A 72,089-nucleotide genomic window follows, 5' to 3' on the forward strand; every position below is an offset into this window, starting at 1 on the left:
GCCATAACACACTCCAAGACAAAAGAACGACGCACCACGAAAGAACTATCTGGATGGGACGGAAATCGGTAGATGTGATGTACATCTACAAACAAAAGAATTATTAAAATTTCAAAAAAAAATGGAGGATTGATTCAAGAGAAAGAACTGCAAAAACTGAGTGAGCCAATTACGCGGTAGTCCACCTCTGGCCCTTACGCAAGTTGCTATTCGGCTTGGAATTGATTGATAGAATTGTTGGATGTCCCCTGAGAGACATCTTGCCAAATTCTGTCCAGTTCTCGTGAAAAATCTCGAGATGATTGGAATGCTCTGCCCTCAGTGTTCCAAAAGTTCTCAGTAGAGGAGAGATTCGTCGTTTTTGCTGGGCAAGCACGAACACAATCAGTAGAAATTCTCGCTGTGTGTTGGTGGGCATTATCCTGCTGAAATGTAACTTCAGGATGGCTTGCCATGAAGGGGAACAAAACGGGACGTAGAACGTACCGTTGTTGTAAGGAGACCGTGGATGACCACCAAACAGGTCCTGCTATGAAATGAAATGGTACCCCAGGCTATTACTCCTAGTTGTCGGACCATAGGTCGGGTGACAGTCAGATTGGTACCCCACCGCGGTCCTTGGCGTCTCCAGACACGTCTTCGGCCTTTAATCTCATTGGTGTAGAATTGTCTTCATTGATGAGTGCCGCTTCGAACTGAGTCCCGATGCCGAGCCAGCGAAGACGTGACCTTGGCTTACATTTCAACAAGATAATGCCCACCTGCACACGGCGAGAGTTTCTGCTCCTCGTCTTCCTGCTTGCCAAACCCTACCTTGGCCAGCAAGGTCGACGGATCTCTCCCCTATTGAGAAAGTTTGCAGCATTGTTGGTAAGACTTTCCAACTATCTCGAGATTTTGACGATCTGACGATCCAGTTGGACAGAATTTGGCATGAGGACATTCAACAACCTTACGAATCAATGCCAAGGGGAACAACTGTTTGTATGAGAGCCAGAGGTGGACCAACGCTTAACTGAGTTGCTTAGTATGTGAAGCTGTTTCTGTTCAATAAATCATCCAGTTTTTCTGAAATTGTAACCATTTGTTTGTCTGTACATGTACATCATATCTACCGATTTCCGTCCTATTCGAATAATTCCTTCGTGGTTCATCGTCTTTTCTCCTTTTCAATTAATTGATTTTTTGTTTTTTATTTTTACTGTAATTTATTTCTCTTTTTCTTTGTTTGGCGTGTACTATATTCTGCAAAAGATCTGACAACACATAATGCTATACAAATGTTTTTGCTGTACTACAATACTTACCTGCGACTACGTTTACCGTACTGTCGTACTCCTCTACGACTATAACCTAGAAATGATATGGTACCGGCTACGTGTAATGTGATCCAAATATGGTTGCTTTACTACACTGCTTGTCTATGACTATAACCTGCGAACGTTCCGGCAACGCAGTGTGATACTGGCGACTATAGGCTGCAAATAGCGTGGTCCAACGTAACGTGATTCAAATGTGTTTGCTGCACCACACAACTTACCTAAGAAATACAGATGATAGTCATAGTTAATGTAATCTAAATGCGTGTTTTCTTCTTACTACCAGATTCTACAGTGCTACAGCTAGAGGATTTCATGTAGAATAATTGCTTCTAGCAGACATATAGTTATAATTCTACAGTAACTAAGCTTCATTCAATGTTTTAGAAAAATTCTAAAATGTCTCAACGTATCCATTGATAGTAGCCATGGCCTGATAATACACTGCTGGCCACTGTAAATGCAACACCCTGAAGGAAGCATCCGAATCAAGTGAAATTTACACCATGGGTTTGCAGCGATGAGATATGCGCCATTTAAGGCTTGGCGATTTCGACGAGTGTACATTCGGCACGTGTGTTTACCTTGTGGTTGTTTCACAAGACGATAAGTTATGCCTCGTAGACAACAGCAAACATCGTTTGATCAAGTATCCGAGTTCGACAGAGGAAGGATAGTGGCTTACCGAGATTGTGGATTATCATACAGAGACATCGCTAGTCGTGTTGGACGAAACCAAACAACTGTAATGCGGATATGTGACCGTTGGATGCAGGAGGGTACGACGGACCGACGTGGTCGATCGCATTCACCTCGGTGCACCACTGCACGTGCTGATAGGAATATTGTGCGCATGGCAGTGACGGATCGCTCAGTGACATCCCGAACCATAGCACAGCACATTGCGTCTGTAACGCATCATCCAGTGTCTGCGCGTACCATTCGACGCCGTTTACAGCAGAGTGGTCTGTCCGCAAGACGTCCATTGCTTCGTCTACCATTGACGCAGAACCACAGACGTCTCCGTCGCCAATGGTGTCATGACAGACGGATGTGGACGGCAGAATGGAATGACGTTGTCTTTACTGACGAGGCACGCTTCTGTCTGCAGCACCACGATGGTCGGATTCGAGTGTGGAGACACCGTGGAGAGAGGATGCTGGACAGCAGCTGCATTATGCACCGCCACACTGGTCTTGCACCGGGTATTATGGTATGGGGCGGTATTGGATATTACTCTCGCACGCCTCTAGTACGCATTGCCGTTACTTTAAATAGCCGGCGCTACATATCCGCGGTGCTGGAGCCAGTTGTCCTTCCTTACCTTCAGGGCTCGGCCACAGCCATATTTCAACAGGATAATGCGCGACCACACGTGGTACGCATTGTCCAAAGGTTCTTCGTCAATAACCAGAATGAAGTGCTTCCCTGGCCGGCTCGCTCTCCGGATCTTTCGCCGATAGAAAACATGTGGTCCATGGTTGCTCAACGAGTGACCCAGATTTCATCCCCAGCTGCCACACCAGATGATCTTTGGCAACGTGTGGAAGCTGCTTGGGCTGCTGTACCCCAGGAACACATCCAACGTCTCTTTGACTCAATGCCGAGACGTGTGGCAGCGGTGATCTCCAACAATGGCGGCTACTCTGGCTACTGATTCTGGCACGAACCACATGTCACAGACGTCTGTAAACGTAATCATTTGATACTTGGTCAATATGTTATCTACAAAATAAATTTTGTTGTGCTACCTCTTGTCTTTCTTGGTGTTGCATTTACGGTGGCCAGCAGTGTATGTAAGTGGCTACCTACGTTTACATTTTTTATGTGTATAGGCCTCTTAATTCCAAACTGGCTATTTTTCACTGAACATATTTTTGGTTTCCTCGTGATTTTATTAAAAATGTTTTGGTCTTGGTGGCCTCCAAATACCTGGGCCATCAACATTTGGAGGCACGCTACGACTAGAGGCTATCTCCTTCAGCCTCCTTCCCCCTCCCCCACCCCGTAAGTCCGCTACTGCACACAATCCTCCTCCGTAATGGTGCAAAAGCGTGGTGCCCTACCTTCAGGCTCTGTGATGCTTCTAACAGCAAGATATCGACATGTGAAAAAAAAAAAAGAAAAGGGCCACACCTTTGAAGTTAATGTGACGATTAAGCTGGATTAATAATGTCACTTTAGCACCAAATATCACCAAAAAACTATCCGACACCACAGCGGACGTGTCAAACAATACTCATTTAACCCCTTCTCTTGACGCCTCTGCGACGGAGGTCAAAAACAGCGTGGAAATGACTCTGTTTTGTTATGGATGATCGAGGAAAACATTTCGGATACTCTACTTCACAGAATCGAGACGAAAAATCTTCAGGAACTGTCAAACGGCGTGAATGAAGCCAACCCTTCCCTCGGGGCGTTCATTTTCACCCATTTTGTGGCCAAAAACTACAATTTGCCACGATGTGGAGTTATGGTGTGGGGTGCGATTCTCTATGACAGCAGGAGCACTGTGGTGGTTTTCCCCCGTATTCTGACTGCAAATTTGTATGTCAGTCTGGCGATTCCACCTGTTGTGCTGTCATTCGTAAACAGCATTCCAGGAAGTGTTTTCCAACAGAATAACGCTTGCCCACGTACCACTGTTGTAACGCAACAGGCTTTACATGTCTCCTTGGCCTGCTCGATCAGTAGGTATGTCTCCAATCGAAGACATATGGGACATCAAGGGACGACAACTCCAACGTCATCCACAAACAGTATTAACCATCCCTGTACTGACGGACCACGATGTGCAACAGCGCAAAGTTCTTGACACCTTTCTCACTAATGGTATCCCCCTCCCCCCAGACAACTCAGCCCTTCTTTAAGGGCATGGTTTGTACATGATTCGCGGTTCTAGGCGCTCAGTCCGGAACCGCGCGACTGCTACGGTCGCAGGTTCGAATCCTGCTTCGGGCATGGATGTGTGTGATGTCATTAGGTTAGTTACGTTTAAGTAGTTCTAAGTTCTAGGGGACTGATGACCACAGATGTTAAGTCCCATAGTGCTCAGAGCCATTTGAACCATTTTGTACATGAGTCAGTCATGTGCAGTAAACACGAACATAGCTTCAAAGTTTTTATCACAATCCCATGGCGTATGTGATGAAGGCTGACATGATCCTTAGATGCTCAAGTCGTTTTTACACATTTTGTATTAATGTTGACTACTTCTGTGTTAACATCACATCTGACGTCTTGAAAATGACCTAACGTCTAACCTACATTAGTGGATATTGTAACAAATCAGTCTGTGCCGAATACGAAGTCATTAAAAAAATCGAGACCCTACTCCCACTACAAATACAATTGCGAGAAGACTAGTTAACGGATTTTCATGCCATCTCGCTTCTGTGCTTCGGTGATTGCTGTAGTTACTTGGTTTGGAAACAGCTGGTCCGCTATCCTAGATCGTAATGATCGTTACCTGCTTTCTCGACGTTCTGTACTGTACGGCTCCTTCCTCAGCATTCATTTGTGCTGATTTCTCCGGTTGGTGACAGCTCCTTATTGTACACTAACGGAAAAAAAATCGCAACGCTAACAATAAGTTGTGCGATATAAACGAAAGTTGTTACGCGTGTTTCTACACCTTAAAGATGATGTCTGTGCAATCGCATACGAGTGGCGCTAGTAGCGCCAGTATGAGACTGCAAATCAGGTTTCTTTAAATACAGTCGACAACAGTCGTGAGCGTTAGTTATCTGTGATATTGGACGTGGTGAGTTGATGTTAGTCAAGAATGCCTTTAAGGCGACAAAGACCCCATTATCAACACCTCACTGAGATCAACGAGGTCGTATAATAGGGCTAGGAGAAGCTGGATGTTCCTTCTGCGATACCGCAACGGGACTTGGCAGGAATGTAGCCACTGTGCTTGATTGCTGACAGCAGTACTCAAGAAAATGTACGGTCCCAAGAAGACCGGGCTCTGGACGGCCACGTGGCTCTACTGAGAGGGAAGACCATCGTACTCGGCGTGCGGCTCTGGCGCATCGTACTGCATCTGCAGCAGCCACTTGACCCGCAGTTGCCACCACAGTGACACAACCAACTGTTACAAATGGGTTACTTCGAGAACAGGTCCGAACCAGACGCCCTGTAGCGTGCATTCCACTCATCTCAAACCACCGCCATTTGCGACTTCAGTGGTGTCGAGCGAGAGCTAATTGTAGGGTAGGGTGGGTCTGTTGTGTTTTCAGGTAAAAGCCGGTTCTGCCTCGGTGCCAGTGATGGTCACGTGTTGATTAAAAGAAGACCAGTTGAGGGTTTGCAACCAACCTGTCTGCGTGCTAGACACACTGTACCCACACCTGGAGTCATGGTCTGGGGTGCGATTTCGTATGACAGCAGGAGCACTCTCGTGGTTATCCCATGCAACCTCTCTGCAAATTTGTACGTCTGGTGATGCGACTTGTTGAGGTGCCATTCATGAAGAGCCTTCCAGAGAGTGATGTCTAACAGAATAATGCCTCCTCACATACCTCTGTTGTAGCGCAACAGGCTCTACAGATTGTCGATATGTCACCTTGGCCTGCTCGATCGCCAGATATGTCTCCAATCGTGCACAAACGGGGTATCAAAGGACGACAACTCCAGCATCATCCACATACAGTGTTAGCCGTCCCCGTACTGACGGACCAAGTGCAACAGGCGTGGAATTTCATTCCACAAACTGACGTTCGGCACTTGAACAACACAATACATACACGTTTGCATGCTTGATGCTTGCATTCAGCATTCTGGTGGTTATACCGGTTATTAGTGTACAAATGTAATACTGAAATTTCATTGCTCTGAATTAATTATTTTTTGATGCTGCGACTTTTTCCGTGAGGGTATCTGGTTGCCATATTCGTTCGCTTCAGTCAGCAATGTGACGGCGGCTGTAAATCATGGCGTTTTGAATGCTTAATTTAAGCTGTATGTATCAGGTCGAAAAGGATGCTAATATCTTGAATAACAGTGTCAGTCTAGTCAGTAAGGATAACTGTAGCGATTCGAAAGCGGTACTAACAATTTTTAATCGCTGAAGCCCGTGTGTGTCGTACACTTCATAATTCTACCCTGCACCACGTGTTGCCTTACAAGGATGCTGCACTTCTAGCATAAGGTACCTCTCGAATTTTAAAGAAATAAAAAAAAATAGCAAAAATGAAAATGGGAAGGAAAAGTGGAAAATTTAGAAAAATCAATCAGTGAAGAAAAGTCTTTCGCTATGTTAAAATAATGGAAAAGTGGAAAATTTAGTAAAATCGGTGAAGAAAAGTCTTTCGCTATGTTAAAATAACGGGAAGGAATAGCGGAAAATTTAGTAAAACCGATCAGTGAAGGAAAGTCTTTCGCTATGTTAAAATAATGCGAAGGAAAAGTGGAAAATTTTGTAAAACCGATCAGTGAAGAAAAGTCTTTCACTGTGTTAAAATAATGGAGTATTACTAATGTATCAACAATTGTGGCAATTCTTACTGGGAGCATTTCACCCGAGGGGCACCAAAACATGCTTCAGCAGAAAGTGGGATTTCGGCTCTGGGTTCTGAGGCAGCCCAGATGACAGAATTTTCAATCTTAATGCTAAGTACGCTGAACCACTGCAGCATTCCCAAGCCATGTGATAAGATATAGGAGTTTTCAGTTGACATTAAGGGTTTTACGTTTCTCATTCAAGTACAGTCTTTAACAATCTCGAACTGAACATCTGCTCAATCAAGATGGTGGTTGTATGCTTCATTCTTTCTGCTGTTCTTTCTTTCCTCTCCGGCAACGACTGTGCGAGTTCCACTAATTTAATTCCTTCCCCTCCCCCTCCCCACAACGTTGTGTTGACTTCAACGTATAACGCGCGGAGTGGCCGGATACCCGGTTTCACCCTGTGCTTCCCTTTATGTGTGAACTCTAGGCATAAGTCTAATTGCTTTCTTTGGGGCATTGAATACTTCTTGCCTAATTGAGGAGTTTCTCCAGAATAATATCCTATAAGACATCACTGACTGAAAATACCCAAAATGTGTTACCTTCGTGACTTCTTTATCCACAAAATTGATAATTATTCTAATGGCAAAAGTAGCTGACCCTATACGTTTTAGCAGATCTACATCGTCCGTTCAACAAGATCCAAGAGTGAGTTTATTTCTGGCGTACAAGCGATGTTGACACAATAATTTGGGGGCAGCTGGAACTAACGACTGTAAATACAGATCGCATTCCGTCAGTCACTTGTGAGCAGGCGTTGTAAAGTAGTGGACGTGCACCCGTAGTGTGTCAACGATGATGTGTCATACACAGCAGTGGCGTAACGTCTCTAAATCGTGTTCAGGGCCTTCTGCAGAATGTTTTGAAGAAGAGAAAAGTGTGTTAAAAGTTGTCCCGCACACTTTGACTCCCAGACAAAAACAGTGACTTGTGAAATGCAAAATGCTGCCAATTCTCTTGTGGGAAAAATTATTGCAGCTGTAGAGACTTCGTGTTATCAATATGAACTTAACACAAAATGACAAGATGCATAAATTCACGTGATGGGTCAGTGTTTCAAGATGAAATACACTTTCACACTTTTGTGTGAATCTTTTGTGCGTCGCACTCAAGTGAGAGGAGCCTATGTAGAACACTGGAAGCATTTAAACCATCAGCTTAACTTTTCTTTATTTTTTACTGACCTAATCTCGAAACCTTTTGGGCTGGTAGGGAACTGTGTGGTTTTCACAGTTTATGTTCTTCTTTAATATGCAGATGATTAACAGCTTAAGGCAACTGCCTGTATGGTTCCTTTGGAAAGGGCGAGTATCATTTTACGACACGATCGATGACCAATTAACAGACCCAAGCGAGAGGTATGAGGGAGCGTCTGTTCAGAGCAAGTTCCACAACCACATAAATCTAGCCATTGGGAAAGGTAATCCAAAAGTAATATTCATCAGGAGAATTCAAAAATGTGTGTGAAATCTTATGGGACATAACTGCTAAGTCCATCATTCCCTAAACTTACACACTACTAAACCTAAATTATCCTAAGGACACACACACACACACACACACACACACACACACACACACACACACACACACACATGCCCGAAGGAGGACTCGAACCTCCGCCGGGACCAGCCGCACATCAGGAGAATTGCAAGAATGAGTGATGAAAGAGGTCGGTTTAAGCCGTCCTTTTACGGGACGCGAAAATGCACGTGGACGAGCATCTGGTAACGTCACATCGTGGACTTCCACGTTCCACTACACCGCAGTGCGTGAAAAAAGTTATCTAGCATGTTAGATTCTTGCTTCATGGAGAGCAATGTGGCCAGTCAGATGCGACTTCGTTTTACATCACAAGCAGAACATTGCAGCCACCATATTGTATGGCGTTAAACAGCGTACTTGGTGAGTTTTCTTTCTCACAGAGTGCATGACACGAATATAAGCTGTTTCAAAGTATCAGCAAATTGAGTATCTCTCCGAAACGTGTCGTTTTAGCTACGATTTATTCTAATAAAATATCAGGAAACTGCATGTCGCTGGATAAAGGCTTCCTGCAGTTGATGCTTTTGGTCTAGTAACTTGTGTACTACGAAAGTATACTATTTCAAAGCTTTGTCACAATGATGATCTATCAAAAGCTCTTTTTTTTGGTAGATTTTGCTTATTAAATATCAAATAATGACATTTCTATGTACAATCTTTAGACAGTGTATGTCTTACATAGGGTCGCGTCCAACTCCTTCCAAAATATTGTTTTTCTATTTGTTTTCTAAAAGGTTCTGAGTCTTTCTTATTCGTTCAATAGAAGTATCATCTCAAAATCCGATGTTATTTGTTATAAACGACGTATCTGCTATAGTTCTTGTTCCAAAGGCCAACGGCTGAACAGTTTCCCCAATGCCCATCTTCAATACTTTTATCATACCAGGAAACAAGTGGTCAAAATAATTAGGCAGACCAAAAGAAAGTACCTGAAAAATCAACTGAACTTAATCGAAGAAAACTTCCGCAACTACAATACACGAGATCTGTACAGAACTTTTGCAGAAAAAATTCGCAGATACAGCCCATAAAATTTATGTTTCAAGAAATCTGACGGAAAACTTGCACTTACTAACTACGAAAATAGTAAGGAACTGGCACATTATTTTTCAACACTCGTTAATTGTCCGGAACCACCTTCAAGATTCCCTGAAGAAATACCTACTTTCACGCAACCTCATCATCCCCACCAACACAAGAAGAAATTCACAAGCACATTATTAAACTAAAAAAACAATAGAACACCTGGTGAGGATGGGATTATTGCTGAGCTACTGAAAACTCTAGGACCAAGTTCCCTCAGAGGGTCAACCCAAATCATTGCAGATATTTGGAAGATAGAAAAATTACCCTATGAATGGAAATGTGCGCTTATTCATCCATTACAGAAAACAGGAGACAAATCTAATGTAAATAATTATCGAGGCATATCACTACTTCAGGGCGCATACAAAATTCTACTTCAAAGAGCACAAAAGCAACTGGAAAACAAAATTGGTGAATACCAAGGTGGCTTTCGCCCCAGTAAATCCTGCACAGAACGAATTTTCAATCTAATGACCGTGCCAAAATACAAAGTAGTCTGAAATGGCCCATTATTAGCGCGTTTGTTGACTTTAAAAAGACATACGACGCAGTTGACCGACAAGCACTTTTTGATATCCTTGAAGAACAAGGATAAGATTCAAAATCCCCTTACCTCATCAAAGAAACAATGAGCGATACTACCTCCAAGGTGAAATTCATGGGTGAAATATCGGAGTCCTTCCTGATCGAGACTGGCGTCCGACAAGGCGATGCTCGGTCTCCTCTCCTATTGAACCTTGTGCTGGACGAAGTCATCCGCCAATGGCAACAGGAACTGAAGAATAAAAGCTGCTGTTAACCCATACAGATGGGGCGAGTCAAGGATGACATAAGAATTTCATGTTTAGCTTTTGCTGATGACTTATCCTTACTAGCGAATGATGAGATAACAGCGATCGCACAGGTTGAAACCCTTAAAGAATGTGCAGAGAAAGTTGGTCTGCAAATATCTTTCCTAAAGTCACAGTTCATCGCCACAAAAACTGACACTAAAACTTCACTAGACAATACAGCCATATAAACAGGGGCGAGAGAAAATAGCACAACATTCGCCTCCAAGAACTAAAGAGTGCCTTGGGAACAACCTACAAGGTGTACATTAAAAATGCTTGTCCAAAAACACTGAAATTAGACACTATAATACTGTATTAATGTCTGAATTCCTGTATGCCAGTGAAACCCTGACAGTCCATATAAAAGGTGACCTAGAAAATTTATAAAAGGAAGAGCGTAAAATCATCAGAAATATAGGGCCAAAGAAAACAGAAGAGGGCTATAGACTACGATCTCGTCAAACACCTGAGAAACTGTCAAACCTTGCGGCAGGCATTAGAAAAAGGCGGTTAAATTTTTATGAGCACGTCTCTAGGCTTCCCTAAACAAAACTTACGCACAAAACTCTTAAATACATCGGACCTAAAACTATACCCTGCATACAAGCGGTCAAAAAGGACCTACAGAAAGCTCAGATAAATTATTCAGATATTTTGGACTGAAAGGTATTTAAGTAGAAAGTTGACGGATGGGAAGTCCAGTCAGAGAACAAGCTCCGAAGAAAGCAGGAACAAAATGAAAACAGGAAGGGAAGAGTGCCCATGCAGGAAAAAATGAGAGCAGCGTGGAAAAAAGGAAAAAGACTCAAGAAGCTTTGCGTGATCCAACAGGATCGCACATAATAATAATAATATACATTTATATGGGTTTATGGACTGGCTCATGTTTGTATCTTGCTTTTTTCAAGTGGTGGTGAGCAACTTCGAAGAGGTCTCCCATTCGGATAAAATTACGAAACGACTCTCGATTGTGAAATCTATGTGGTGAAATACGTTATTTCAGAGTGTTGATAGTCAATGCGACATCGAGAATATGAATATCATGAATGCCCAGACTGACATCAGACACTGTACTGAAAATTGAATGAAAATGCAATCGAGGTAACGAATAACTTCGTCTAGAACGTATCTCAGCTCGCAGTACAGCATTATCTAGCGTTCCTCTATCAGCCTTTCGCTGTTCGAGCCATCGACGAGTCCAGAATCTTCTTCGCGATTTTCTCCGCTCTTATTCGTCAGTCGTTAATAGAGTTACCGAAGCTATTTTACGCGCGTGCATTTTAGTAAAGAAACTATGTCGTTTGGAAGCCAAATAGAGTCGACAACGACCGCTGGAGAGCACTGAGTGCGCAAGTCACGTTAACAAGCTCGTCCTGTGAGATCCGATGGCTCGTAAACTTAGCTGTCTCGTCCCGTGGGATGATGGCTTTAGAAAACCCGCGTTTCCTGAGTATTGCTCGTCGGTATGGAATACTTATCACATTGGGTTAACGGAAGAGAGAAAAACGTTTGAGAACGCTGTCCTTCCTAACTTGGGCTTACGGCCTGCCTCTAATAACTACTTGCCAATAACACGAAAATTTCTCTATAAGAGAAAAGAAAAAAAACGTCAAACTGAAAGCAGAGTGCGAACACGGATCTTTTTATACTGCTCGCATTCTGAACGGAAATCATCTGACGTGTAAGGAAATTATGAGCAGTAAGTGAAGTTGCAACGTGAGGTAAAACAGAATTGGAATAATATAGAGTAATCGGAGACGTGATTACCTCTTCGTTACATGCCGTTGGGCCGATTAACTTGGAGGGAAATAGCTTATAATCATCCTTGACACATAACTGAAACAAGTTTTTACATGTTTCCCGTCGGCGTCTCGTACGTGTATGGGCGAGGTAATTTCCACTCTGAATTGCAGTGCCAACTAGTCACACTTTTGTCCGTCACAGGATGATTTATGTCAGTTGTCGTTTTCTGTGAATATCAAAGTCGACCAAGAAGCGGTATCAGCATCAGCTTGACTCTATGCAAATTCCTAGGTTTGCAATCGAAAGCACTCGCTTACACTGCAACCATTTCGTTTACTCATTTTTCCACTGACAAGTGGAGGCATCGGTTTTCAAATAGCGAATTAATTTCAGACTTTGTACAGTTTCAGTAATCCATTAGGACAACGAAATGTGCAAGTAGTACGGCATACTCGCAAGAGAAGTTTTGCGCATCAGTGATGTACCAATGCGTTATGACCTGCAGTACGAGGTATCGGCGTTCATGTGGGTAGCGTTCAAACTCCGTAATCGGCTTATCGCTGGATTGAGCTCGTATCTGTTCCAAGTTTTTATTTTTTCAACACTAGTCATATTATTTTGTATCTATTACATTTGAAAGGTAATGCGACGAAAAATGCGACTGTTTCCATGAATTTTTATTGGATTTCGAATGCTGTTTCGCTGTTAACTGATTTTTATTATTACAACAAATATTACGTGGCTTTCATTTCAATAGGCAAGTTAAAAGATTCATCAAGCGCCTCCAAAATTTTTCATATCTGACAGAAAACGAACGAGAAATTCCTTCACTTCAAGATGCTGTTAAAATACATTCAATCGTACATCGCCAATTTTCGGCACCGATATTTACGAAAATGTTCCATTACGCATTTTTTTTTGCATCCAAATTGTCGGAAGAAAGAGAAATTTTTCAAATTGTTAACGAGCTTTGTTTTTCCTTAGAAACTCTGAAGATCCATGAAACATTTTTGTTCTTAACGTTTAGTCCTGAGCAGTGTTAGACATCGTCGGAAGTGCTTCTGATTTCGCTGAGTCTTGCCGATGATTTTTTTTCTTCTAAAATTCATCTCAATAAGCGGGCTAGCAAAATATTACAAAAGAAGTAGAAGAAGGCGTACTGATTTATTCACTCGAAGAAAGAAGATGTACTGGCATGAACTGGAGGTGATATTTGAAGGATGTTGGTTCGAGTATGACTGATCACCCTTTTCTAGATTTGCATTTGTTTTCCATAAACAGGCCAGTTGGAGACCTGAAAAGTATATAGCGGTTTTCTACTCGAATCACTGCTGTGCGTAAATCGATAGTCGCTTTTCATGAGCACATCCTAAAAATAGAACGGGATATGACTCTGCTTTGGACCCACGTCCAGAAAGGCTTCTGTGTATCTATTTGGGTGATTTTTATTAATTTACCTTACACCAATTCAAAGAGATAGATTACATCATTATGTAAGAAATAGTTCGCTACTAAGCCTCAACAACTTAAGCGCGGTTTTAGCTACAGAATCTGCCGTATAAAGCGTCAGGAGTACATAATTATGTTTGTAAGTGTTAGGGTTGGTCAACGATTTTATAACCCTCCTTAAAGCCGAGAGGAGCGTCGCCTCTGCTAACGTCAGAGATGCTACAGAAACAAGAATACATTGATTTTTATTATTTCCGTTCCCAGCATTTTAGCAGCGTCACGGGAACACGCCTGATGATGAAAGTCAAAACCAAATACCTACTGTGCAAACACAAAACTACATATGTGCATGTTTGGAATACTGGATGAATTCCGCATTGCTGCCTGAGGCCACATTCTAAAGGATATCATATGTTCACTGTAACTGTCGCTATTAGAAGGCGGGGGTCTTTAATTTTTATATCGCGTTTTATTTTTATTTTATGGCGCTTCAGCACTAAGCAATCGAGATACGTGCAATAATTAACAAATTTGAAAGAGTAGATTTTGTTACTGTCTCTATAATTATCAAATTGTATAGCTGCAATTCTTCGAGTGACAGCAGTAATCGCAAAGAGAATTAAAGCATTGGTCTGCTGGTTAGTACGGTGTCATGATATTTTAAGATGTCTTTCAACATATCAACACCGCGGCGCTTCCTAGGAGATCCGGCAACAGAAATATCAGAGCACAGTCTGTAGCATTATTTATCAGAGGAACCAATAAGTTCCAAAATAAGTTCATGCAAACAACAACAGTTCAATAACCAAATGTATGTATTTATAACTTAATAGTCCGCTAGTAATCTCAGACCCATTAACGTGGGACACACAAATCCCCACTGGGCAGTTGATGGTTGTAGTACTGACATCACAGTTGCAGATAGTCCTTATAACCAGTTATGTTGGCCACTGTTGCGGCTTATATGTGGATCCCGATAACCCCTTCAGCATCAACCAAGTCCTGAATGGCTCACTGAAGCGCCGAAACTGGCAGTACACAATAAATAAGATCATAAGAATGGCTGTAGCCTTTTGATTTTCTTGCAACAGTGAAAGGCCGTGGTCCCCAAGACCTCCAGTCTAAAGGATGGAGATACTGCAGAGGGGTACGTTAGTGGCACACATGCTAAACCCTCCAGGAATAATGAATTTGGTGCTGAATGTGGCATTAGAGAGGAAGATGATACAGATAGCTAAAGATTGACTATACAATTAGGACAAGTCAGAAAGCGTTGTATGCTCAGTGGAATACTGAAGAGATAAAAGAAATAGGAAAGGAACGAGTCTGACTAGTATCAGACGCCATGCTGGGCGGACGCAGGGAACACTGACACAGTGACGGAATGCTGACATCTCATGAATAACGATGTGTGTCAGCCTAATCTTCGGTGCCATCAGTTTTACTAACGAAGATTAGGACAGGCACTGAAGACTATTAGTAGCCGTGCAGAATAAAAAGTTAAGTGTCCTTGATGCATTAGGGATTTTCTCATTCTTCCGACAGGGAGTTTATCCCGCTCAGATCACGATTCTTCCGGGTGATTTTACGAGGCGCTGTGGTGTTTACTTAATAGACATAAGCAGCGTTTCCTATTCCATGGCAAGCCGAGCAGATGTGTTGCGAGTCTAATGTTAAACATCTAATGATAGCGGCGTTCATCGCATCGTAAACATCAACACAGAGACCTTCACACGCTAATGAAGCAAACAGAAAATTCTTGAAGTTGCATTGCTGACGTCAGATTTACCTATAGAGAAATACCAACGTACAATATAAATTTCGGTCTACACTCAAGGAATATCTACGCACCGGTCCGAATGTTCGATTATTGTTGCAACAAACTTCAAGAATAGAATTTTAAATTTGATTCACTTTTAGCTTATTAGATTATACTTTGGAAACGAGCGTAGCTGTCCTCTTAGCTGTAGCGTCGTCATACAACGCAAACCTCTATCCGTCTTTATGTAGAGTTTACTTTTATTTTTCGAATCTATCGTACCGCTAGGGGAGGGGGCTCTATCTGGACTCACTCAACCATGCTTTCACTTTTCAAAAGGTTCTTGCAGCCACTGTCCCTGTGATTAAACGTACTCTGTCCACAGTTTTATTTTACTTAAATCATGTGGGTCTATATTCTATTTATAGTGTGTTGAAAGTTGTATCTCGGACACAAAGACAACGTTCCATGAAATTTGCCAGCAATGCGTGAGACAACCAGGGACGGCGGTGGGAGGGTTGGGGCACTTTCTGCATGAAACTTCCTGACAGATTAAAACTGTGTGCCCGACCGAGACTCGAACTCGGGACCTTTGCCTTTCGCGGGCAAGTGCTCTACCAACTGAGCTACCGAAGCACGACTCACGCCCGGTCCTCACAGCTTTACTTCTGCCAGTATCTCGTCTCCTACCTTCCAAACTTTACAGAAGCTCTTCTGCGAACCTTGCAGAACTAGCACTCCTGAAAGAAAGGATACTGCGGAGACATGGCTTGGCCACAGCCTGGGGGATGTTTCCAGAATGAGATTTTCACTCTGCAGCGGAGTGTGCGCTGATATGAAACTTGCTGGCAGATTAAAACTGTGTGCCCGACCGAGACTCGAACTCGGGACACAGTTTTAATCTGCCAGGAAGTTTCATATCAGCGCACACTCCGCTGCAGAGTGAAAATCTCATACTTTCTGCATGGTTATACCTGTATGTCGTACACAAAAGTCATACTCTTGGAACTGCTTTTAAATGTCATCTCTTCGATAATCTCAGCCTTTTGGTGGTGACCACAGTTGACAACCGCAATAATATTCTCAGACAAGCTACCGTGGAGATCTGTGTTTGGATATGCACATGGTGACTCCTTTTTCTCAGGGACTTTGAACTTTCTCTTGTGTCAGTAGACTGCGTTTGGCTCACTTCCTTATACTGACGACAACGATTTAGAATTTATTTTAGTATAATATGGATCCGCAATTCATACTTTTTGCCAGATACAGTAACAGCATTAGCATCAATTGCAACTGTTAATGAGGCAGCATCGACAGAAGATGCAGATCTTGTAGCACAAACCTCAGCAGCATTGTCTGTACGCCAATAAACGAAGCCACGGAAGGTTCAGAATTTGTTGTTTTTGACGATGTTTACAGTAAAAATTACTGGAGCAGCTGTCCGCCTTCTTTCTTTATTGGCCTCCTCCATACATTTTATGTTTGTTGCGAAAGTTTACTGGATTGATCCAAGGACGTTAAAAGTTTAAAATTGTAACCAATCTAGTATTGCTTTGAATAAGTTCACGCGAACATAGGGATTTTCATATTTCTTCTCAAAACAGAAAATAAATGTTTAAAACCGTTTAATTTGTTCTAATTTGAACATCAGTTCAAAGTATCTTTAATTTTTTCTTTTTTGCAAATATTTATTTTAATATGCTGTTTGGTCATAATGCAGTAGCCGGTATAGAAATCCTTCATTATTGCATATTAGAATTTTAATTACCATTAACAATAACAGTGTGCAGAAAATTAACCAATATAGACTTTCGAAAGGGATGATTTAATAGAGAAATAGATTATTTAGCTGTGTATATGAAAACCTATATATAAAGATACGATTTATTATCAAACCATATCATCACGATTTTTCGGAAAGTTAACTCAGGCAATAGCCTTAGTCCACACTGAACTAACACGTCATAATTGAACATACTATCTGTTTTTATTCATGATAGTCAAAATAGCTGACTTGATTTTAAATTATAATTTATTATTATTCTTGATAACAAGAACGCACGCCACTGTAAGCCCAGTAACTACGACGTGTATTGAAATACTACAGCAAGCTTTTGTACAATCGACAGAACTTCTCTGTCTTTTCGGATTTCTCGTTGCGCTATGAGATACGATTGATAATATGATGATTATTTTCTGTTTTCGGAATTCTCACTGCACTTGGAGGTTCCAGTAAACACTACTTCGAAGATCTGGTTGTGTGGAAGTGTGAAACTGCGAGACACTTTGCGTCCGAACTCAGAGTTCCAATTCCTCGTCTACATAGCTTAAGTTCGGTGTCGCTGAACGAAAATTCTACATCCAGCGAGACCCTTTAAGGCCTTTCTTAAGGGACCGAAGGCGTGACAATGGCACGGGGGCAAGATCAGGACCATAGGGGGGTGCCCGAGTGTCTCCCATTTGAGTTGGCTTAGCTTCTGCGTCACGACATTTGTAGTATTGGACGTGTGTTATCATGAAACAGCAACATCCCTTGTCGCATTCGACAATGGTTGTTATCGACAGACATGCTGCCCCATACCCATTTTTCATTCTCGGATGGAGGTCTAACGGGGTTTCTTCTTTGACAGCCAAGAAAGGATACCTGCACGGTGGTCCTGTTTGGACGCATTTGGTAACAACGACGCCATATTTCACGTTTCCGGATTTATTGCACGCACGTCGGAAAGACACAAAAGCCACTCGAATCCCCTGTCTGTATGTCGGTGCTTATTAGGGTGAATCTCATAAAACTCGGAACGCAAGTTATGCGGAAATGGAAAGTACTGTTGATGTGCGGTTTTCACAGAACGGATTGGTAGTCAGGGGCTCGTATTTTTATCCAATAAACAGATTATAATATTACTTAGAATGTGTATAATTTGTGCAAAAATACGCTTTTTTAAATGTAGCAATGCCTGTTGACGTTAACAAACTAAAATTAGGCTAAACTAGAATGTCTGCGTTGTTTTTTGCAGGATTTTAGTGCTAGTCGTTTACGAGATATCTTATTTTGAAAATTTTCCACTCCAACACTTGCTTGTGGCATTCAGTCTGTGTAGTTCAAAAATGGTTCAAATGGCTCTGAGCACTATTGGACTTAACATCTGAGGTCATCAGTCCCCTAGAACGTAGAACTACTTAAACCTAACTAACCTAAGGACATCAAACATATCCATGCCCGAGGCAGGATTCGACCCTGAGACCGTAGCGGCCGCGCGGTTCCAGACTGTAGCGCCTAGAACCGCTCTGTGTAGTTGCTAGGAACGATGTTGTTATGTTTGTTACCAGCGTACTTGTGTGTTCCTGGAGTGCATTACGACTTGCTATTCGGTGTGTGTGACAGACAAAGCCTTAGGTCGTGAGCGGATGATGGGATTTACCATTGCAGAAAAATCTGACGTACTCATAGAGTATGCAGAGTATAGGAAGAATGTAGTTCATTCTTGTACAGTGTATGCGGCAAGATATCCCAATAGACGTTAATCATCACGGAAGTTACTTCTCAGTCTCTTCAGCCATTACGTGGTAGTAGTAGTGTAACTCCTAGACAACGTAACAGAAGGAAAGAAGTGACAATAGACGAGGGGGACATTAATGTTCTTGCTACTGTTGTAATCGATCCGCACGTTAGTTCCTGCGCGATCGTACGAAGTGACATGAGAGAGGCAAGTTTCGTACGCGTTGTCCATCGACATACATGATGTGATCAAAAGTATCCCGACACCCCCAAAAACATGCGTTCTTCATATTAGGTGCATTGTGCTGCCACCTATTGCCAGGAACGCCATATCAGCGACCTCAGTAGTCAGACATCGTGAGAGAGCAGAATGGGGCGCTCCGTGGAACTCATGAACTTCGAACGTGGTCAGGTGATTGGGTGCCACGTCTGTCCTACGTCTGTACACGAGATTTCCGCACTCCTAAACATCCCTAGGTCCACTGTTTCCGGTGTGATAGTGAAGTGGAAACGTGAAGGGACACGTACAGCACAAAAGCGTACAGACCGAACTCGTTTGTTGACTGACAGAGACCGCCGACTGCTGAAGAGGATCGTAATGTGTAAAAGGCAAACTTCTATCCAGACCATCACGCAGGAATTCCAAACTGCAACAGGATCCACTGCAAGTACTATGACACATTGGCGTGAGGTGAGAAAACTTGTATTTCATGGTCGAGGGGCTGGTAATAAGCCACACATCACGCCGGTAAATCCCCAACGACGCCTCGCTTGGTGTAAGGAGCGTAAACACTGTGTGGCGATCCGATGGCAGGGTGTGGATATGGCCAATACCCGGTGAACGTAATCTGCCAGCGTGTGTAGTGCCAACAGCAAAATTCGGAGGCCGTGGTGTTATGGTGTGGTTATGTTTTTCTTGGAGGGGGCTTCCAGCCCTTGTTGTTTTGCGTGGCACTATCACAGCACAGGCCTACATTGATGTTTTAAGCGTCTTCTTGCTTCCCACTGTTGAAGAGAAATTCGTGGATGGCGATTGCATCTTTCAACACGATCGAGCACCTGTTCATAATGGACCGTCTGTGGCGGAGTGCCTACACTACAATAACATCCCCGTAATGGACTGGCCTGCAAATAGTCCTGACCTGCATCGTATAGAACTCTTTTGGGATGTTGTAAAACCTCTACTTCATGCCAAGCCTCACCGACCGACATCGACACCTGTCCTCAGTGCAGCACTGCGTGAAGAATGGACTGGCATTCTCCAAGAAACCTTCCAGCACCTGATTGAACGTATGCCTGCGAGAGTGGAAGTTGTCATCAGCGCTAAAGGTGGGTCAACACCATATTAAATTTCAGCACTAACGATGGAGGGCACCACGAATTTCTAAGTCATTTTCAGCCAGGTGTCTGGATACTTTTGATCACACAGTGTAGCTTCCATCCCTATCACATGTTTCTACATCAAGAGCTGGGAACTATTGTTGTTGTTGTGGTCTTCAGTCCTGAGACTGGTTTGATGCAGCTCTCCATGCTACTCTATCCTGTGCAAGCTTCTTCATCTCCCAGTACCTACTGCAACCTACATCCTTCTGAATCTGCTTAGTGTATTCATCTCTTGGTCTCCCTCTACGATTTTTACCCTCCACGCTGCCCTCCAATGCTAAATTTGTGATCCCTTGATGCCTCAAAACATGTCCTACCAACCGATCCCTTCTTCTAGTCAAGTTGTGCCACAAACTCCTCTTCTCCCCAATCCTATTCAATACCTCCTCATTAGTTACGTGATCCATCCACCTTATCTTCAGCATTCTTCTGTAGCACCACATTTCGAAAGCTTCTATTCTCTTCTTGTCCAAACTGGTTATCGTCCATGTTTCAATTCCATACATGGCTACACTCCATACAAATACTTTCAGAAACGACTTACTGATACTTAAATCTATACTCGATGTTAACAAATTTCTCTTCTTCAGAAACGATTTCCTTGCCATTGCCAGTCTACATTTTATATCCTCTCTATTTCGACCATCATCAGTTATTTTACTCCCTAAATAGCAAAACTCCTTTACTACTTTAAGTGTCTCATTTCCTAATCTAATCCCCTCAGCATCACCCGATTTAATTTGACTACATTCCATTATCCTCGTTTTGCTTTTGTTGATGTTCATCTTATATCCTCCTTTCAAGACACTGTCCATTCCGTTCAACTGCTCTTCCAAGTCCTTTGCTGTCTCTGACAGAATTTCAATGTCATCGGCGAACCTCAAAGTTTTTACTTCTTCTCCATGAATTTTAATACCTACTCCTAATTTTTCTTTTGTTTCCTTTATTGCTTGCTCAATATACAGATTGAATAACATCGGGGAGAGGCTACAACCCTGTCTCACTCCTTTCCCAACCACTGCTTCCCTTTCATGCCCCTCGACTCTTATAACTGCCATCTGGTTTCTGTACAAATTGTAAATAGCCTTTCGCTCCCTGTATTTTACCCCTGCCACCTTCAGAATTTGAAAGAGAGTATTCCAGTTAACGTTGTCAAAAGCTTTCTCTAAGTCTACAAATGCTAGAAACGTAGGTTTGCCTTTTCTTAATCTTTCTTCTAAGATAAGTCGTAAGGTTAGTATTGCCTCACGTGTTCCAACATTTCTACGGAATCCAAACTGATCTTCCCCGAGGTCCGCTTCTACCAGTTTTTCCATTCGTCTGTAAAGAATACGCGTTAGTATTTTGCAGCTGTGACTTATTAAACTGATAGTTCGGTAATTTTCACATCTGTCAACACCTGCTTTCTTTGGGATTGGAATTATTATATTCTTCTTGAAGTCTGTGGGTATTTCGCCTGTCTCATACATCTTGCTCACCTGATGGTAGAGTTTTGTCATGACTGGCTCTCCCAAGGCCATCAGTAATTCTAATGGAATGTTGTCTACTCCCGGGGCCTTGTTTCGACTCAGGTCTTTCAGTGCTCTGTCAAACTCTTCACGCAGTATCTTATCTCCCATTTCATCTTCATCTACATCCTCTTCCATTTCCATAATATTGTCCTCAAGTACATCGCCCTTGTATAAACCCTCTATATACTCCTTCCACCTTTCTGCCTTTCCTTCTTCGCTTAGAACTGGGTTGCCATCTGAGCTCTTGATATTCATACAAGTGGTTCTCTTCTCTCCAAAGGTCTCTTTAATTTTCCTGTAGGCAGTATCTATCTTACCCCTAGTGAGACAAGCCTCTACATCCTTACATTTGTCCTCTAGCCATCCCTGCTTAGCCATTTTGCACTTTCTGTCGATCTCATTTTTGAGACGTTTGTATTCCCTTTTGCCCGCTTCATTTACTGCATTTTTATATTTTCTCCTTTCATCAATTAAATTCAATATTTCTTCTGTTACCCAAGGATTTCTATTAGCCCTCGTCTTTTTACCTACTTGATCCTCTGCTGCCTTCACTACTTCATCCCTCAGAGCTACCCATTCTTCTTCTACTGTATTTCTTTCCCCCATTCCTGTCAATTGTTCCCTTATGCTCTCCCTGAAACTCTGTACAACCTCTGGTTCTTTCAGTTTATCCAGGTCCCATCTCCTTAAATTCCCACCTTTTTGCAGTTTCTTCAGTTTCAATCTGTAGTTCATAACCAATAGATTGTGGTCAGAATCCACATCTGCCCCTGGAAATATCTTACAATTTAAAACATGGTTCCTAAATCTCTGTCTCACCATTATATAATCTATCTGATACCTATTAGTATCTCCAGGATTCTTCCAGGTATACAACCTTCTTTTATGATTCTTGAACCAAGTGTTAGCTATGATTAAGTTATGCTCTGTGCAAAATTCTACAAGGCGGCTTCCTCTTTCATTTCTTCCCCCCAATCCATATTCACCTACTATGTTTCCTTCTCTCCCTTTTCCTACTGACGAATTCCAGTCACCCATGACTATTAAATTTTCGTCTCCCTTCACTACCTGAATAATTTCTTTTATCTCGTCATACATTTCATCAATTTCTTCATCATCTGCAGAGCTAGTTGGCATATAAACTTGTACTACTGTAGTAGGCATGGGCTTTGTGTCTATCTTGGCCACAATAATGCGTTCACTATGCTGTTTGTAGTAGCTAACCCGCACTCCTATTTTTTTATTCATTATTAAACCTACTCCTGCATTACCCCTATTTGATTTTGTATTTATAACCCTGTAATCACCTGACCAAAAGTCTTGTTCCTCCTGCCACCGAACTTCACTAATTCCCACTATATCTAACTTTAACCTATCCATTTCCCTTTTTAAATTTTCTAACCTACCTGCCCGATTAAGGGATCTGACATTCCACGCTGAGATCCGTAGAATGCCAGTTTTCTTTCTCCCGATAACGACGTCCTCTTGAGTAGTCCCCGCCCGGAGATCCGAATGGGGGACTATTTTACCTCCGGAATATTTTACCCAAGAGGACGCCATCATCATTTAATCGTACAGTAAAGCTGCATGTCCTCGGGAAAAATTACGGCTGTAGTTTCCCCTTGCTTTCAGCCGTTCGCAGTACCAGCACAGCAAGGCCGTTTTGGTTAATGTTACAAGGCCAGATCAGTCAATCATCCAGACTGTTGCCCCTGCAACTACTGAAAAGGCTGCTGCCCCTCTTCAGGAACCACATGTTTGTCTGGCCTCTCAACAGATACCCCTCCGTTGTGGTTGCACCTACGGTACGGCCATCTGTATCGCTGAGGCACGCAAGCCTCCCCACCAACGGCAAGGTCCATGGTTCATGGGGGAAGGGGAACTATTATAATAATCGTATTAACTTATGTACATGTCCATGTACATAAGGGAACTATTATAATAATCGTATTAACTTATGTACATGGACATTAAGACAGAATACTCCAGATGTATCATGTGTCTTGCTTAGTGATGAGGCTACGTTTAGCAGTCATGGGCAAGTAAACCGACGAAACATGCGCTATTGGTCTGTTGACAATGCTCATTCGCTTCGTCAACGTACATGGAGTGGAAACGACTGATTTGGGACAGTGAACCATCAGCTCATAGGCCCGTTTTTCATAGACGGAACACTGAACGCGCACAAATATCGCATCCTCCTAACACACAATATCCCAGGGATGCTAGAAGACGTTCTTCTACGTACTGGGAGGAACCTGTGGTACCAACATGATGGCTGTCCGGCCCATAGTGCACGAAGTACTATAGCATGTCTTCACGATTTTTTTTTCCAAATCATTGAACTGGACGCAGAGAACTTGTCCCGTGGCCGGCCCGTTTCCCAGATATGACGCCTGTAGATTTTTTTCTGTGGCGAAAGCTGAAATATCCTATCTACAACGACATATCAACTACACCCGATGATATACAGCGATGTACTACTGTAGCCTATTCGGATACCTCCGCTGAAAAAGTAGTACGTGTTGAGCAGTCGTTTCCCACCAGACCGGAAGCGTGTGTTGCCACTGCCTGTGGTCGTTTTGAACCGAGTGGGATTGTGGGCACCTGATGCGGTAGCAAAAGTACTTAAGTGGAGCAGACACGGGCGAGGAATCAACCCAGCGAAGGGATGGGCCGCAAATGGGGGAATCCATTGAGATAAGCGACTTTGACAATGGGCAAATCATTATGACGATGAGCCTGTGAACAAGTATTTCGAAAACGGCGAAGCTGGTCGAATGTTCAAGTGCTACTGTCGTGAGCATCTACGGAAAGAAGTGGAAGGACAGTGAAACTACCACTAGGCGCTAAATGCTTGGACGTCCACGGCTCTTTACAGAACATGGGGCTCGGAGGCCTGTCTGCTCTGTAAAGTAGGACGGATGGAGCTCTGCGGCATCTCGGCCGAAAGAACACAATTCTGGTGCCTGCACAAGTGTTTCAGAGCTCACCATTAATCGTACATTGTTGATCATGGAGTTCCGCAGATGACAACCCTACGTGTTTGCATGTTCACCCAACGACATCGTCAATTAGAATTGCAGTGGGCACGGGACCGTCGGGATTCGACCTTCGATCAATGGAAACGTGTCGGCTCTTCGGGTAAATTCACATTTTTGCTATACTAGGTCGATGGTCGTCTCCACAAAAGCCGTCATCGAGGCGAAACGTGCAGCGCACCATCGACACAGGCTGGTGGGAGCAATATTTTTCTATGGGAGTAGTTATCCTGAGCTTTCATGGCACCTGTGGTAGTAATGGAAGACACGTGGTCAGCTGCGAACCACCTGCATCACTTCACGTTTGATGTCTACTCTGTCGGTGATGTCATCTTTCAGTAGTATAATTGTCCTTATCTCGGGGCTAAACCCGTGCTACATTGGTCTGAGGAACATTACAGTGAACTCACGTTGATGTCTCTGCGACAAAAATCGCCTAATTCCGTTACTTTCGCGAATTACAAGGCCTGTGCATAGACATCTAATGCCACATATCTCCAAAAACCTACCAACAAACTGTCTGATCCGTGATACGCAGAATCTGTGACGTATTTCGTTCCAAAGACGGGAAAACAAGCTATTAAGCAAGTGGTCTTAATGCTTTCGCTTATAAGTGTATGTTGCAACAACGCCCTTTCTACACACCACTTATGCCTCTGAAACTTGCACTCTCACACCAAACTGTACAAAATTCAAACTGCGGCATTCCAGCCGCCCAGAATCTATTTGCTTTACTTACACTAAACTTTCCGACTCAAATAACACTATAATCGCACTACGTAATCCCTTAGTTCCATAAAGTTCAGCAGTTTTATTCTAATGCTGCTATTCGCGGCTAGTTGTTGGAGATGTTACCTTCCTAACGCAACTGCCGTGCCTGTGTTGTGAAGAAATACTGTGTAATGTTCCTTCGGCATCTGTGAACAAATGCCTGTCAAAACAGCAGGTGTTTCAGTGGCACAGAGCCTTTTTACAATGCTGCAATGACGTCGACGATGAAACTCACTCTGGACCACATCAACGTCGAAATGAGAATATAGTGTAGTGGCAACTTCTGCCACCGGATGCATCAGGATGACCAACTGTAGCGGGTAGAGGCAGAAGGCACCATATTAAGGCTCGTATGAGCTTTCCAAATGATTTATTGTTACCAACCACAGTGTCCTCATACACCCCGGTCTGTGTCACAGAGCCCTGCAATGCTTAGGAAGCACCCCAGTGGCCCATGCAATGCAATGCTGTGTCGAGCCGGCCTTGGCCAGCTACAGAGTTCCAATGGTGTCAGGATGCACCAGCTGCTGACTCAGCTGTCCCCGTCCTCATTGCCTCAGCAAGGCTCCGAGGAGCCGCCGAGTGGTCCACTGACAACTGCAAGATGGTCTGCACTGTATTCCTTCACCGGCGTAACTTAGGATGCGATGACTACAAGCGCCCGCAATCCGGAGTCCGAATCTGCGACCCTCGCCTTGGGATACCACCGGCGTATGTTGGAAGTCAGGACAAGTGCCTGCAGTAACGAGCCATGAAGTGGCCCACCACTGGCTGGCTACGGACCCCACGTTGGCCTCAGAGGGTCGAACCAGTGACCCGCCGTGGACTGAAACGCTGGTGCCCCATGTGCTGCTGCATGTAGCTAGTGTACGTCACTCCCTCCCTCCAGGAGAGCTGCCACACTTGAATGAATCTCGTTAGAAACCCGCACCTATTTATAGGCGGCCTTGTGCCTCTGCTTTGCCATACGCGTTGCTTTGCGTCACGTACTCATAACACACTAGGTTGGCCAGTGGGCCCCTTCTGCCTGTGATTTGTGACATGCAAAACCGCTAAGTATACTCTTTCAGCAATTTGACGGCCCTGTGGCCTCTATTCCACTTTACAACTGTTGGTATGCATAACTCACTGCAATCTGGCTCGCACCCGGCTGTAGCTTGTGCTCAGAATATTGCACAAAACTAGCTTTCCCTATCCTAAACGGTGGTACCCTATATTATTCCCCTCTTCGGAAAGACTTTGTCCCCGAGTCGACCCTTAACTAGGTCTTAATTTGTTTGGGTCGGCAACTATGGCATATTTCCTTACTATTAGAAAACGTAAAGGTGGTCTAGTGCCCCTTAAAACCATGCTATGAAACAAAACGTAAAAGTTCCTTACTGGACGTCCACTTCTCGAACAACCCCTTACTCGTCTCACCCCCTCGGTATCCAATCCACCGGGACTAGGTCTACCCTTGGTTTCCTCTTGGAATTAGCTCCCCACCTGATCAGAAAGAAAGCAACATATAACAAAGTTAAAGCCGCGATGACACTTGGCACAGAGGTGCTCAAAATAATCGTTATTTGCCGTCACCTTTCCCTATACTGAGCGACATGTTGCACAAGCTGTTCGGCTGATATGTGCCCCTCTTGCTCTAAAATGAACTGGTTTATGGATCTTAACAGACCTGGCTTCAGAGTTTGATTAAACAAGGTCAGATTCTACCTTGGCAAACACTCTAAAGTGGCTTCTGGCCAGTACAGCTGTGGCTTCATAACATTCAATTGTGTGACTCCTGAAATTGACGCTGGCAGGTGGAAGGTTGGCCCTATTATGTTACACTTAGTTCCACTGATTAAAATTCCGCTCACCTCGAGTTCTATACGTTCCACTTCTGCAAATGCTCCCCGCTGAAAACAACTTGTTACTTGGAGAAGATCCAATGCCTCCCAACCCGTTGCAAACTCAATTTTGGCTCCAGGATGTCCCTTGGACAGTCTGCTCCTTCCCCACCTAGCTAAAAATTACTGCACCATGCACGTGTCCCATATTTGTAGCTTCACAGATTTTCTTCCAACATTCACTATTTTTGATCCAAACTCAACACTGGTTGTGTGACTACTTTCATCCTTAAATTTACATTATATGATCTGGTTCAATAAACACTACTTTCCGGACCCAGCACTGTCGATAACTAAAAATTTAAATAGGAAGTCGTACGACTCTGACATCGTTCAACACATATTTATCCGACGCATTTATTTCTCATGAACTGCATTTGATTTCTCCTCCAACAACACTCCACATATGTCAGATGTTACACTTCCCTTTTCAGTGACCTGATGGAAGGGATCACTATCAGCATTCCTCCTCCTTCAAAATGACTGCTGTCCGCAGCAGGCGATATTCGAAAATACATACAACATATGAAAATACATTGCCTAATTACTCTATGCAAACCCAATGATACATGACACAAAAAAAACTACAAATACTTTACTACTTTCTGGATACAATACTCCATGCTGCACTCCATCTTCCTGGTTTTCTCTGTGCTTGGGACCTCTCTTCACTGTCTCGTTCTTCCTGCCTGTGCTATGCCTAGAATCACATCCAGGAAACCCTTAAATGGCCGTAACCGCCCAATGTGTACTATCGTTGTTCTAGTTGGCAGCTGAAGCTCAACATTAACGGCGGATGTGGTTTCAACAACTTGGTATGGTCCTTGATACCTTGTGAGGAACTTCTTCATTTTCCCTTTTTGTGTATAGGGGCTGGACAGCATTACCCATTGCGCCACTCTATACTGCGGTAAACTTCCTTTCCACTTTACTGCGTCTTCCTGCCTTTCCAAAGTCTTTGTATTCACCTTTTGTATCGATCTCCAAACATCCAAAATTGTCCTTGTCAACTGACGTACAGATTCACCAGTCCTTCCTTTCTGTAGCCTCTCCAAATCAAACGGTGCCAGCATTTTTTTGCCCGTACACTACCTCATATGGAGACAAACCAGTATTTGTATGGATTTTCACATTATATGCGCATGCAACATGCTTCAAATACTCGTCCCACTGATGGTGATGAGAATCCACATAAAAACTCAGAATCTTCCCGATTGTTCTGTGTACTCGTTCTGTCCTTCCGTTGGCCTGTGGATGCATCGCGCTCGTCTTCAACTTTGTTATGTTCAACAATTTACACAGTTCCATCATTAAATGCGACATTAAGTTCGTCTCTTGGTCAGAAATTATTGCCTCTGGTACACCAAACTTCGAAATCCAGTTGTTTACTAACACTTGAAAACCATTGCTGCCTGTTGATTTGGCATAGCCACCATCTCCACATACCTCGAAAAATGGTCTATTATTGTCAGAACGAATCTGTTCCCCGATGGTGTTCGCCTAAAAGGTCGTAAGACATCGATCACCAACATAGAAAATGGACATCTCGCTTCTGGTAAACGTCCAACACTCAAAAGAAAACTGGTCAAAACTCACCACTTTTGGTACTGTAATGCAAGCAATGGTCTTGAACGTCATACTGTACAGACGACTTCCGGTATTCTGACACCAAATGTAGTGGAAACTTCTGCCACCAGATGTATCGGTATAACCAAATGTAGCGGGAAGAGGTAGAAGGCACCATATTAAGACCTGCCCGAGCTTTCCAAATGATTTGTTGTTTCCAACCACAGTGCCCTCGTACACCTCGGTCTGTGTCACAGAGTCCCGCAATGCTGAGGAAGCACCCCAGCGGCCTGTGCAATGCAAAGCTGTGTCAAGCCCCTTGGCCAGCTACGGACTTCGGATGACGTCAGGATGCGCCGGGTGTCGACTCAGCTGTCCCCATCCTCACCGCCTCAGCGATGTTCCAAAGGAGATGCCTAGCAGCCCGCTGACAACTGCAAGATGGTCCGCGCCGTGTTCCCTTGCCGGCGTGGCTTAGGACGCGATGACTACAAGCGCCCACAATCCAGAGTCCGAATCTGCGGCCCTCGCCTTGGGATGCCTCCAGCGAGTGTTGGAAGCCAGGATGACTGCCCGCGGTAGCGAGCCATGGAGTGGCCCACCACTGGCTGGCTACAGACCCCGCGTTGGCCTCAGAGGGTCGAACCAGCGACCCGCCGTGGACTGGAAGGCTGGCATCCCATCTACTGCTGTGTGTAGCTGGTGGTGTGACATGCCCCGTCGTTCAGGAGAGCTACCACTCTTGAATGAATCATGCTTGAAACCTGCACCGATTTATAAGTGGCTGTGCGCTTGTGTTTTGCCATACACACCACCTTGTGTCATTTACTCGTAACACACTATGATGGCCAGCAGGCCCCTTCTGCCTGTGATTTGCGACATGCAAAACTGCTATGTATACTCTTTCAGCAATCTGATGGTCCCGTGGCCTCTATTCTACTTTGCAACTGTTGGCATGCGTAACTCACTGCAATCTGGCCCGCACCTGGCTGTAACTTGTGCTCAGAATATTGCACAAAACCAACTTTCCCTATCCTAAACGGTGGTGCCGCTACAATAGTATGACTCTTGTGGATGTATGTTTGAACACAAACCGTAGGATGAGTGTTAATCTGATAGTTCAGACTCAGGAGATACCCAAAACCATTGTCAACGAGACTGTAACCGAACGTTTGCTGATGAAGAAAATGTGTACAAAACTGGTCTCGAAAATTTTAACCGATGAATACAAGTCCACCCAAGTGCACATTTATTAGGCACTTCTGGCATTATGTAGAAATCAAGGCCGGCCGAAGTGGCCGAGCGGTTCTAGACGCTACAGTCTGGATCCGCGCGACCGCTACGGTCGCAGGTTCGAATCCTGCCTCGGGCATGGATGTGTGTGTTGTCCTTAGGTGAGTTAGGTTTAAGTAGTTCTAAGTTCTAGAGGACTGATGACCTCAGATGTTAAGTCCCATAGTGCTGAGAGCCATTTGAACCATTTAGAAATCAAGCTACTTCTTTTGACAATGTCATAACGGAACGCAAGTCGTGGGTTTTCACATATGTCTCTAAGACGAAGAGATGGAGCTCTGAATGGCACATCTCGCTCTCACCACACCGCAAAAAAGCACGCTTGAGCAGATCGAAACTGAAGGCGACCCTCGTTGACTTTTTCGAAGCTAATGGTATCACTGAAGATGAATTTCTACGTGCTGAACAAACAAGCAGTGATCTGTTAAATGTGGAAGCGCTAAAAAGGCTGAAAAAAAGGGACACTCACAAAAGATATCACGTCCCTGTTTCCTGAAAGCTCCACCAACGCAATGCGCCCAGACACAATTTTCGGGAATGAATTATCGGGCCAGAAACGTTGGGCAGTGCTGCTCTAGCTTCCCTGCAGTCCTGATCACCATCTGACAGATTGGTTGTGTGTTTCCCCAGCTCAAGACATCCTTCAAAGGACGCCATTTCGAGACTCTCAACAATATGAAAGCTGCTGCTGCTACGTGTGCCCTAAAGGACATTCCAGCCTAGGCCTTCCCTGATCCTTAAAACGTTTTAAAATCTCGCTGACAAAAATTGTTGATGCGCGAGCGTCTTATTTCGAAAAATTTTAATGCATTATATCATTCTGATCTATAAGTTACTTTTTTAGACTAGTGACATTACTTTCTGGACATACCTGCACACTGTTCCAAAATCCCATACTATTACAGCCCAAATAGTATAAATGAAAATACAAAGTACATCTTACAACCTACTGGCACCGCAATGTGCTGCTTTCGAAGACAACCCACAACAGTCCATGTGGTGTTTGCATCTGTTGTTCGGTTTCAGCAAACATTTATTACATTTCTCATATCATAATTGACTCTACTTTGAGTAACTTAAAGTATATCATGGAAACAAGCGAACGGTCTTGCCGCAGTGGAAACACCGGTTCCCTTTCGATCTCCTCACCGGTCTTAAGCGCTGTCGGGCTTTGATAGCACTTGGTTGGTGACCTTCCAATCTGCCAGTAGCTGTTGGCCAGCGGGGTGTACTCAGCGCTTGTGTGGCCAATTGAGGAGTTACTTCACTGGGAAGTAGAGGCTCCAGTCACGAAAACCGGCAATAGCCGGGGTAGTGGAGTCCTGACCACATGCCCCTCTGTATCCGCATCCAGTGACGCCCATGGGATGATGATGACACGGCAGTTCGGCCTTCGAGGCTTGTTCGGATGAAGTTAAGTTTCATTTTATAGAAACAAAGCATGCGCTCATTTATTCACAATATATTTTACCTAATTTTCCGCTGATGATGATCTCAAGAGCCTAAAATTACTAGTTCTTACTGAATAGCTACACAAATTAATCTAAGACCTAAAATCGAATTAATTCTAGGAAATAGGCGTCACCCAGTTTCTCTAATGATTCATGCCATTTAACACTGTATTAGCATTTTCTGCTGTTTCTCTGTAGTTTCGTGATTCATTCTTATTTTACGACAAAAATCAATCACGTAACTACACCGAAGAGGCAAAAAACTGGCATACCAGCCTAATATTGTGTAAGGTCCCGCGAGCACACAGAAGTGCCGCAGCACGATGTGGCATGGACTCGACTAACGTCTGAAGTAGTGCTGGAGTGAACTGACACCAAGAATCCTGCAGGGCTGTCCATAAATCCGCAAGAATACGAGGAGGTGGAGATCTCTTGTGAACAGCATGACGTCGCAAGGCATCACAGATAAGCTCAATAATGTCCATGTCTGTGGAGCTTTGTGGCTAGCGGAAGTGTTTAAACTCTGTTCCTGGATCCACTGTCTAGCAATTCCGGTCTTGTGTGGTGTCGCATTGTCCTGCTGAAATTGCCCAACTCCGACGGAATGCTCAGTGGACATGAATGGATGCAGGTGTTCAGACAATACGTATGTGTCACCTATCAGAGTCGCATCTAGACGTATCAGGGGTCCCATATCACTCCAACTGCACATGCCGCACACGATTACAGAGCCTCCACCACCTTTAATAGTGCCCTGCTGACATGCAGGGTCCATGGATTCATGAGGTTGCTTCCATACCCGTACTCGTCCATCCGCTCGATACAATTTGAAAGAAGACTCGTCCGACCAGGCAACATGTATTCAGTCCTCAACAGTCCAATGTCGGTGTTGACGGGCCCAGGCGAGGCGTAATGCTTTGTGTCGTGCAGTCATCAAGGGTACACGAGTGGTCTTTCGGCTCCGAAAACCCATATCGATGATGTTTCACTGAATGGTTCGCGCGCTGACACTTGATGGCCCAGTACTGAAATCTGTAGCAGTTTGTGGATGGGTTGCACTTCTCTCACGTTGAACGGTTCTCTTCAGTCGTCGTTGGTCCCGTTCTTGCAGGATCTTTTTCCGGCCGCAGCTATGTCGGAGATTCGATATTTTACCGGACTCCTAATACTCACGGTACACTCGTGAAATGGTCGTACGGGAAAATCACCATTTCATGGCTACCTCTGAGATACTGTGTACCATCGCTCGTGCGCCGACTATAACACTACGTTCAAATTCACTTCAATCTTGATAACCTGTCATTGCAGCAGCAGTAACCGATCTAACAATTGCGCCAGATACTTATTGTCTTACATAGGAGTTGTCGACCGCAGCGCCGTATTCTGCCTGTTTACATATCTCTTTATTTGAATATGCAAGCCTATACCAGTTTCTTTGGAGCTTCAGTGTATAATTACACTTTGATCAAACTTTTCACTTACCATTTGCTGCCGCCTGAAGCAAGTCATCGAATGACACTTTGAGCACATGTGAGATGAAATTTCTGTGAACGTTATTAATTTTCAAAGTAAATGTTGCAATACACTCTCAACTTTTGTCATGGCTTGATCACGTATTATCTGGCGGAAGAGGCTTCTGATTCAAACAATTTATATGTTTTTCCTAAGTTGAATGGCGTTTTTCTCTGTTAAACACTTGGTAAAAGTTTCGCGACCGCCTACTGATCGGATACTGAAACGGCGACAGTCTCTGCGACCACCCAGAGACCGCCATCAGGTACGGTCTTGGACGGCAGACTAGCGGGAATTCCACCATATGCGCTGGCCCGACACACGCTTTTGTCAGTGCTGGCTCGCCCGATCATGGTTGTTGGCCACCTACCAGCGACGTCTTCTGTCACCTCGCTGGTCAAGTGAGCCATTCCCCCTTCGCTCAGGGTCGCCTATAGGTAAGTCTGGATCGCACCAATACTTCAAGTCTGAAGTCCCCTGAGAATATGGCTTTTTTTCTCGAGACTCCCAATCGGCACAAATTCCCATCGTTGCATATAACATACCTACAAAATATTTTGTGAACCGGAAACGTTGAGCTATTTTAATCAAATGGTTCAAATGGCTCTGAGCACTATGGGACTTGACATCTTAGGTCATCAGTCCCCTAGAACTTAGAACTACTTAAACCTAACTAACCTAAGGACATAACACAACACCCAGCCATCACGAGGCAGAGAAAATCCCTGACCCCGCCGGGAATCGAACCCGGGAACCCGGGCGTGGGAAGCGAGAACGCTACCGCACGACCACGAGATGCGGGCGAGCTATTTTAATCATCAGTTTAATTTCTCACATAGTGTGTTTCTGCAATTCTTCATGTTCAATATACAAGCAGTGTGCAAACTTAATTCCCTTCGTTTGTTTCGGTCTTTGGAGACATTCTGAAAATAAAAGTGAAGATAATATTACATTTTTAAATCCGTAAATTTTCTGTTTTATGTGTTGTAACTGTAATCGGCCTAATAGTTACTATTTAAGAGCGAATTTTACAATGTCGGTTCAGTTGAAACGGAAATATAACGGTTTCACTAAATTTGTTTCATATATAACTACCATATAGACATTAATCTATCAAAGAGGTAATCAGAAAATGGAAGTACTTAGATAATAGTGGGAGTTCCGTCGGAAACAAAGCATTATCGTGCTCGAATTTTTAGAGAGACCATTCAGATTTATGAACACCGTGACAGTTTTAACAGAAAAGAGGAAGGTGTCAAATTATATAAAATATGGTTGTCGACTTTGCACCGAAAGAATGACCATCGATTACATTCAGTCGAGCATGTTGGCACTACCAGAGAGTCTCGTAACCGGTGTCACGTTATGGAGTGTGGCGCCCCCTACATTGCCAATATATTCGGCACTCCCTCGAGTTCTTACTGCAATTTGCCGCTTCACCCTGACGATGTCTCTCGCAGCCGGAGACGAAACGTTAGGGGAAAGCTTTACATATCGACCACGGCAATGTCGCGATACGATAAACCGCAATCGCGATAGGCTACAATCAAAGTCGGAAACGTGATGGTACGCATTTCTCCTCCTTACACGAGGCATCACAACAACGTCTCACCAGGCAACGCCGGTCAACTGCTGTTTGTGTATGAAAAATCGGTTGGAAACTTTCCTCATGTCAGCACGTTGTAGGTGTCGCCACCGGCGCCAACCTTGTGTGAATGCTCTGAAAAGCTAATCATTTGCATATCACAGCATCTGCTTCCTGTCGGTTAAATTTCGCGTCTGTAGCACGTCATCTTCATGGTGTAGCATTTTTAATGGCCAGTAGTGTATATTGGACAATGAAATCATAACATACTGATAGTGAAGACAAAACAAAACAACATTGCCCACTCATAAGTGTATAGGGATTTCAATGTCTAACATAACTTCATACACGTATCAAGCAAAAAATTAATTATGTAACCATATTTCTTATTCAAGTGCTAATTAAAACTTTATGAATTCCCGTAATATGTATACACAATGCTTCCCCCTTCTAGAAATTGACCTCAGACGTACGGATACTATTTACATTTTTAACCATATTTTACGAGAAATAGTATTATCTCACGTGCACAAATGTGTGAACTCTGTTTCCAGTGTATCTAAACGAAAATATGAATACGGTAGTACATCAGAGCTAATGGAATGTCTCTTGTTTGAAATAAAGGCAGGTAACATAGCGCAAAACAGAAAGAAGCAGTGTTGCGCAGTAATACTGGGTGTTCATAATTAAACTTTTGAGTTTCAAAACGCTGTAGATGGAGAACCACCGGCCAGAATGACATCAAATTTGAAAAGCATATTATTAACGCAAAGTTTAACGAAAATTTGACCAATAGATGGCGCTGTAACAGTCAGAATATGCACAGAAACGACGCGCGGCACACGGCTGTTCCTCAGTTTGCATCCGAGACGCCAAACATGACTGTCTCCATGAAGGATCGCGTGCTGCTGGTAAGGCTCTTTTACAAAAAAGATGGCTGCGTGCCACTACCCCTGCGGAGATTCCGAACACTCAGTGGTATGAAGAAAGGCATTGGTCCGATGTCTTCTAAAGTTCCGGAGAAAATTATTACAAAATTAGAAAATTAGGTTCTTTCCATGCGCGATGTGGCGCAGAGAGGAAAGCAGTTGATCCAACGTAGGTCGAAACGTGCAGTGCGCGAGGAATTGCCCGAACTTCGGACATGCCTTCGAGCACGTTGCATAAAATCTTACGAAACATCCTGCACTGATATGCATACAAAGTCGCCCATGTTCCGGAGCTGCTTCCTGCTGACCTGCCAGCAAGAAAAATGTTTGCTCCGTTTACCGCATGGCCGTATTTTTTCGAGGAGATGAGAAATGAGGGTCCTTTTACCTGTACCGTCACCGGCAAACGTTATGAGAGTATTTTGCGCACCACCGTCACTCCAGCCCTTCAACAGCGTGGCGCTCCTCTGCAGACTGCACAGCCAGCGAAGCGGCTGCTGCAGAGGCGTTTTGGAAATGTCAGAATTATCAGCCGTGGTTTCCCTACAACCTGACAGTCCAAATCACCTGATCTTAAACCGTTTGACTTCTGGCTGTGGGGCTGTCTGAAAGATGTGTTCAGTGTTCAAATGAAGAACGTAGTTAAACTGAAGGCAAGCGATGCGCAATGCATTGTGAACGTGACCTCCCAGGCACTGCGATCTGTTGTGGGCCATGCTGTTCCTCGATTTCAGCGTGTGGCAGGAAACGGTGGACGTGATATTGAGCATCTCACGGCATTAGAAACCGAAAACATTTTGTTTTTTATGTGGCTGTGGGCCTCAGGACAATCAAAAACAGATTTTTTCCATTCGATGTTTTACGTCCTTGCCTTACTAACAGTGCCACAACTGTTGACTGCCGAACTTGTGCAGTCACGCACACTTAACAGTACGGACCGTGTAACGTGCAACTGAAACCGTAGCCGTCGTTTTGCGATTCATCTGTCATTTGTCACCGACCCATTTACACTAAGACGCTTGCAGCGCCATCTGTTAGTCAAATTTTCATTAAATTCTTTTTTGTATCATGTCGTTTCCCCCTGCGTCAATAACATGCTGGCCGGCCGAAGTGGCCGCGCGGTTCTGGCGCTGCAGTCTGGAACCGCGAGACCGCTACGGTCGCAGGTTCGAATCCTGCCTCGGGCATGGATGTGTGTGATGTCCTTAGGTTAGTTAGGTTTAACTAGTTCTAAGTTCTAGGGGACTAATGACCTCAGCAGTTGAGTCCCATAGTGCTCAGAGCCATTTGAACCAATAACATGCTATTCAAATTTGACGTTATTCTGAGCAGTGGCTCTCTTTCTACAGCTTTTTGAAACTGGTACTTTAATTATGGACACCCTGTACTTTCATTAGCGTGTGTATTGCTTCGAAGTTTGTCTCTATGTCCAAATGCAGTCGTTTCTCACCTCGGTAGGGTACGCGCAATGCATTCTGCGTACGCAACCACTGCTAGTGCGTGAACCGAATCTTCCACAGGACGCCTCCAGGAGCTTGTCTTCAGTCTATTGCCAAGTGGGAAAACAGTAAATAAAGTAAAAAGCAGAAGGTAAATAAATGCGGAGACAAGAGGCAAGCGAGTCGTGGTACTGGAAGCGGCTGCGATCCGAGATTCACGTCACGCAGCACGCGGCTTCTCCGGCCAGCTGAAATCGTGAGCTGTGGCGACCATCGATCTGTGACCGCTGACAGCGTCCGCTTACTGGGCTCCTGTATTCATTTTATGGACGACGTGGCCGGTTTTGCGCGCGCAGCGGTCTTCACTCGGTTTAATGTACCGATATCGTCGGCAGCAGCCTACACTATCACGGAGAAGCAAAGAAAACGTGATACACTGGAGACTGTTGCTGAGAGTACACTACATCTATGTGACATGGCCAAAAAAGAAGTAATAACAATTTTAGAAACAAGGCAACGGAATGTGGAACGGCTAGGCAGGGTTCAGGGAAAACATATTTCATCCATTTAGTTTACACACTTTATTTAAAGAGGACCCAAGATTTTTCAACTAAAAAAAACAACCATACTTTTAAGAAATATAATTTAAATAAAAACACGTAGCATAACACACAGCCCAACTCAACCGCCTGAGGAAGGTTCACAATTAGCCAATTCTTCAGAGAAATGTTAACCACCAAAATTTACACTTTTCCGTCAGGTATAAGCAACAATTTAAAAAAACATTGTTTTAACCATATAAGAAAAACAGCCACTTAAGGTACACCGCCAACATGTACTTTCAAGGCGAGCTAAGAATTATGTATGACTACTTTAAAATATTAACGTCTACATGATTTCACAATACTTAATAAAATCTTACTATTTCTTTCGGTTAAGAAACAACAAGAAAACCCTTTAAAGCATCAATTATATGAAAAAGAGAAAAAAATGAAAGCCCCCGCCCAAGGTACACCTTCAGGGGAACGTTTCAGTTACGTACATACATAAAAAAAAGTTTTGCGTCACCCCAGTTCCCTGAACTCCTTAAGATAGACGTTGACTCCAAATAATGTATCACAGACACACTCTCTTTAACTGTTCAGACATGTCACTACACCCTCTAAAGATGTAAACAACCGTGCATGAGCAGCGCCTATTACACGGAGAGGGTCCGACAGCCGATAAGTTCCAGTCATTCCACCAGGAAGGAGGTATACGGATCGTGTTGTCTGTAGTTCAATCATGCCTAGATGGTCAATATTGTGGTTCGGTCGCGTCCGCATTGTTACTTTGTGTCATGAACGGCTCTCAACAAGGGAAGTGTCCAGGTGTCCAGGTGTCTCGGAGTGAACCAAAGCAATGTTGTTCGGACATTGGTGAGATACAGAGAGACAGGAACTGCCGATGACATGCCTCGCTCAGGCAGCCCAAGGGTTACTACAGCAGTGATGACTGCTACCTACGGAGGAACCCGGACAGCAACTCCACCATGTTGAATAATGCTTTTCACGCAGCCACAGGATGTCGTGTTTCGACTCACTGTGTGCAATAGGCTGCATGATGCGCAATTTCACTTCCGACGTCCATGGCGAGGTCCAACTTTGCAACAACGCCCAGTATAGATGGGCCCAACAAGATGCCGAATCTACCGCTCAGGATTGGCATCACGTTCTCTTCACCGATGAGTGTCGGATATGCCTTCAACCAGGTAATCGTCGGAGACGTGTTTGGAAGCAACCCGATCAGGCTGAACGCTCTAGACACACTGTCCAGCGAGTGCAGCAAGATGGAGGTCTCCTGCTGTTTTGGGGTGGCATTATGTGTGGCCGACGTTCGCCGCTGGTGGTCATGGAATACGCCATAACGGCTGTACCATAAGTGAATGCCATCCTCCAACCGATAGTGAAACCACATCGGCAGCATACTGGCGAGGTATTCGCCTTCATTGACAACTGACGCCCCCATAATGCACATCTTGTGAATGACTTCCTTCAGGATAACGATAATGCTCGACTAGAGTGGCCAGCATGTTCTCCAGACATGAACCCTATCGAACATGTATGGGATCGATTGAAAAGGGCTGTTTTACGGGTGACGTTACCCACCAACCACTCTGCGGGATCTACGCCGAATCGCCGTTGAGGAGTGGGGCAATCTGGACCAAGAGCGCCTTGATGAACTCTTAGATAAAAAGCCACGACGGAAACCCAATGCCCGCAACTGCACGCGGCCTTATCGGACCAAAACACCATTGAGATGTTACAGAGACTCAGAACAACTCAAGAGGTGGCTGACAGATGCAAATGTTAAAGCAAACAGCCCCCCCCCCCCTCCCGTCCAACTTAGATCAACTTGAAAGGGGCAAATACACACCAATTACTCCGAAATTGTAGGGAAGTATCCAGAATAGAACACCAGGTGGGCCTTCAGATTAACTGGATAAATACAACACAACATCCAGCAGGGCGACGCTAGCCAGGCACTTTCTTTCAGGAAATCACGTAGGCAAACAGCTAAGCCATAAGTCAGAGTTTATAACTAGGATCAAAATTCATGGTCAGGATCACAGCATTATAGCCACTCTACCAGACGACAGAAGTTAAGGAGGGTCACTAAGTATCATAAAAACGACCAGGGCCGCGCGATGATGCCCTTCAAACGGATGCAAACACCAGTGGCTCACTCGTTCTGTAAAACGATGAGCCCGTCTCCTGTCCCAGTTGTCACGGCCTCTGGCTGCCACCGTCGCTGAAATCCAGCTGCGCCGCAAGGCGAGCGGCTCCACAAGAACAAGAACATCTCAGAAGCGAGCAAGCAAAGGACACGCAGACCCCAGGAAATCGGAGGAGGCTGAGCCCCCATGGCTCACTATAAAAGAGCAACCTCTCCAGATAAATGCAGATCCATAAACATCGCTTGGAGAAGATGAGAAGGGTAGGTGGGAGTGAAGTCCCGCTCGGGGTAAAAATCCGCACCGAGGTTTTCGAACTGGCTGCCATCGATCAAGGAGTTGATAACCTGGTGATAGCTTTGTCTTGTTGTAACTTACTGTTCCATTAATTCCGCCCCAGCAAGTCTCCCTAGAGATGAGAAAATAAGGTAAATTCGTTTTTGATACTACTTATGTGTTACTTCTCTGATGTTTTGCTTGAACAGAATATAGGATTTGATACGAAGAATTAACTACTTTACTCGTTCACATTACTGCATTCATGTTTTTTGGAAATAATTGTTCCAATTGGTCCCCAAAATCAACAATGGTGCAATTAACAGAAAATTGTGAAATGGGGCAAATCCCCGCACGTGTTTTGGAGTAAATCTCCATAGCTCCAACTATGTGAAGAGCATGCTTCAATGATACCCCCCCCCCCAAACAAAAAAAAAAAAGATGCCCTTCAACACACGCTTGGTGAGATTATCTCACCTGAAAACACAATTCTACCGCCTAAAATAAAGATTTAGCGGAAATATTTCTAGTATAATATTGAAATCTGTGATGCAAGTGTTAACAGTCAATGAAGAACGAATGGAAGAAGAAAGCATTGGGAAAGAAAAGTCTGCTGCTGAGAAGGAAAGCCGTGCCGAATAAAGAAAAGGGCGCTCTACAGAAGCAAAACGACGTAAACTAGATTTCATCAAATTTATAGCAAAAAGGGAAGAAGACAGACCAAGCATCCAGTTGATTATCTTTCAGAGTCAGAATCAGAGTTCTCATATCATGACAGTAGCTTAAATACAGATATGGACTTATATCTATTTGGAGAAGAACTATCAGAAAAAGAGGAACAAGAGTCTGCAACTTCATGAAAGAATCAGAGGACATAAAGTACACTAGTTACTACGTATCTAGATAGCTTCGTCTCGCTAACTGAACTCTTTCAGAATCTTAAGTCGTCCATGTTGGACTGTTTTTCAAGGAAGCTGTGACAGTTATGACAATAAAAGTTCAAATAAATTTATCTCTGAACCATGGACCTTGCCGTTGGTGGGGAGGCTTGCGTGCCTCAGCGATACAGATGGCGGTACCGTAGGTGCAACCACAACGGAGGGGTATCTGTTGAGATGCCAGACAAACATGTGGTTCCTGAAGAGGGGCAGCAGCCTTTTCAGTAGTTGCAGGGGCAACAGTCTGGATGATTGACTGATCTGGCCTTGTAACATTAACCAAAATGGCCTTGCTGTGCTGGTACTGCGAACGGCTGAAAGCAAGGGGAAACTACAGCCGTAATTTTTCCCGAGGACATGCAGCTCTACTGTATGATTAAATGATGATGGCGTCCTCTTGGGTAAAATATTCCGGAGGTAAAATAGTCCCCCATTCGGATCTCCGGGCGGGGACTACTCAAGAGGACGTCGTTATCAGGAGAAAGAAAACTGGCGTTCTACGGATCGGAGCGTGGAATGTCAGATCACTTAATCGGGCAGGTAGGTTAGAAAATTTGAAAAGGGAAATGGATAGGTTAAAGTTAGATATAGTGGGAATTAGTGAAGTTCGGTGGCAGGAGGAACAAGACTTTTGGTCAGGTGATTACAGGGTTATAAATACAAAATCAAATAGGGGTAATGCAGGAGTAGGTTTAATAATGAATAAAAAAATAGGAGTGCGGGTTAGCTACTACAAACAGCATAGTGAACGCATTATTGTGGCCAAGATAGACACAAAGCCCATGCCTACTACAGTAGTACAAGTTTATATGCCAACTAGCTCTGCAGATGATGAAGAAATTGATGAAATGTATGACGAGATAAAAGAAATTATTCAGGTAGTGAAGGGAGACGAAAATTTAATAGTCATGGGTGACTGGAATTCGTCAGTAGGAAAAGGGAGAGAAGGAAACATAGTAGGTGAATATGGATTGGGGGGAAGAAATGAAAGAGGAAGCCGCCTTGTAGAATTTTGCACAGAGCATAACTTAATCATAGCTAACACTTGGTTCCAGAATCATGAAAGGAGGCTGTATACATGGAAGAAGCCTGGAGATACTGACAGGTTTCAGATAGATTATATAATGGTAAGACAGAGATTTAGGAACCAGGTTTTAAATTGTAAGACATTTCCAGGGGCAGATGTGGATTCTGACCACAATCTATTGGTTATGAACTGCAGATTGAAACTGAAGAAACTGCAAAAAGGTGGGAATTTAAGGAGATGGGACCTGGATAAACTGAAAGAACCAGAGGTTGTAGAGAGTTTCAGGGAGAGCATAAGGGAACAATTGACAGGAATGGGGGAAAGAAATACAGTAGAAGAAGAATGGGTAGCTCTGAGGGATGAAGTGGTGAAGGCAGCAGAGGATCAAGTAGGTAAAAAGACGAGGGCTAATAGAAATCCTTGGGTAACAGAAGAAATATTGAATTTAATTGATGAAAGGAGAAAATATAAAAATGCAGTAAATGAAGCAGGCAAAAAGGAATACAAACGTCTCAAAAATGAAATCGACAGGAAGTGCAAAATGGCTAAGCAGGGATGGCTAGAGGACAAATGTAAGGATGTAGAGGCTTGTCTCACTAGGGGTAAGATAGATACTGCCTACAGGAAAATTAAAGAGACCTTTGGAGAGAAGAGAACCACATGTATGAATATCAAGAGCTCAGATGGAAACCCAGTTCTAAGCAAAGAAGGGAAGGCAGAAAGGTGGAAGGAGTATATAGAGGGTTTATACAAGGGAGATGTACTTGAGGACAATATTATGGAAATGGAAGAGGATGTAGATGAAGACGAAATGGGAGATAAGATACTGCGTGAAGAGTTTGACAGAGCACTGAAAGACCTGAGTCGAAACAAGGCCCCGGGAGTAGACAACATTCCACTAGAACTACTGATGGCCTCGGGAGAGCCAGTCATGACAAAACTCTACCATCAGGTGAGCAAGATGTATGAGACAGGCGAAATACCCTCAGACTTCAAGAAGAATATAATAATTCCAATCCCAAAGAAAGCAGGTGTTGACAGATGTGAAAATTACCGAACTATCAGTTTAATAAGTCACAGCTGCAAAATACTAACGCGAATTCTTTACAGACGAATGGAAAAACTGGTAGAAGCCGACCTCGTTGAAGATCAGTTTGGATTCCGTAGAAATGTTGGAACACGTGAGGCAATACTGACCTTACGACTTATCTTGGAAGAAAGATTAAGAAAAGGCAAACCTACGTTTCTAGCATTTGTAGACTTAGAGAAAGCTTTTGACAATGTTGACTGGAACACTCTCTTTCAAATTCTGAAGGTGTCAGGGGTAAAATACAGGGAGCGAAAGGCTATTTACAATTTGTACAGAAACCAGATGGCAGTTATAAGAGTCGAGGGGCATGAAAGGGAAGCAGTGGTTGGGAAGGGAGTGAGACAGGGTTGTAGCCTCTCCCCGATGTTATTCAATCTGTATATTGAGCAAGCAGTAAAGGAAACAAAAGAAAAATTCGGAGTAGGTATTAAAATTCATGGAGAAGAAGTAAAAACTTTGAGGTTCGCCGATGACATTGTAATTCTGTCAGAGACAGCAAAGGACTTGGAAGAGCAGTTGAACGGAATGGACAGTGTCTTGAAAGGAGGATATAAGATGAACATCAACAAAAGCAAAACGAGGATAATGGAATGTAGTCAAATTAAATCGGGTGATGCTGAGGGAATTAGATTAGGAAATGAGACACTTAAAGTAGTAAAGGAGTTTTGCTATTTAGGGAGTAAAATAACTGATGATGGTCGAAGTAGAGAGGATATAAAATGTAGACTGGCAATGGCAAGGAAAGCGTTTCTCAAGAAGAGAAATTTGTTAACATCGAGTATAGATTTAAATGTCAGGAAGTCGTTTCTGAAAGTATTTGTATGGAGTGTAGCCATGTATGGAAGTGAAACATGGACGATAACTAGTTTGGACAAGAAGAGAATAGAAGCTTTCGAAATGTGGTGCTACAGAAAAATGCTGAAGATAAGGTGGGTAGATCACGTAACTAATGAGGAGGTATTGAATAGGATTGGGGAGAAGAGAAGTTTGTGGCACAACTTGACTAGAAGAAGGGATCGGTTGGTAGGACATGTTTTGAGGCATCAAGGTATCACAAAGTTAGCATTGGAGGGCAGCGTGGAGGGTAAAAATCGTAGAGGGAGACCAAGAGATGAATACACTAAGCAGATTCAGAAGGATGTAGGTTGCAGTAGGTACTGGGAGATGAAGAAGCTTGCACAGGATAGAGTAGCATGGAGAGCTGCATCAAACCAGTCTCAGGACTGAAGACCACAACAACAACAACACATTTAACTAGCTGCATCCATCTGGTACACATATAACAAGATATCGCTGTTTCTCACCTGAAGATGAGGGTATAAACCCTCGAAACTCGTCGTGGGAGAAAATAATAACTCTTTCAGGTACTCCTTTCGTCAAGAAGTAAGGAACATTTTTGTACAAGTATTTGTAAGCATTATGTTCCAATTTACGAGACATTTCAGTTCAGTATTGTGCCGGGTAACCTGGCTACAATGCAACCATGTTTCAGAAGTTTATTTTAAGCGCTTTTATTATGTAGTCATTCATTTTTACCCATATTTATCTCAAATGGGGCGAAGATCCACACTGCGAGGCAATATCCCATTTCGTGGGGTACAACCCCGCAATTTTTATTTCAAGAAAATTGTAAATTTCTCTCTAATTAATTATCAGACAGAACTGGGATTGTAATGGGTTACAGCTAATAAACCAAACTGACTTCAATTTGAAATAGCGGTAAAATCTAACTCCCATTGACCACAATATTAGAAAAACAGAAAATTGCAGGACTTCACCTCCATCTGCCGAATGTTTTTAAAAATAACTTACGACTTATCGTACCGAAGCTTTCGACTAAAGTTCTTGTGTGTAATATACATCGGTGAGGCACAACATTATGTCCGCTGCCCACAGTGAGGTTGACTGGCGTGTAGGGGCGGTTTGGGAACGTACGTGACGTAGCGTGGATAGCATATAAACGGAGTAGATACGAATGATGAATCATTCTAGCAACGAAACAGACCGTTCTAGGTGCGAAAGAGGCCGTGTATGGGGCAATCCACTGACAGAGGCGACTTTCGCAAAGAGCGGATTGCTATGACCACACGCTTGTGAACTAGCATTTGGGAAACGGCGAAGGAGGTCGGTATTTCAGGTGCTGCTGCCGTGTGCTTCTATACGTAGAATGCGGTTGAAGGACGGTGAAACCATTAGTGGGCAGAAAGATACTGGGCGTACAGAGCGGCCAAAGTGGCGGACCCCTTAACGAAGCAGAGATGGCCGGCGCCATTTTCGTTTTACTCTTCTAGCGGCGTGCTACGATAGTGTGGCTCGAGGACTTCAGTGTGTACCAGGATTGTAGGGATGTGCCTGCGAAAAAATAAAATATATATTACTTATGTATCTTTATTATTTCGAGGTGATAAATAATATTACATGACTATCCCTCGTAAACATAACTGCCCACTGATGCAGGCGAAACACGCAAAACCCAATTTTGTACCAAGCATAAATACGAGTATATCTCTCACTTGCAGTTGAGAGTACTGTAACAGGGTTTTTGGTTGTGACAGGGTTATGGTAACAAATAGTATAATAACATCCGAAATCTCAGTTGCCGCTGTGGTTTTGTATTGAGAACGAACCTACCGGGTACTAGTACTGGCAAGTGCTTGATTCGTCACTGTATGATAGACAACTGACCGTTCCAGTCGCTCCAGAATGTGTATCTTCTGCTTGCGTTTATTGTGTTTCGTGTCAACTCCAAGCTCTGGATTAAACTGGTTACGGGACCTTAGTGACTGTTCTCTGCTCTGCCCCTTCGTTTTTCTTTTATTTACAAGTTATGATGACCAATGCCCGGGCATCAATTTTCTGAAGCAGCATGACCCATTTCTGTCAAAAAAAGAAAAAAGCCTCCAAGAAAAAATTTCCTTCGAGGATTTGAAAATATCAGAGAGTTTTTAATTGCACGTACGTCATGTAATCTCGCTAGTAGCTATGTGTCCTCTTTTAAATTCTAGGTTTATTATTATTTGGAAATGGTAATCATAATTTTTAATAAAAATAATATCTTTTTGTTTTTAATTCGTAATCGCATTAAAATGTGAATATTCGAAATAAATTTAAATTTGGTATAAAAATTGGAAACTTCAAATAGAAAAAAAACTTTTATTTCTAGATTGAGCAATATTATAGATGTATACGTTCTTTTCATTTAACAATAATACATTGCGCATTTCTGCATAAATTTCATTTTCGTACAATTGGTAATTAAAAACAAAAAGACGCTACTTTTATTAAAAGCTTTATTTGTTAATAAATATTTCTTCTTGATAATCAATATAGAATTGAAATAAAACTACAGCTATTTTATTAGCAAGAATCAAACGAAGGATTTGCTGTTATACAACTTGCTCACTCAGCTTGTGGAGATATATATTTTACAGCATTCGGGAATCTTGTGACCTTCAAAGGCAATATTTTCTAGGTTTCCTTCTTAATTATTAGAATCGAAGAATCGAAAATCGTATGGAAGAATGAATAAAAGAACGCGAATAATATCTGGAAGCGGCATGCTTGACTTTAGGTGAAACCGGCAGTAGGGCGTGTGTACAACCGGTTAAGGGAACACGCTACCGAAGCAGGAGACAGACAAGGCCTTTTAGCGAAACGAAAAAGGCAAATTGACGTGATTCAGGACTCCTCGTTCATCGCCAGCCAAGAGAAACGAGAAGGAAAAAACAATCAAGATAGCATAAATCTGAAATCTGTCTCTGTATGTTACTGCGGAAAAAGAGCTACAGGTGATAATTTGCAAAGAAGTCGAAGCGTTTTGCTGTCGTCAGTTCCTCCGTATCTTCTTCCACTTCATTTCCATGCTATAGAGCAAGTTTCATCTCCTTCAGTGCTACCGAGGTCTTCTTTTTCCACTCCATTCTCTCAGACAACGTGAGCAAGTGAAAGACGAATGATAGAGATAGAAGACTGCCTTTTTATGTCGGTCTTGTCCTAGTAATCAGAGGCATAAATTAAAGAAGCCCTCTCCAGTTTTAATGAACAAAAAAAGAACGTATTCAGCACATATTCTGAGTGTGCAAATAATTCCGACATCGTACGTAGAACAGTTATAGTGGCCTGAGTGAACATAAAGGAGAACGAGAATTTTTCACGCAGAGACAATAAGATTTACCATGCATTCGTTCTGCTTCTTTGTTCTGCAGTGAAGGGAACGAAATTACAAGACCTCACCAATAACACATTATCTATGCTACTGGCTAAAGACAAGGCGTTGATTAACGATGTTAGCAAAAATCTGGAAAATTCGGATTTACTTCGTATACATACATGTAGTTTATTTCAAGTGAAGACAGTGAAATACCTCGAAAACCACTCATCGGATCAAAGAAGTTATGATTTCAATTTGTTTGTCTTGGAAAAGGACATCGAACGGTATCACACTGGATCCTCCACCCCACTCTGTGGTTGGGTATCGGGCGGGGGAGGGGGGGGGAGGGGGGGCACCGTGTCACATACGAACGCCCCACTAATCTCGATATGCATGATTCGATCAGCTGAGTAAATTGGCACCCACAATGAAGCGATTTCAAACTCGGTCAGGTGTTGTTTCGCACGGGTACAAGTCACCTCCATGGCCTTCATGGTATCACTCAACATTTGACGCTGTTCAGGCGTCTCATGTAAATTATCAGGCCTGGTAACAACGCTAAATCCGAACAACATTAATTCACTCTGGCGGTCGTTGCATCTGTGACAGAGGATTTCAAGACTTGCTATTTGCATACTCACCGAAAGTGTGTACGTGTGCGAAGTTACTTTGACCAGAGTGCTTCAGTTTCTTTTTCAGGCAGTGTATTTGTTGAAAAAAAGACATCCTGACACTATCGGTATATCTGAAACAGAAAAGTCAGAAGACTTCACGTCAACTTCTGTTACACGAAAATCAGGTACAATACTTTGTGTGGGTGGATACCCGTCTGCTGAGCGTGAGTGAGAGAACATCGGTTACCTCTGTGTCGCAAGGTTAGAGCTACGAAACGTGGATTACAGTTCGCTCCGGGAAGCGGAAGAAACAACATCGGCGCGCTACGATGTAACCAGTTCCTACCCGTCTTGTGCTCGCGGAGTGTATAAAGCGACAGTTCGTTCCGGTATTTGTTCTACTTCTATAACCTCGGCGAATCATTAAAACTTCTATTACACCGTGAGCACCATCACGGACGGTGGGTATTACTGCCTTCCTGGTCCATAAACTTCACAAAACCAGCCGCACAGTGTCGCAATGGATACTGAAGAACTTCATGCATCCGTCAGTGGAGTGATTAGCGACGCAGTCATCGCATCCCACGATGCAGATACACTCTAACATGTTCCACCTCTCGATGTAACTGTAACAAGAGACCCGCAGGCCTCACAGAAACGCCAATGGGACCACACGGACGACGAAGTAGACGACGACCAACGGGAAAAAACGGTGAAAGACCTACGTGTCAAATATGGAGGTCTACATTCCAAAGTTCTTTACTACGAAACAAGGCATTACTGCTAATACCGAAACCTCCCTTACTGAGGACGAATTACTAACGGAAATTATGTGTTGCTGCGAAGTTATTGCCATTAGGAGATTTAATAAAATTGTAATTCTGAAAAGGCAAAAGGTGAAAAACCGTCTCCAGTTTATGTTTTGACATTTAGATCACTGCGTCTCCCACAGTTTCTTTATATTCACGCAGTGCGCTATCTAGCGGTCGTGTATGTACACTACGTCTTACAATGCTGTAATTGTTTGAGATATGCATATGGCAGCAGACAGTGCAGAAATAATAAAAGATCTGTGTACTGTGTAGGGCCACACAGAAGTGAAGCCTGTGGGAAGACCAATCAACCAACCTGTATTCACTGACCGGTGGTCACAGTGTCCTATCTCGAACCTGTCCCATGTATCTTAAACACAATGAAATTAACAAAATTATGCCTGTCAGTAATACTACCTTCCGAAAAGCAGTAGATGTATTTCGAAAACAGGCCTTATGCTAATGCGGGTACGTCTCCCCCAAACATTACAAGACAGGGTACAGAATACCCGCCCCTCCCAACTAAACGGCGGCTCAGTGCCGCAGATGTCAGGAACGGTGGCTCTAGTAGATTCACCGCCTATACCACCGCACCCTTCTCTAATACAGCATGCCTAACTATTCTACTATCAACGCGTAAATTCTGTAGAATGTAAAGGACCCCACCGAAAGGTGTCCCGTGGGACCAACTGTACGAACCAGAATTCTGCCCTCCTCTTGCTCCAATGGGTCCCAACACCCATCCATCGAAATTTCACGGACTCAAAAAACAGAGCGGTGTTGGGAACTAAATCATTAACATCAATTTAAGTATAATTCAGACAGTGATGAATGATATATCGTACCTGCAGGCAACTAATCGGCCATTCCAACGCTACAGATTCGATGAGGATGTCAACGCAAAATATTTTGGCAAAATATTTTGACCTCACTTGTTACACCCCAAAATGGCATATAAATTGGTCCAGACGTCCAGTGGAACACGAGGCCGCTCAAGGTAAACATTTCTGCTTGAAAGTCAAGTATATATTGGTGCCATCACCTAAATATGGTCAAAACTGAACGAACCGTTCGCACTCCCGGGCTTCTCTGTCATTAGAAAAGATAGAGATGATGACTGCGGCGGTGCAGCGTTGTTGGTAAAACAAGGTATCCCCTTTACCGTAGTCAATACTGGCATTCGACATGACCCATTTCAAATGGCGGGTATCCGCCTGCGTATCAAGGACCTTCATCTGACTTCCATCTCAGCATACAAAGCTCCTAAGGACATACTTTCCAAACGAAAGTTAACAACAATCATTGCCTCCTTGGGAAAAGCCCTTCTGCTTCTAGGTGACTTGTCGGGCATCATGCACTGTGGGGATGCAGAAATGCAAACGCAATGGGAAAAATGCTAGTGGAAGTACTAGATTCGGAAAACCTTGTCGTACCAAATGATGGCTCACTCACACGAATATTCCTATCAAATGAGGCCCCAGTGGCAGTGGACTTGAGCATAGCATGTGTATCGGAACAAAGTACGAAGTGCCACCGGATATTTTAGGTTCGGATCACTTGCCATTTCAAATTATAATAAACGCAATAGCTAGAGAGACTGTCAGACAAGCAATCATCCGCAAAGCCAGTTGGAACCTACATGAAACACTATTGGAAGCCAAACTGGGAATCCAGAAAGAGATTGTGAAGTCTTGGTATCGTTTATCAATGAAGCAGCAGAAGTCTCAGTACCTCAAAAAGAGCGTATGCGGACTACTCATAGGCCATCACCCTGCTGGTGGGATTAAGAATGTGACGCAGCCCTCAAGGAACGCAGGGAGGCATTAAGAAAACATAAAAATCTCTCTTTTTGTCCCCATCCGTATATCGGGGAAAAGCTGTGATAAACCCTAGTTATATCGGCCTATCAGCCTGCTACCGTGTACGGCGGAGCTAATTGAAAGGATTATTATTAATCGGTACCTAGAATGGTGGTGTGAAAATAAGAAACCATTATCGGAAAAACAACTTAGATTTAGAAAAGGAAAAGGGACAATAAAAATCCTTTTACAGTTACTTACTGACATGCAGCTGAATTTCTCTCGTGATAATTGTATGATAGTTGCGTACATAGACTTGACTAAATACGCGACAACGTTGTCCTGTCAATCTTAGGTAAAAAAGTTGAAGAAACTCCGGACTCCACACCCACTCTTGGATAACGTTAAAAGCTTCCTAACCAATAGCAAGATAATCATTTTGCTACACGGTACTACATTGGGACCCAGAGAAGCTAGCTGAGGACTCCCGCCCGCATCTCTTGGTCGTGCGGTAGCGTTCTCGCTTCCCACGCCCGGGTTCCCGGGTTCGATTCCCGGCGGGGTCAGGGATTTTCTCTGCCTCGTGATGGCTGGGTGTTGTGTGATGTCCTTAGGTTAGTTAGGTTTAAGTAGTTCTAGGGGACTGATGACGATAGGTGTTAAGTCCCATAGTGCTCAGAGCCATTTTTTTTGAGGACTCCCGCAGAGATCAGCCTTGGCTCCCTAGCATCCAAATAACACGACGTATGCATATATTTCGAAGCCAGTAATCTTCAGACCTGTCATCTAAATATGCAAACCGCGCTCATACATCTGCGTGAGTGGTGTTCAGCAAGTGACTTCGAAATCTCTGATACCAAGTACATTCTTATGATCTCTACTCGTCATAAGATTCCACTTCCCCAAACAGTACAACTGAGACAACATGCTTTTCCATTTGCCAAAACAGCTCAATATCTTGGGATGATTATCGATGTTAATCTAAGATGTGTTCCTCATATCCGTCATATCATTACCAGGTGTGAAAAAGCCTGCAATCTCATCAGAGGTACAACTGGAGTGTGCTGGGATGTCATCGGCGTACAGCAATGTTTTTATACCGGTCCATACTAAGCACACACTGATTACGGACACCTATTCTACGGATCAACACCACACAGCTCGCTCCAAAGACTCAACGCTACGCAGTACAAACCTTGCGTATAGTTACTGAGGCGTTCATGTCAACCCAACGAATGCGTTACTAGTTGAAGCGAATGAACCGCCGACAATGGCCAATGTTGCGACGAATATTCCTCTGCAAGAAGATTTTCCTGAAACTGTATTTCGATGGGTATCAGCACCTTGATTTTTAAAAAAATCCGGTGGTTAACATTTCACTGTGAGTTCGAAAGATATTGTATAAATATGCAACTTCGACTCGTCGCAGATGAATACGTGGAGATGTAGGGACAAGGCACCAGGAGTGGGAAAGTCCTCTTTCACTGCACTGCAACAGGCCATACGAAACGGCGACTCTACAAAATGACGTCAGGATGAGTTTAACGTGTCAAAACCAGGACCCAACAAACGCAACGACAATGTAATTCTTGGTCTCACTATCAAGATTCAAAAATGGTTCAAATGGCTCTGAGCACTATGGGACTCAACTGCTGAGGTCATAAGTCCCCTAGAACTTAGAACTACTTAAACCTAACTAACCTAGGACAACACACACATCCATGGCCGAGGCAGGATTCGAACCTGCGACCGTAGCGGTCGCGCGGTTCCAGACTGTAGCGCCAGAACCGCTCGGCCACCAACGGCCGTCAACTATCAAGAGACCTGCGTGGTGTATACAGACTGGTTCAAGTCGAGTGAAGGTGCTGGTAGTACTTATTAGACACCCCGAAGCAAACAGGAAGGCCTATATAAGCTGAATCCACACTCCACTATTATGACAGGCGAGTTGGTTGCCATTTCGTAAGGCCTACTGTTCGCACAGACGTCCACGGTCGACACAGTAGTCATAACCTCAGATAGTACGTCAGCCCTACAGCTGATTAGAAATCATCACAATAGTTGCACCAATCTCACAGTTGCAACAATTATCGATGTTGTGTTTCGCGTGCAGAGGAACTGTCGCAACCTCGTGATGGTATGGATGAAAGGTCACTCTGGGATGCCCGGGAACCAGCACGTACGTGCCCTAGCAAAGTAGGCAACTCTGCATGAAGCAATTAAATACGATAAATTTCTACTCACAGTTATGATGCCCGTGCTCGGAAAGCGGTTGTCCTCGGACTGGCAAGAGGAGTGGTCTCATCTAAAATAAAATCGCAGTTACTACGCACGAGCTCATTCCACAATTCCACGAGTTCCATGCTGTCATAAGGTTCGAACATCAAGGAGCGTCACGACAGCGATAGCACGGCTGAAATTTAATAACTGGAAGTTCAACGAACACGTCTCAACCTAAGCGCCACTGCTACGGTCGCAGGTTCGAATCCTGCCTCGGGCATGGATGTGTGTGATGTCCTTAGGTTAGTTAGGTTTAAGTAGTTCTAAGTTCTAGGGGACTGATGACCACAGATGTTAAGTCCCATAGTGCTCAGAACCATTTGAACCTAAGCGCCACACCTCTATGTGTTTGCGAAGAGGTAGAATACCCAAACCATGTATCTCTACAATGTCCTCGAAACACATATCACATAAGCATACTTGAACTTAATCTTCAGGCTATTTCTGATCGGTTCCCAGGCAGCCTCGAGATGTCGGTATATCCAACGATGTAGTAACGTAAGAAATGGCTCTGAGCACTATGGGACTTAACATCTATGGTCATCCGTCCCCTAGAACTTAGAACTACTTAAACCTAACTAATCTAAGAACAGCACACAACACCCAGCCATCACGAGGCAGAGAAAATCCCTGACCCCGCCGGGAATCGAACCCGGGAACCCGGGCGTGGGAAGCGAGAACGCTACCGCACGACCACGAGATGCGGGCGGTAACGTATGACTTACTGTATGTGTTCGGTAACAGTGCCAACATCAAGATATACACTATGTGATCAAAAGTATCCGGACACCTGGCTGAAAATGACTTACGAGTTCGTGACGCCCTCTATCGGTAATGCTGGAATTCAATATGCTGTTGGCTCACCATTAGATTTGAAGACAGCTTACACTCTCGCAAGTATAACTTTAATCAGGTGCTGGTAGATTTCTTGGGGGTGTGGCAGCCCATTCTTGACTGAGTACGGCACTGAGAAGAGGTATTGGTGTCGGTCGGTGAGGCTCGACACGAAGTCGGCGTTCCAAAACATCCCAAAACTGTTCTACAGTATTCAGGACAGGACTCTGTGCAGGCCATCCATTACAGGGATGTTATTGTCGTGTAATCACTCCGCCACAGGCCGTGCATTATGAACAGGTGCTCGAAAAGTGTTGAAGATGCTATCGCCATCCCCGGAAGGAAGAAGGGGCTGTTATAGCGCCACGCAAAACACCAAGGGGCGCAAGCCCGCTCCTTGAAAAACACGACCACACCATAACACCACCGCCTCCGAATTTTACTGTTGGCACTACAAACGCTGGCAGATGACGTTCACCGGGCATTCGCCATACCCACACCCTGCCGTCGGATCGCCACATTGTGTGCCGTGATTCGTCACTCCACACAACGTTTCTCCACTGTTGAATCGTCCAATGTTTACGCTCCTTACACGAAGCGAGGCGTTGTTTGGCATTTATCGGCGTGATGTGTGGCTTATGAGCAGCCGCTCGACCATGAAATCCAAGTTTTCTCACCTCACGCCGAACTGTCATAGTACTTGCAGTGGACCCTGATGCAGTTTGGAATTCCTGTGTCATGCTCTGGATAGATGTCTGCCTATTTCACACGACCCTCTTCAACTCTCTACCAGTCAATAGACGAGGTCGTCCTGTACGCTTTTGTGCTGTACGTATCCCTTCACGTTTCCACTTCACTATCACATCGGGAACAGTGGACCGAGGGATGTTTAGGAGTCTGGAAACCTCGCGTATAGACGTATGTCACAAGTGACACACAATCGCCTGACCACGTTTGAAGTCCGAGAGCTCCGCAGAGTGCCCCATTTCTCTCACGATGTCTAATGACAACCGAGGTCGCTGATAAGGAGTACCTGGCAGTAGGTAGCAGCACGATGCACCTAATATGAAAAACGTATGTTTTTGGGGGTGTCCGGATACTTCTGATTACATGGTGTATATAAATAGAACTGTCTGAATATACTTAAATTTTATAATTAATCTTTAATACTACGAGGAATAAAATATGGTGGCAGCAGGTATCGAACCCGAGCGATTGCCTTGGCAACCAGTTCGCTTGACCACTGTGCTAAAGCACTCACACAGGAACTCAGCCTCAGAAATCCGTCATATTGCATGCTTAACTCTTTAGCGAACATTTTGCCTTTTTCTACCGCTCACTCAGAACGAAATATTCAAGGGACTTGAAAGGGACATCTGCCTGCTTCTACTCGCATAGTTTGAGCCTTATCGGTGTGTCATGTCCCTCGCCTTCCTGTTAGATTTACTCCTGGACTAAGTTTACCTAACTCTCACTTTCTGCTCCAAAGATCTTCTGGAAAAGGCCCTCTTTAGCAAATCATCTACAGAAAACACTTTCATGCTTTTAATTTGCACGGCTGGTAACCATAATTAATTTGAATAGGTTAATTTCTTATATATGAACCGTTTAAAAATATTTAAATTTTATAATTAAAATTTTTGCACTGTGAGGAATAAAAGAAAATGAAAAGAAAAATGATGGTAGCAGTGGCAATCGGAACTAGGCCGACGAATTGCCAGACAATGGAGTTGACCACTGGGTCACAGCACTGTTACGTCAACTACTCCTCTAAAATCGCTCATATTTTACGCCTTCATATTTAAAAAAATACAGATCTGATGCGTGGGAAACGTAGTTTTCATAGTGCTGAAACGTATGACGTTACATCAGAGCAAGTTCAGTCAAAAAGAGACAGTTGTATCCCTTCTCTGAGTAGATCATACGTTAATTGGCTATCATTTCGCCTCTCAACATTGGTATCTAGTTAACGGGGAGAAAGTCATACAAAACATTAAGACTGTCTGTTTTAATTGCACACCAGCAGACATTCGGAGAGAAATGCCACAGTTTTAGGGCGATTGCCGGCTCGCAATCGAAGAGAAGTGGCGTAATTTGAATGTGATTTCCAGATCACATTCGAAGGGAAATGGCATAATGTGAGTGTGGTAATTACAGTGTGCTATAGCACATTAGAATGTGATAACTTACTGTCACTGTATGAATGTGTTTTCTTTCAGCGTATAAGGTAAGCTTGTAGCTGTATGAGACTACGAGATGCTGGACAGAAAGAGCACAAATTGTCCCTTCTACGTTATCACATGTCGAGCAAGAAAGATTCTTAGTTTCATGACACAATTCTGCCAGTAAATTCAGATTCAATTTAATTCCTTTCAAAGAATAAGGTCATTGCATTCAGATAATTGTAAGGTAAATTAGAGTCTAAATTATTTATATTTAAATGTAAGAGATTAATTGTAGTACAAGTCAGGACAGTAACTTGTAAACGTTATCCTAAATACAAGTTTCAAAGTAACTTTTATTTGCTTAAAGTTCATCTACATTTACGTAATTACTCTACTATTCACAATAAAGTGCCTGGCAGAGAGTTCAATGAACAACCTTCAAGCTGTCTTTTTACCGTTCCACTCTCGAACGGCGCGCTGGAAAACGAGCACTTAAATTTTTCTGTGCGAGCCCTGATTTCTCTTATTTTATTGTGATGTAGGTGGGCACCAACAGAATGTTTTCGCAATCGGAGGAGAAAACTGGTGATTGAAATTTCATGAGAAGACCCCGACGCAACGAAAAACGCCTTTGTTTTGATGATTGCCACTCCAATTCACGTATCGTGTGTGTGGCACTATCTCCCCTATTTCACGGTAACACAAAACGAGTGCCCTTCTTTGAACTTTTTCGATGTCATCCGTCAGCCGTCAATACCACTTGATGAGGATCCCATAACGCACAGCAGAATAGGGCGGACAAGCGTGGTGTAAGCAGTCATTTTAGTATGTTGCACCTTCTAAGTGTTCTGCCAATGAATCGCTGCCTTTGCTTTGCTCTACCCACATTATTATCTATGTGATCATTCCAATTTAGGTTATTTGTAATTGTAATCCCTAAGTATTTAGTTGAATTTACAGCTTTCAGATTTGTTTAATTTATCGCGTAATCGAAATTTAGCTGATTTCTTTTAGTACTCATGTGAATAACTTCACACTTTTCTTTATTCAGGATCGATTGCCGCTTTTCGCACCATACAGATATCTTATCTAAATCATTTTTCAATTCGTTTTGATCATCTCATGACTTTACAAAACGGTAAATGACAGCATCATCTGCAAATATTCTAAGAGGGCTACTCAGATTGTCTCCTATGTCGTTAATATGGATCAGGAATAATAGAGGGCTTATAACACTTCCTTGGGGAAATATGAGTGTCGCAATGTACAGGCGCTTGACAGTCGTCGCTTTCAAACTTTCAACATTATGGAATAGGTTATGTAGGAAATATGACGTATGTGCGCTTCTTTAGTTTCCTCCCCCTTTAGTTACTGTACATCTCTTCTATGCTCTGTAACCTTTTTAATTTAAATGCTCAATAGAAGAGACCGATGGCAATAAAGGCAACCGTACATGCTGCAAGTACCATCACTCTCGAAAAACATCGCCCACAGCTACCAACCAATCCATCGGCAGCGTGTTAGAAATTTATCACACACGTATGGGAAATTTTGGAACGTCTTATACGAGTATAAAGAGGTTTGTTCCGAATCCACAACTAAATGTACGACACACAGAAAGGACTGTGGACTCCACAGTGAGAACAACAGCGCATAGACGCTATCTTTACCAGTTCCTGTTTATTGTATCAGGGGTTCCCTCATCTGTGCAGAGAGTTCTATTGTTGGGAGCGTTTACTTTTCGGTTTGAAAAATCAAGGTAATTTTACTTCCAGAAGGTTCGAAAATATACAGTACCGCTGTTGAAAATGTGCTACAATAAACTTAGTCGGGTCCGCAACTCGTGGTCGTGCGGTAGCGTTCTCGCTTAACACGCCCGGGTTCCCGGGTTCGATTCCCGGCGGGGTCAGGGATTTTCTCTGCCTCGTGATGACTGGGTGTTGTGTGCTGTCCTTAGGTTAGTTAGGTTTAAGTAGTTCTAACTTCTAGGGGACTGATGACCATAGATGTTAAGTCCAATAGTGCTCAGAGCCATTTGAAACTTAGTCGGTTACCGAATGGGTACTGCAGTTTTACAGCACGTCATACGTTTATTTGCCTCCTATTTTCGTTAATAAATATGCAGATTCAATACACTGAACTCTAAGTATCCAGTAGAGCTTTACGTTAATTTCGTGCGCAGATGCGTCCTAGAATTTACTTCTTAACAAACACGCATTTCATACAAATACAGAATAGGAAAAATATCTCGTGCTTCTTCAGGCAGGCAACCCAACATAGATAACCTACCCAAATGTGTATGGTTTTAGTTGGGTTACCTACCGGAAGGAGCAAGAAATAAAACGGTCACCGAATAAACAAACCAGAATTTCATTAACAGAATCTATTACAAGAGTGGACAACAACACTTATCTATTTTGCAACATAATCCTCCTCAAACTCTACGCACTTATGCTAGTGCTGGACAAGCTTCTAAATTCCATTTGCAAAGAACTCTCGCGGGTTCTTATGTAACAAGTTATGCACTGCTGCCTCGACTGCCTTATCAGCGAACTATGAGCCACTAACAAAATGAAAAATGTGATAATCTGAAGATGCTAGATCCGGAGAACATGTGAGGCGGGCCAAGCATATGAACTCCACACATCCATGCGGCTTTCTTTCATTTCTGATGTCAAATGTTCTAGATCCCACCGTACACACACTTCCTTGAACATCAATATCTCATGAGTAATATGGTGGGCTGATACGAAATTAATGTTTGGAGCTGCTGCAGTGTCACTCACCATAATACTCCCGCTTTCCCGTTCCAACGCATCAACTCTAGCAATTATGTTCTCTGTGCTTGCACAGACAGAGTTTCCTGTGGATGGCGAATCTTCAGCACTTGTTACACCCCACATGAACTTTACTGCCAACTTGTGCATTTGTGTTCGACTCAGACAGCTTCCATCATATTGGACTGCCATCCGACAGTGAACTTCGATTGGTTTCAATGCATCAGATAACAGAAATCTAATGACATTGCACTGCTCCTCGTCTGTTCAAACCTTCAAGGGCGCCGCCATCTTGTTTCACTGATCCGCAGCATACCATTCGCGAGTCAGGCGTGCCAACTCCATCTGATAAGACGGCGTTGTTATAATTAACTTTCTCTATTTAACACGTTACAACATAGAAACTAATTATTGTACGAGTACCAAACTTGGAAGCATTAGTGTCAACGACATGGGGAAGAGAGATAATGCAGAATCAATTCAGCTGAAATACTTTTAATGTGCTGCTGCTGCTATGCATCATACCACTACATATCGGTACCATTACTACTACAAGAGGGGCTCAACATGGCACCCATCAGTGTCCAGCAGAACGAAACATGTCTGTAAGTCTGCTGGCTACCTCTCCTGATATACTGCCCTTCAGATGAGCATATGTGTGAATGCTCTCCTGGTAAAGCCTGTGCTTCAGGTAGCCCCACAACCAAAAATCATAAGGGTTGAGGTCAGGTGATTGTGCTGGCCAAGCATCTGGAAACGATCGGCTGATAATTCGATCGTTTTCAAATGTCTATCGGGGAAGCAGATGAACATCACGAGCGATATGCGGTGGGGTCCCATCTTGCACATAAACTGTTGAGTTCAATGCGTCTCTCTCGTGTAGGGTGAGTATGACGTGATGGTGAAGCGTATAGCAGTAACACTACCCTGTCACCCTGCACGTCGTTGGTCCCTGAGCGGCAACCCGTTCAAAAAAGAATGGGCCAATGATGAACGTAGCCGTGAAGGCACACAATACGCTGATAAGTTCACCATCCAGAGGAACTTCATCCACAGTGACTGGAGGCGAAGATCCCCACACTCGGCAGTTCCGTGTTCACCTTACCCGTCAGAGAAAAATGGGCTTCGTCTGTCCATAGGATAGTCCAAGGCCAACCCTCGCCAACTTCAATCCTTGCAATAAAATAGAGAATGAAGTCAGCACGTCGTTGTGCGGCCTGTGGTGCAAGCTGCTGTACGATATGGATCTTGTACGGATACCATTTGAGAACGATTCGAAGCACCTTCCGTACAGTGGACCACGGGATGTTCAACTGTCGTAACAGCACGCTCACTGTCTGTCGATTGGGTATTGCGCGCAGCGTCAACCACCTATGGTTCAACCGGTCGTCGGCCTGTTCCCAAAGAGACGCCAAATTCTCCAGTTGATTCGAACTTCTTCATCATGTTCCGCACAGCAGGTAGAGAAAGAGGACCCTTACGTAATCCTTTCAGCCGGCGAAGTTCTGGAAGTGCAGCAGCAGCATTACTATTGTTTTGATAACAGAGCATCAATAATGCCTTGCTCCTTTCGTCCTAGCTCGACGCGTCATCAAGTGCACTGCGACTGGTCAGATGCGTAAGACTATGAATCACGATGACTGATCACGGCACCTGATGGCCATAGTTGGAACATGACGGTGGCGTTGTGACCCCTGGAAATCATGCACCATATACTTTGGACACAAATGCTTCCAAGTTTGGTACCCTTACGGTAGTTAGTTTCCGTGTTATAATGTGTTAAACAGTGAAAGTTTAATTATAACCACCCAGAATTTCTAGGACACTACGAAAAAATAACAAAGAAGTGCAAACTTTATCAAAGCTTAGTATTTTTATGAAACTTTTCCGGTTTCTATGCAATGGACCTTGTATTTTCCACACCAGTTTCATTTTGGCCTTACTGTAGTTCTTGTTTCACCCTCCATTCTATTCATTGGTACATTCAATAAGACATAATGGTTATTCCAGTGTATGAATACATAGAACACTACGTCTGCGAGTTCTGTATCATTAACACAATTTACACAAAGTAAATAATTCGAAAAATTGACTGAGTGGCTCTGCAAGCGAAGCCGTTGACATATGAAGACGTGTTCCTACAAATGGACTGATATTAACTGATATTATTTTCGGTTTCATTTACTGTAGCTTGCGAGAGTCTTCTTGTCACTCCTCATTAACGATGTCGCAGAAGCGTGTCTATCTATAATTCTTCAGGAGTCCAGTTCTCTTCAGGCTAAACGTCTGCCAAAAGTTAGCGAATCAAATGATCATATTTAATATAACTTTTGGCTTTGCAGAAAAGAATGTAATTAGTTGTTCGAAAGATCAGTATATAAATCAGCAGCTACATTGCCACTTATAACATTTGGAAGCGTGTTCCTACTTCTCCCCCTCATTTATAAAATAGCACGACATTCATCAAACATGTGATGTGGAGTAATTACTTATCAAGGGTGTTTTGTACCCTTCCTTTAATATTTGTTACAGGTTTCGATACTTGTTATGGTTTTCAGCGATCGAATACGACAGTGTAATTTGCGAACGTTATGTGCATTGATGGAACTACTAATTAACACGAAAAATTTCCTGAGAACGAGAAATACCTCACATCGAACACAAGTAACAGTATAAGCGAGAAGAGAACAGAGGCATTTTAAAAGTGGTGGTACAGAAGAAAGCTGAAGAAGAGAGAGGCAGATCGGACAGCTAATAAGGAGACCCAAATGGAATTGGGGAGGAAAGAACTTTATGGTACAACTTGAGTAAAAGAAAGGGTGGTTTGATAGAACATTATCTGAGGTCTGAAGGAATCCTTAATTTTGTTAAATGATTCTTTTGTCACAACTTGGTAGAACAACATCATAATTATAAATGAAAAACACAAAATTGTGGATATTCTACAGTATTAATTTATTTCGTTCAATGGTTCTGGACTTACAAGGTCATCAAAGAGGTTACAATACTCTTGAATAACATTGAAAAAGATAGATACTACACATGGAGAGTGAGATGAAAAAACAAATGTTAAAGATAACAGAATTATACAGGAAGATCCAAGGTTGAATACGGTAAGGAAGTACAAATGGATGTAGGGTGCAGTAGTTCTTCAGACTTTAAACTGCTCGCACAAGTGAATTACAGTGGAGAGGAGTTAGGACTGCTGACTGCAACATGTACTGTACCATGGCATGCACCATACACTTCCCCACTGACAGTGTAAAACTGGGAATTTTCTGAGGACCAGTTTTTAACGAGGACCAGATTCTCAATCGTGGTCTTACACATTTCGGTTGTATTACTCTGAAGAACAATTCAAAGGTCTTTAGAGTTAATAGTAGTAGAACAGTGGTCGCTTATGTTCCATTTGTTTCGTTTAGGTGAATAAGAATTTGCTGACTGCCTCCTCTGAGAGTTGACGTTATGTTTATGTGTTTTGCTGTCGGAGGGGATTTTCTCTGTGTTACCTATTTTTGTGCATTTTATAATATCAATACAAACGGTCCTGATGACCTATACCTACTAACGCCAACGTTTTGTGTGTCTAATTTACCTCAACCGTCACTGGTCTTTTTTTCCATCAAGACTTTCCCACCATCTTCGTTAGCATTTTAATTATTGTTGTTTCCAGGAAACGGTTATTACTACAATATTACGCTGTTTTCCTTGGTTATTACCCATCGTTTCATAGTCTATGGTTTGACTTGTAAAACAATAAATGGAAATAACTTAAAAGAGCAACGAATTGCTGGAAAAAATAGTGAAAAGAAAGAAATATGAAATGTAGTCAGTCATTCTGAGCAAAAAATAATTCGTTTTAAGAGAGAAGGAAAAAAATCGGACTGAAATCTTGTTGAAGAGGGGGATGCTGCGTCAAAGTAACTCAAACGAAAACTTGGAAATAGAAACAGAGGCATGTCTTGAGATGTTCGTGTGAAGAATGGATCAGTGAAAAAACGGACAAACAAGAATGAAAGCAAACACGTAGTGACGACATACTTTCAGGTATATGGTTGGCAGCGTAGGTAAGAGAGCGAGACTATTTTAGACACATCGCATTAAATTTTGTCCTGTAGCAGAAGATAGGTAGCTCGCAACGAAAGATGAAGTGACGCCCACTCAGGAATGTCAATGAAGGGATCATCCTTGAGGCTTGAGGCTTATCGGTACGTTCCTCAACTCGTGTCTGCAACAAAAGCAGGATATCTAATTGCGCTTCGCACACCTTTCCAGGAGAGAAAAAGTTTATTGGTCCCGCGTCAGTATAAGTACATCAGCCATGTAATTTATAATTCTCCGTACAAATTAAAAAAAATATATTGCTTACATACGTAGTGGATAAGAGATTATACGACTAAGGAGAAAATGTCTTTATCAAAGAAAAAGCAGAGCAGACAACATTATCAGCAGAATAATTCAAAAGTAAAGAGCATGCTAGTAAAGGATTAAAAAGGAGAGATACGTGTTTATTTAAAGTTTTCTTTTTATCCTGTGGTTTCACACCACAGCAAAGGAAATTGGCTTACTTCCTCTGACGCATCACTTAACGACTTTTTCATTTAATTTTCGTGACGAGATAAATATCTGTTCTTTAAATATTAACAAAAGTTGTAAGCTTGGACACAGAACTACTGACTGTGATAAAACTATGAACTAGATTTGGCGGTAACTCATTGCGTGTAAATGTGAGATGCAAGATGTTGTAATCCACCCACTCTTTCTTTATGCTACTCTAAATACATGGAAAAATTTCTTCAGAAAAATGTCCTGAAGTAATAAGTTCCAGGTCAACAATCATATTACAAAGACATATTCAGGAGTAGGTACTGCTTACTTTGTGCAACAGAAAGGAGAGGTATTGTAAGAGGTCCATGATTAAAGAATTTGTTGCTAGCGCACTCGAGCAGATGTAATTTCGATGGATTGCTCACGCGCTGCCTGCGATATGTAAGATATAAGAGAATCTGAGACCAAAGAGCAGTGTTGACTGCAGTGGGAACTGTGTAGCAGTAGCAGTAAGTTGTTGCTAGCGAGAGGTCTGGTGTATCGTGTTGGCTGGGCCGGTCGTGGTGCAGCGATGGCGGAGTCTGAGCATTATTGTATAAGGTAAAAGCAGCCTCGCGCATATGTAGTATTGTTATATCAAGTCCCAAGTAAATGTTAAAAAAAAATCTCTTAGTAATAATCCTTTTCATAAAAAGTAATTTTTGACAATCATTCATTTCAATTTAAAGAATTTACTGATTTCTCCAATCCTTGGTCATCCCGTTTATTGCAAAGAAAAACCAGTTGTTCCTTTTATACATGACAAATCTATCGGCCAGCATTGCACTGGGCTGTGCCACAAAAAATTTATTATAGGAGCAGATATATATGCGTTATCCGGCGACCTAATTAAGGTAAGATTTTTCAATTTATTCAGAATGAATTTTCAGTGCCATGACGCAGCACTGCTGACGTCCTAAATTTACCAGTTTAAATTCACAGTCATTATTGAAAGGTTATAAGTGAGCGACAATTTTATTGAGAGGTTAATCACATTGTATTATTGGTAGGTTACGGCATTTATCTGTTGGTAGGTTACGCTAAATGTCAAAGTTTTGGTTGTATTTTTTACTGTTGGGAGGTTTCGGAACTTTTACTGTTGAAAGGTTACACTAAATGTGAATATTATTCATATTATTTTATTTTGTGTGGAGGTTACAGTGTAAATGAACATTTGAGAGAATTTCTAGATTAGTTATTGCTGTCAGTTTTGTCAGTTTCATAATCCGACTCGAGAAACTTAACAGTGATTCACCTTATAGGTAAATCATGTACACTGACGTCGAGTGACTCTGTGTGACAATGTAACACCTTTTCACATAAAACTTGAAATAAGAAGACCTGATATGATAAGCAGAAACCAGTCTTGTGTTCTCCACACCGTCACTTACGTTCCCAGCTGCAACCGTCTTTAATAACCTCAACGTCAACGGGAAGTTAAACCCAAATCATCATTTTTTTCCAAGCTGTGAAGCATGCAGACAATGGTAACAAGTCTCTGCTGATCTCAGTAGTCAGACGAGCATACGCTGTTTGCAGTTTTGCTTAGCGTTAATAAAAATTCGCGTTGAAAGCAAAGTGTGGATCTGAGTTTGTACTTGAAATTAAGAATAGATTAAAAAACTGGTCCGGTGCTCGTAGGTCTCTCACTGATGGTTCCGTACAAACTTTATTATGTATATAGGCAGTTCATCCATTCCGGGAATCGAGGATCTGGACGATTTTTGTCTATTTTCGACATTGATGCTGGCGAGATATCGGCCCCTGGGATACCAAGCCTTTCGAGAATGTTTTAATTTCAAGTTTGAAATCGGATAACTAATCACAAAGGAAATATTTTTTTGTGTCATATAATTACAAATTAATATATTTTTATTTTTTTCCTTTACTTTTACTATGAAACCTTTCTTCTTGCCAAATTTCACTATGCTACGTTAAGGGGAAGTGGGGAAGTTGCCTATAGGATTTCGTGAGTGAGTTTTGCGAGTATCAAAATCTGTGTGACAAATGGCCGTACCTTTTGATTGCATTGGCTTAGAAGATGGAAATTTTCATGCTACCAAAGTACTATCGACCTCAATATGTGACACGAATTTCAGCTTAATACGTCTACCCCTTTTTCAGAAAAAGGGGTATTAACAGGCGGACGGGCGGACAGCCTGATAACAAAAGACAATTTTTTTTCATGTGATATAATTACAAGTGAGGTTGTGACACGTAAAGTAAATGACCGTATCTTTTGATAACACTAAATTTGAAGCTAACGCGAACTATACAACCCAAGGTACCATAGACGATAGTATGTGGCAGAGGAAAACGGGTCGTAACTGACGGAAGGACAGGCAGATTTATAACAAATGACAAATTTTTCTTCGTGTCTTACAATTACAGATTAACAGTTCTCGGATTTTTTGCTTTTGTTGTAGTGCGAACCCTTGCTTCTTGGCGAAATTCCTGATTCTAGGTCAACAGGAAGAACGCTGTAGGTTTTGATGCGTTTACGGGTATCAAAATATGTGACATAAATAGCCATGTTTTTTGAGTGGATGGACTTACAAACTTTAATTTTTTACATTGTCGAGGGGCCATAGGCCTTAATATGTGAAAATTTATCTACCTGTTCCTGAGTAAAAGGGTTCCGAAAAGTCCGACAGATAGATAGAGGAGCAACAAAGTGATTCTATAATGATTTCTTTTTTCCAAATGAGGCATGGAACCTTAAAAAATGTATACAAAGTCACGTAAATAATTGTCTCATTAAACATGAATTCATCAATTACACGAACTAAAATAAATCTTAGACGCTTCATTTCCGTGTACAATTACTAAGTTTCCAATCATAATAATTGATACAAGAAACAGTAGAATTGTCCGTACGTGGACCACATGGCATACAGGATTCCACGAAAGACAGAATTCAACAAAGAAAAATCCTAGAAAAATTGAAATAACCAAAAGTGTGATGCTATCAAGATATCTACTGTACAGATGAACTAATGAAAGCTCGAAACCCTACTACTTGCAGCGAAGCTAACTACCTCAATAAACTACGGGCGTTAAGTTTGAACACAAGTGAAGGCACATTAAAGATTGGAAAACACTGCGATCAAAAATATTACACCAAGCTGCAAAATACAAGCCGCAGCCTCACCATACTTTTGTAACTCATCGCATGAGAATGACCACCAGATAGCAACTTCAAAGCAAGTTACATCCATGCATTTATCCTTGTTCCATAGAGAATGACTACGACATTTCGTAGTGGTGTGGAACGTGTCACCACACCAGTGGTTCATAGGCAGCACGTGGAAGCAAACAGTCAATACCGCCAGAGCAGCTCTTGGACATCCATCGGGAAGCACAATCAGGAAATGGAGAACCGAATGCTTTTGTCGCTCAAACGCGGCACACACAGAGACCACATAACCGCGCAGGCCCACCATCTGTTCGCACAACTCTACGCTCCAATGTATCTCATGGCAAACGCACCTTTACTCAGCTAGTTAAAGACTGTGGTACTTTCACTAATCCACCACAGAATTGCTCTAAATTAAATGGCTCTGAGCACTATGGGACTTAACTTCTGAGGTCATCAGTCCCCTAGAACTTGAGCTACTAAAACCTAACTAACCTAAGGACATCGCACACATCCATGCCCGAGGCAGGATGCGAACCTGCGACCGTAGCGGTCGCACGGTTCCAGACTGTAGCGCCTAGAACAGCTCGGCCACTCCAGCCGGCACCACACAATGTCTTTGCAATATATTTGTGATTCAGAATTTGCGAAAGGAAGAATAATTTTGAAAGTCGGCGTCCCAACAAGGAACTTTCAACTTTTCTACTGCTTGGCACAGCGATGCTCAATAAATATTCATGTCAAACACACTTACAAATCATTAAGACATATAACCGACTTAGTCGTATTGCGTCACTAGGCTCTTTATTACAATGAAAGCTAATCAGCTCGTTATTCCAGAGTATTTTTTTTCCAACCTTCATTAGATGCTGAGGTGACGAGCTTGGAAACGCATTGAGCATTTGAAAGTAACGGAGAGGTACTGTTGTTAGTATAGCTCTGAGAGCGGATCCTGAGAAAGTTTGCATTTACAGTTATCATTCCGTGGGAAGTCCTGGCATATAATTCATATATAGTCTTTTTCTTGCGAACTCTGGTTTGGGTCTAATTTTAAGACGTACTCAAGTGTGCCGATGGCTTTGTTAGTTACTCGCGGTCGGTTATCCGCAGGAGTTCTGATTGCTGTGGCGTTAAGGCAAAAGAAGGTATGGTTATTTAGAGTGTTACATTATCTTGTCACACGAAAGTTTTTTTCTGTAATCAGTTGACTTCTCTCAGCTTAGCACTCCGTTCTCGTCACAAGGTCGACAGAGGGTAGACACGCTTAGCCATTAGCGGAAAGCAACTATAAATCACAGTTATCTTTCGAGAAGTTGCTGCGAAAGCTTTAGCGTCATGGAATAAATCGTTACAGAGATCACCGTTGGCGCTTTAGTATCTTCTAGGTAAATGTCCTCTGCGGGAGACTTCTCGGTGTGAAACCTGTTAATAAAATACTTTCCTGTAGCGAACACAACCTTCGTGAAAGGTCGCTGGTGGCACCCACATATTTTTAATACATAACACGATAGAAAGTAGATTTTTCGCCATCAATAAATTTTACAGTAGCATTGTAATGAATGTCAGTCCACTGTAATGTCTTTCCGTCTCTGAAAAGATCTGCAAATGTGAAGGTTTGTGTGTGTAACACTGTCTTCGTTTGAATGTGTAAGAACAAATTACAACACATTAGCGGATTGCGTGCGCCGTGCTGGCTGTAACAACATTAGCATGCTCCTTAGGTGGCTGCAGTGGTGAACGTTGAAGAATGTCAGTGAGATGCAATGAGTGTCCATCATAATGTTAACAGTGTCTGCATCTAACATTCCAGTAGCCTCGGCAATGTAAATTACGTATGTTCAACGATTCTGTGTAGCATTTAATTCTTGCGGGTTCTCAAGGATAAGTCTAAAATAAACGAACGGGAGCTAGTGATGGTGGAGTCAGGGCTTAAGCTACACGTCTCTGAATGCCTTCAGAAAAAAAGAACATGGTAACTATCCAGGAAGATAATATAATACAGAAAATATGTAGATGACACCATTATTCTTATGAACGTCCTAGTGATCCCAATAGAATTTTCGATAATTAGCGTAATAATTTGACATTTACTAAAGAAGTCGAAGAAAAACACGGATTTACCTTTTTATATACGAGAATAATGAACGTTAGTGGGAAACGTGAATTCAATATATTCTGAAAAGTAACGGTCACTGATGACCTCATAAACCAAACTTCTTGCCACCCACAAAGACATAAACATGCGGTTTTCAACAACTAACCACACTCCCTTTTTCTGATGGAAACAGGCAAAACGAATTAAATACACCACAGTATGTAACAATACGTAATGAGTGCAGTTTTGACATACTAGACACATTATGTTACAGATAAGAAATGTAAAAGAAGACTAATGAAAACATAAAACAACAGGGAACTAAGCTGGAAAACATAGAGAAAGAAAAGCAAAATTTTTTATGCTGCCATACAGAAGGAAGATATCCAATAAAATCAGTTATATTGTTTGTAACACTAATGTTGCAGTAGCTTCTCATACTAACAACACCATTAAAAATTAATACATCAAAAAACATCAATAAATCAGTTTCGCGCGTCAGGAATACATAAGATTAATTACGCCGATTGTGACATAGTTTATATTGGACAAACTGGACGGAAAATGCAAGTAACGTTTAAAGAAAATAAGGTAAAAAAAAGACGCGTCAACGAAGGAATTATCGGCGTGGGACCGAAATCGGTAAATGTGATGTACATGTACAGACAAACAAATGATTACAATTTCAGAAAAATTGGATAATTTATTCGAGAGAAAAAGCTTCACAGATTGAGCAAGTCAATAACGCATTGGTCAACGTCTGGCCCTTATACAAGCAGTTATTCTTTTCGGCACTGATTGACAGACATGTGGGATGCTTTCCTGAGGGACATTGGACCACAATCTGTCTAAATGGCGCGTTAGATCGTCAGTCATCCGATCTGGATGGAGGCCCCTGTCCATAATTCTCCAAACGTTCTCAGCTGGGGAGAGATCCGGAGGCCTTACTGGCAAAGGTAGGGTTTGACAAGCCGGAAGACCAACAGTACGAACTCTCGCCATCAATGGGCGGGCATTATCTCGCAGAAATGTAAGTCCAGTATGGCTTGCCATGAAGGGAACAAAATGGGGCGTTGAATATCATCGATGTACTACTGTGCTATAAGTGTACTGCGGATGACAACCAAATCGCAAAAAAATAGGGCTTGGAATATCATCGACATCACTCTGTGCTGTAAGAGTGTTGCAGATGACGACCAGACGGGACCTGTTATGAAAAGAAATGGCACCGCAGACCATCATTCCTGTTTCTCGGGCCATATGGTGGCCGACAGTCAAGTTGGTATCCCACTGCTGTTCATGGTATCTCCAGACACGTCTTCGGCCTGGAATCTCATTGACTGGAGTAGAATAGTGTTCAGTGATGATTGTCGCTTCGAACTGAGTCCCGATGACTGGAGATGCCCCGGGTAGTGGTTCGACACCAACCTGACTGTCGCTCGCCATATGGCCCGACAACCAGGAGTGCTGGTCTGGGGCACCATTTCTTTTCATAACAGGTCCCGTTTGGTTGTCATCCGCAGCACTCTTAAGCACAGCGGTACGTCGACGATATTCTACGCCCCATTTTGTTGTCCTTCATGGCAAGCCATCCTGGACTTACATTTCTGCGAGATAATGCCCGCCCACAGACGCCGAGAGTTCGTACTGCTTGTTTTGTCAAACCCTAAGTTTTCCAGTAAGATCGCCGGATCTCTCCACAATTGAGAACGTTTGGAGAATTATGGACAGGCGCCTCCATCCAGATTGGATGATTGACGATCTAACGCGCCAAATGGACAGAATCTGGAACGATGTGTCTCAGGAGCACATTCAAAATCTTAATCAATCAGTGTCAAGAAGAATTGCTTGCATAAGGGCCAGAGGTAGACCATTGAGTTATTCACTTGTACAATTTGTGAAGGTCTTTCAGTTGAATAAATCATTCAATTATTCTGAAGTTGTAATCATTTGTCTTTCTGTATATGTACACATCTAACGATTTCCGTCTCATTTGGACAGTTCCTTCATGGTGCGTCTCCTTTGTTTTTTCTTTCTTTCTTAGTCTGTATTTGCAAAAGTATAACAATCAGTCCACATTCTGTCCATACCTAAAAAATGACAATAGTCGTTCTGTTCCAAGTAAGGAAGACAACCTAAACTGTTATACCCAACTAATAAACGGCGCCACTTGGATGTACTAGAACGATTGGAAATCTACACATATTTATAGGTGAATGCAAATCGTGCTTTAAATGAAAAATTTAATTTGAAACGTAATACTTTTATTGAAACTTCTAAAAACATACGGCATAATAGTTCCAATTGAGGTATCTGGACTAATGCTAATAATTAACATTAGGATCTCAATATTTAAATTACTGATATTATATATTGTGTACCCACTGATCTATCGATATCAGGGAGTAGCTCTATATTATCCATTACAAAACGATTGTTAAAATAACTACGGTATACATATCTCCATACTACTTTACGTTTAAATACGACAAACACAATCAGGCGAGGCTGTTCTATGAACTAGGCTTTTAAACTGGTACAGTGCACTTTAGTGCTCAGTCTGTCTATATAGGGGAGCAAATTTCATCTATTATACCATAAAATATTCAGGTAGTCGACGTTAGTAGTACACTGCATGTAACTTTGTTTTGATCTACGAGTACGTGGTGTGATTTGAGCCATCTCCTAGTGTAATAATGTCCAACGATTGTGCATATTACTATTAATACCATACTATGCCCTTAACTATATTCTAGCAAACTGTCAGCCTACATATTGTAGACTCAATATGCTTAAAGTTTATCTTAACATTAGAAAGTAATAGTTCATGTAGATTCATATTACATTAAGCCACCAACGTCCCATACATGTCAGAGTACATTCTCATACTCCACTTTCATTAAAACTTAAATGAACCGTAGCTCTCAAAGGTTACTCTAAACTGGAAAAAGTTTTGCATACAAAACATGGAGTGTAGGTTATTTTACATATGAGGCTGCATAAATATAATGCATTACTGGTTTGCAACTCATTAATGTAATACTAATGTTGTAATACACACAACATTCTGTCGCATATAATGTAGATATCGTTAAAAAGCATGTAAAGGCTGTTAGGCACTGGAATTGTTGGCCAAATATTGGTGTATGCAGATCCTGTGTATCACCTTTGGTTTAACTTGTAAATATTAATCAATTGGGTTGCCACCAGTATGCAGAGAGCCTCCACTTATCATATTGTAGTCAGACTGTATACATTTTATTTTTAACAGTGTAACATATTTTACTTCTTTACCACAGGTCAACTGTAAAAACGTATCGTGCTTATGCAGTTCATTATATGTATGACCAGTGTAAATCCTATTGCATTATGTGCTCTATTTTCAATGACTTGTGATGGATTTCATACACTATAGGTTTTATATCTTCAAGTATGCTATTTTAAATATCTTACGTGAATGTGTGATATGTTATGTGAGGTTTCGTGAGCATTTACACCAGATAGTAGTCACATTGAAAGTTAAATATGAAATGCAGTTCATGTATTCCCTCCATCGTGTGCAGGACACCTGATGATGGTACGACGACTGAAACCGGTTGTAGTAAAGAAGTATTTATTAAAAACTCTCGGTGGTGAACTGTGACGTTTTATCTTTTTTTCTTTTTTTTTTAAATTCATAAAATGT

Source organism: Schistocerca nitens, chromosome 5, assembly GCF_023898315.1.
Source record: "Schistocerca nitens isolate TAMUIC-IGC-003100 chromosome 5, iqSchNite1.1, whole genome shotgun sequence".
In the NCBI taxonomy this organism is placed as follows: Eukaryota; Metazoa; Arthropoda; class Insecta; order Orthoptera; family Acrididae; genus Schistocerca; species Schistocerca nitens.